Here is a 72089-nt window from a genome sequence, read left to right as displayed (position 1 = left end):
AGTTTTGTTCTACGTCAAGGTACGTCACAATACAAATATGATAATAATTCATGTAAAATATTTGCATAATTTGTCTTTATATTCTTTCAAAGGGTGGGTAGAATAATCAATGACGTATGGAACGGAAGTAAAAATATTCGACTCATTTTCTTATAAGGACAATACATTTTATATCCACCTTTTTTGGTAATAGATTTTATTCATTTTGTTTGGTTGAGTTAATTTTGTTCAAATAATTATTTCATTGTGACGTATTTCATAATTCATTGACTATATTTCCGAACAATGACATTCTTTGCTCTGATCTGACAGAACCCATTGTTTCATCATCTTCACTTTTGTAATGAAATAATTCTTATATATTAGCCTCTGTTATGGTGTCTGGCATTGAGGTGTTGGAATGGATATTACTTTAAAATGCAGTTTGATGAGTCCATAAAATAATTTGTGTGCATGTTTTTTTTTGCCACAGGACAAATAACCTTATATAACAACAATAATAATTCGTAATAAAAGAAACATTTAAATTGCAGCAATAAAATGTTAAGAGCTTAAAGTCCAAATGTGCTGTTTTGTGAATACGAGCCATATTGAAATAAAATTATGAGGTTTATTTTGTTCTTCGTCACTCAATAGAACATCCAACTGAATCAGAATTAGATTTTTTTTTACTAATTGCATACCGGGGCATTATCATGATTATTATAATGATATAATCATTATAATGATAAAGTTTGACAATGTAAGCAGGATGATCAGTTTGGGTAAGACCCTGGTAAGACTTCTTCCTATAGGTAAATCCCTTTCATTGATCAAAATTTATACCAAATAAGGATAAAGGGTCGCGATAGATTGGGGAACTGAGTAAAGGAAATAGTTTTATGGTTAACTTTAAGGTTCTAGGCCATTGACGTTTTTAACACTTCCGGTCGACACGCTCAATCCATGCAGGGCCTCACAGATATCTTTGGTCGTAGGCAATCGTACACAGAAGAGGGGATGGGGCTCTTGCCCCTTACTGAATTTTCCAACTGTTTTTTCTTGCAAAATTAATGTTTCTCGATCTGTACCCAAATTATCCTTCGATTTCAATTTAAACATAAAAAACGTTCTGGTATCAGTTCGTTCGCTCCGTTCAATCGTCTTGAACAACCACCAGCCCCCCCCCCCCCTTTCGAAAAGAAATTTTCGTTCCTTGTGGGAATGTTTGATTTGCGTGAATCCATGGGAAAATAATGATTTATGTTGGATAAGTTTGAAAGAAATCAATAAAAAAATCCCTGATTTATCAGTATAAGGAAATGAGACCGCTAAATCTATTGTGTATTAATTGACTTTTGCAAAATGATTTTGGCAAATTTTGAAAGTTGTGATATTTTAAAGTTTCGCTTTATGTAGCAAACGAGAGATTAAATTTTTTATGGCGCCTGGCGCCTATATGTCTCTTGTATTTTCATTAATATGAAATATTGTAACTTTTATACATTTGATGGTAAAGAAATTCTTGATTGAATCATTTTACGATAATTTTTAGCCGTTATTGCAGTCGTGCATTAAAACAAAATAATTTGACATTTTCTATTTGTTATATTACATTGAATTTCAGTCATGTTAAATCCACATTTTATCGTATTTCTATAGCTATGTGGCAGGTCGTTCGATTTATTTCAATTTTTTATCAATTTGCTTTTCTGATTTTCCCTTTTTTCAGAAACTAACTTGTCATTATCTTCATTTCATTTTCATGTATTTCGGTAAAAAGGATGAACGCTTGGAATTACGAATGTCTGTCTTGATTAAAAGAAGGTATATATAGATTTATTATTTTTAATTTTAAAACATATTACGAATACCTGAAAATGATCTACGCATTTTACGCCTATTATGATTTATGTGGAAAGTATTTGAAATTCTCCTTTGTGATATTCATGGGATATAATCATTGTAAGTGGTGAAAAATCTTTGCCAATTTCCATTTTGACTTTCTCTTTTTGTAATGGAATTTCCGTGTTGGATTTGAACAATAAGGACAATACTTTCTTGAGGTGTATATCGAGTTACAATTACAAATTACCAGTCTTGATGTCATACATGTATCCATCATATAGGAAGAGAAATGAAAATGAAAATGAAGAAATAAGAAAGATAGAGAAAAGTAAAAGAAACTCCATCATAATAATACAGGTTTTTCATGATTTCATTAGGGTCAAAATTTTGCAGGGAACGAAATGTGTTTAAACAATAGTACACTCAACTTGAAAAACTTCCAAAATGATGATTAACTTGTCCCGAATAAAATGTGTTAAAGTAACGCTAATTCATTTAGATTGGCGCCGTTATATCATAAAAGATAATGGATAGGGATACATGCCTACCCCAGACAACATTCAAGTCTAGACTTAAGTCTCCATTTTGCCTACAACGAAAATGTAAAGTTTAAGAATGAGAGCCAAGATTTGCGTGGAGCTATATCAGAGGGGGAGGAGAAAGGAAGACAGAGAGGTGAAGAGGAAGAGAAAGGAAGAGAGGGAGAGAGTGAGGGAGAGGAAGAGTGGGAGAAAGTGAGAAAGAAGGAAAGAAAGAAAGAAAGGGAGAGGGGGAGAAGGAGTGGGGAGGGGAGGAATCACAAGCTTTGAATTCTTTGGAATTTCTCTTTTCCAAAAATCAATTTCTTAACAGAACAGACCCTTTCTTTGATGTGAAAGAGAGAGGAAAATGATGTACGTTGCAAAGTTACGTTAATTTCTTAAAACAGAAAAAAATAAATAAATAGACTTGAAATGTAAGAAAGGGGAGAGGGGTGTAAAGACACTATAAACTTGGTCATGAGGAGCGGTAAGCTGTTCATTGGTTATTCATACTCTATTCCCACCCGAACCTATATTTAATCATATCAGAATAATAGTACACTCATCATGCATCACCTGTTAAAATTATAGGATTTTTACTTTTTAATATTCATGTGTGCATTCCTCCCACACACACACACACCCTCCCTCACACACACACACACACACACACACACACACACACCCTCACACACATGATCATTACTTTGAAATGGTTATAGAGTTCATTATGCAAACGACGCACATTATACATACGACAGGAGGGGCAAACATCGGGTTGCGAACTGTCCATAATGTAAAAACAATAGTAGAGCGTGAAAGCGAAGCGACCAAGCTGCATTTCTACTCTACGAGATCGTATTTTTTAGCATTACAATGAAACTTAAGGATCTCAGACATAGGTTTGTTTCTTTCTTTTTTTCTTTCTTTGTTTTTTTTTTATTAGTAGAGGGGCTAAAAGGTGGGGTCAGAAAAGTAATGTCATCACTCCCCCTGATTACCCAGGGCTATATTTATTTGGGCTCTGTCGTATTACATTCAAAATTAAATCTTATCAGTAAAGACGCCAATCGCGTTTTCTTTAATTCAATTATTTTGCGTATGTTAATAACCCAATCATACCCACTCCGTTAAGATCTCACTTTGCCATACTGGATACAACAAATTTCTATCATGATAGAATCCGTGCCTGCGCAAATTAGTCAGCTCGTTATTTTGGATCACAAACCAACAATTTTCCGAGGGACTTCATGGTTGCTTCAATCTAAAAAACCATTCTAGGTGTCAGATTCTTGGCAAGAAACCGAAAAGAGATGAAGTGTAATTGACTGAACAAACTTAATAAACTTTATTCGAATGCAGGTAATCATACAATTGAATCACCCTTATTTCATTATAGTTGCGGATGGGGCTATAGAGTCTAGCCATGTCATTACGGTAGACACAAGTTGCTATGCAACAGTTACAATCCTGTATCTCCTTCTGTTTTTCACTGTCATCTGACACCCCCCCCCCCCCCCCGTCTACACCCCTCACTCTCTCTCACTCTTTCCCTCCACATTATCTCCTCCAGGGACGGATCCAGCCTTCGCCAATAGGGGGGCCCGGAATTTTTTCCAGCCATATTTCCCCAGACCGACCGCTCGAAGTTGATTTTTTTTTTCTTTGAAGGAGTATGCCTAATAGTCACTTCTTAGCTTTATTCTTATAAACATAAATATCCTTATTTAAATAGTGCGAGCGCGAAGCGCGAGCTAATATATAAATATATTTAATGTTATGCATTTTGTTCTAAAATTTAAAAATTCAGGTCAATTTTGTGAACGTCTATACATGATTTATTGTAAGGTTGTAAATAGTTTGAAAATATATGAAATGTGATTTTTAAAACCTTTTTAGCATGATCGTGAGAGTATTTAATTAACAGTTATCATTTCGGAAATGTTAAAAAGTGCTGGGTTAAGGGTGAGGTTACGGTTATAGCAATGATATTACATCTATACGTCATGATACAAAATACATTATTATCGATGATAACATTTCCATTGTTGAACAATCACACAATCGGGCCTGATATAATTTTTGTTGTTTAGAACATGACGTAGAAAAGTGAGGAGGGGGGGGGGCAGTGCTTATCTGATCTAACGCCCTATATTATTTACACAATGATATTACGCCTCAGCGCAACACAATTGTAAATGGTCCAAAGTTCGCTCTCGTTTTGACTTCGTTAGTCGTTGAAACGAAACCGCATCGCAAAACGGAAACGAACATGGGACTCTTTACATTTTTATTGTATGATAGAATAATTGGACAACACGGAATTATGCTTACGCCGGTTTTGCAGGGGAAGTGCACCCCTCCCCCGGTCGAAAATTTTATTGTCAAAACCTACTCATTTAGCGATATTTTAGGAAGAATCTTTAGAGGGGTACGCATGAGGAAATATGGCTTCAACTTTGAGCCCCGTCTACCCAAAGGATTATAATGAGTGTAATATATGCTTTTTTCATTTATGGTGCAAAATTTGATGCTACCAGACTTTTCATTTAGGGTGCACGAATTCTGAGGTGTGCACTGCATGGCTAACACTAATAAAATTGTGATTTCAACAGATAGATCAAAGACGGATGGAAAATCAGACATTTTTAAGTTTTGCATTGTTTCGGTGCAGCCTTCAATGAGCGAGATGATATTGTCTTCTCACTCATTCTTTTGTATTTTACTTATATAAAATCATATTCATTAAAAGTTTGTGCTCTAAGAATGCAATAACATGATTTGATATTGATTTACTGAAAAAGATAATTATTACTGTACTCTCATTTCGTAACTAACCATAATCATTATTGGTAAATAATATGTTTTACACATTATGCATTAATTTTGCCCCAAAAGGAAAGCGTTTCTGCCTTGTGCATTGTTTGACAACCTCATTTTTTCCTTTAAAAGGAAGTTCACCCTGACAAAAAAAAGTTTATTGTAAAAATAACAGAAAAAATAATAAAAAATATTGCCAAAGGTTTGAAAAATATCCATCAAGGAATAAAAGTTTATTTGGATTTTAATAATTTGATTTGTGACGTCATATTATGCGCGCAGCTTTCCAACATAATCGTATGGTAGGCAACAAAATGTCATTTTCTCAGAAAATTATGAATTGTTCTTACTGTGCCTTCAGTATATCAATAGACAAATCATTTCACACCAATTCCTAAAATGAAAATAAAAATAAGTCATCACGAACCATTAAAATATTGAAATTTGTGCATTTTATATTACATAACATAATAGGGGCAGCTGCTCGTTTATGACGTCAAAAATCCAAAATTCAAAATTTTAATAGCTTCCTTAAAGGTCAAGTCCACCCATGGACCTAATAGGTCCATGGTCCACCCCAGCAAAATGTTGATTTGAATAAGTAGAGAAAAATCAAACTAGCATCACACTGAAAATTTCATCAAAATCGGATGTAAAATTTCAAAGTTTCGCTTATTTTTCACAAAACAGTGATATGCACAACTCAGTGACATGCAAATGAGTCAGTCGATGATATCTATCAGTCACTATTTCTTTTGTTTTTTATTGTTTGAATTATACAATATTTCATTTTTTATAGATTTGACCATTTAGACCGACTTGACTGAACCATATAGTATTAAACAATGCTAATTCCACATGTTCGGGAGGAATTAATCACTGTTCCACTTGACAATGAGGAGAAAATTAGATTATTTCATATCTCGTGCAATAAAATACAACTTTCTTATTTTACATCCGATTTTGATGAAATTTTCAATGTTATGCTTGTTGGATTTTTCTATTATTATTAAAATCAATTTGTTGTTGGGGTGGACTTGTCCTTTACTCTTTAATGGATTTTCCTCAAAGCTTCACCAATATTTTTTTATCTTTTTTATGTGCCATTAAATTACAACAAACTTTTCTTCAGGGTGAACTTCCCCTTTAAGATTACAATAGTAATTTGTGTCAATCGAAATTCATTCTGTGAACTTGAAGGTGCAAAATGCCGAAAACAAGTTGTTTTATTTTTTTTAATTCAAGAAAATAATCTCAACATGAATACCCTTGGCTTAATCATTTAATATAAGCTTGCAAATGCCAAAGTTCGTGGATGATTTTTTTTTTGCATTTTGTTTGAATTAACCTTACGAATATTTGTATGTACTATGATAAGCTGGAATTTGAGATATTCGTAAAATATGATTCAACTTAACCAAAGCCAAGTCATACAGTCTGAAATGATAGACTAGACGATTGCACTCGGAGGGGTGGTTATAGTAAATAATAATGCACCGAACTAGTTCAAAGCAGGCAGAGAACCGATCAAATTTACCGGCTTAAACAAGACAGTGGAGAGAAAAGTGACTGGTATCAACTGGTGTTCAGACCAAATATGATCACGGGTTTCGATATTCATAAAATATTGCGTAAGTGTGAGACATTTCTCGTTTTATGGGTGATGATGCTACATCGCAAAGTACACCATATTGTTATAGCACGTCGTTGAGAAATATTTCCAATAATTACATCAAAAGAAAATATAATACCGAAAGGATGATTCGGAAGTATCAATTTCATAATTATTCATAACATCGGAAAATACCATGATATTAGTTCACTTGGTTGTCGTTGTTGTTTGCCATAATCTAATACCATCTAGTTTTTTTTACTGATTCCTATGCTAACAATTCCCTCACTTTTTGCCATTTCATTTTTATTTAATTATTTTCGTTTTCTCATTATAGGCCGATGCATTTAATACCACATGCATGCATGCATCCATCTATCTATCTATCTATACCTACCTACCTACCTATCTATCCATATATCTATATATCTATCTATCTATCTATCTATGTATCTCCTGGCCTGATATTGTTTCCATCTAATTATATTTCATTAGTTATAATTATATTTATTCTAAGTATATTTTTTCATATTGTATTATTTCATTTATTTCATAAAGATTTTTTTAATACTAATTTCTTTCTTTTTTATACAGTGCGTCCCAGAAAAAACGAAACCGAGACTAAGCGATGATTTATCATAGCTTAATCACAAATAAAATAGAAAAAAAATTAATGACCTATCATTGTAAAGATTCACGCATGATTGAGCAAAAACAATTCGAAGAAAGGATACCAGAAAGTCACTTGGCGGGCGGTATCTGAGTTTCCAAACAAAACAGGCATTTTTGAAATGTTCAATATGTGCTCTTTCATTTGATATCTTAAACACAGAAGATGGTCAACAAATAACATAATTTATTTCTGTTTATCTGAAATTAGGCTTGAATTTCAATAATTTCATAAAATTAAGAGGTCTTATAAGAAATGCGTCTTTTGTTGAAAATCCCCAAAATATACATGGTTTTACTTTTAGTAATACTATTTTCCTCATTTATGTTCCCAAACCCCGAATATGTTCCTACAAAATGATAACCTTAAAATCGTTGGGGCCTACGAGATTGGAACCACCCCCCCCCCCCCGATGATAGTAATTATTATAAGGGAATATGAGAGAGAGTCAGTTGGTGGGGTGGGGTCAGAGAGGGAGAAAAATCAAACTAGCATCACACTGAAAATTTCATCAAAATCGGATGTAAAATTTCAAAGTTTCGCTTATTTTTCACAAAACAGTGATATGCACAACTCAGTGACATGCAAATGAGTCAGTCGATGATATCTATCAGTCACTATTTCTTTTGTTTTTTATTGTTTGAATTATACAATATTTCATTTTTTATAGATTTGACCATTTAGACCGACTTGACTGAACCATATAGTATTAAACAATGCTAATTCCACATGTTCGGGAGGAATTAATCACTGTTCCACTTGACAATGAGGAGAAAATTAGATTATTTCATATCTCGTGCAATAAAATACAACTTTCTTATTTTACATCCGATTTTGATGAAATTTTCAATGTTATGCTTGTTGGATTTTTCTATTATTATTAAAATCAATTTGTTGTTGGGGTGGACTTGTCCTTTACTCTTTAATGGATTTTCCTCAAAGCTTCACCAATATTTTTTTATCTTTTTTATGTGCCATTAAATTACAACAAACTTTTCTTCAGGGTGAACTTCCCCTTTAAGATTACAATAGTAATTTGTGTCAATCGAAATTCATTCTGTGAACTTGAAGGTGCAAAATGCCGAAAACAAGTTGTTTTATTTTTTTTAATTCAAGAAAATAATCTCAACATGAATACCCTTGGCTTAATCATTTAATATAAGCTTGCAAATGCCAAAGTTCGTGGATGATTTTTTTTTTTGCATTTTGTTTGAATTAACCTTACGAATATTTGTATGTACTATGATAAGCTGGAATTTGAGATATTCGTAAAATATGATTCAACTTAACCAAAGCCAAGTCATACAGTCTGAAATGATAGACTAGACGATTGCACTCGGAGGGGTGGTTATAGTAAATAATAATGCACCGAACTAGTTCAAAGCAGGCAGAGAACCGATCAAATTTACCGGCTTAAACAAGACAGTGGAGAGAAAAGTGACTGGTATCAACTGGTGTTCAGACCAAATATGATCACGGGTTTCGATATTCATAAAATATTGCGTAAGTGTGAGACATTTCTCGTTTTATGGGTGATGATGCTACATCGCAAAGTACACCGTATTGTTATAGCACGTCGTTGAGAAATATTTCCAATAATTACATCAAAAGAAAATATAATACCGAAAGGATGATTCGGAAGTATCAATTTCATAATTATTCATAACATCGGAAAATACCATGATATTAGTTCACTTGGTTGTCGTTGTTGTTTGCCATAATCTAATACCATCTAGTTTTTTTTACTGATTCCTATGCTAACAATTCCCTCACTTTTTGCCATTTCATTTTTATTTAATTATTTTCGTTTTCTCATTATAGGCCGATGCATTTAATACCACATGCATGCATGCATCCATCTATCTATCTATCTACCTACCTACCTACCTATCTATCCATATATCTATATATCTATCTATCTATCTATCTATGTATCTCCTGGTCTGATATTGTTTCCATCTAATTATATTTCATTAGTTATAATTATATTTATTCTAAGTATATTTTTTCATATTGTATTATTTCATTTATTTCATAAAGATTTTTTTAATACTAATTTCTTTCTTTTTTATACAGTGCGTCCCAGAAAAAAACGAAACCGAGACTAAGCGATGATTTATCATAGCTTAATCACAAATAAAATAGAAAAAAAAATTAATGACCTATCATTGTAAAGATTCACGCATGATTGAGCAAAAACAATTCGAAGAAAGGATACCAGAAAGTCACTTGGCGGGCGGTATCTGAGTTTCCAAACAAAACAGGCATTTTTGAAATGTTCAATATGTGCTCTTTCATTTGATATCTTAAACACAGAAGATGGTCAACAAATAACATAATTTATTTCTGTTTATCTGAAATTAGGCTTGAATTTCAATAATTTCATAAAATTAAGAGGTCTTATAAGAAATGCGTCTTTTGTTGAAAATCCCCAAAATATACATGGTTTTACTTTTAGTAATACTATTTTCCTCATTTATGTTCCCAAACCCCGAATATGTTCCTACAAAATGATAACCTTAAAATCGTTGGGGCCTACGAGATTGGAACCACCCCCCCCCCCCCGATGATAGTAATTATTATAAGGGAATATGAGAGAGAGTCAGTTGGTGGGGTGGGGTCAGAGAGGGAGAGATGGGGGGAGAGAATAATAATTGTAAATATTTTGTTACAGTTTTACAATTGATATATCAATTTTAACTGTAGCAAATCAGATTACACTCCTTTTTTTCAAGAAGCAGATTAGCAATCAACCAGAAATTTACAATTAATTGCAAGAGATATGATTGATTTAGGGACCAAAAATATACTTGCAATATTATTGATCGCAAGTTTCTTGCAACAGTGTTGTTGAAGATACAAAGACGTAATGGTCACTTAATAATATTTTTACATGTAAGACTATAATGCACTTCCGGTTAATTATTGAGTGGATTTAAACGTTGAAAAAAAAAACCAAGAAAAAAAACAGTAGAATACAAAAAATCATAAATCATAATAACTTGCCTTGGTTTTTTGTTCAAAGTGCAAGCAATTCAATCCCAGAGTCATCAAAGTTGTTCCAGCAAGAATTCACAAATTTAATAATCACACTTCGATGATAAAAAATAATTTCCAAATGATTTCTGCTAAAGAAGATACAGAAAGTAGAAAGCTTATTCTCGACCTGGAAGGAGGAAACCAGATTTCTAAAACTGCATGCTCTCCACGGGAAAGGAATTAATGCAGAGGAAAACTTTGGGAGGGATAAGTCATATTCCAGGAAAAACTCTTGAATAGTTTCGTTTCATAATATAGGTTCTTTCCACTTCCAATTCTTCAATATAATGGTATTACTATTTCGAATTCTTTATTGATATCGTATTTAGGATGGGTCCGTGGGTATGGTGTAATAGTTGGTTACTCATGGAATATTCATAGTGAATTATGTAATTCTTTTTCCGCCATAAAAAATTATGCACATAGATAGTTCGCGTTCTTCCACCGGAAGTAAAGTCACGTGATTAAATATAATGACAGGCATCGCTGCTCACTGTGTGTTAGTTCCATTTTATATACGTGCCCACCAGTTTGATGCCCACAAGGTCATGTCAATATACCTGTGGAAGTTGTGTTAACGAGAAAGGAATATTTCAAATTGAAGTGATTAAAGTAATGTCCTGACCAGTAATGTCCATAATAGTGGACCCAAACGATTCTTTCCTGTATTAAGAAAGAATATCCTCTCCACAGCTATGGGGACAAGCGGAGATGTCGTTATATACCCGGCCCTCGATAAATCGAGCTATTTGGATTATATCTTTATTATGCTCTGGAAAAGGTTGCAATGAGAAGGGAAGAGTGGAATATGAATGATACAAATTTAAACAAGGAATTTCAGGGAAGAGGGGGGGGGGGGGGAAGAAAAGATTAGAAAGGCCGTGCTGGGAACATAATAGTTGAGTGGGGAATGCATGCTTTTTAGGAACTAAGATAAGCTGAATTTCGGCGTTTAAAAATGCTATGACTAAAAAAAAAGACTTTTGAAAATATTGATCTTTAAATAGTCTCAGATAATAGGCCCAAAATGTTACTTTCACCAACACTCGGAATATGCAGGATATTTACTACACCCCCCCCCCCATTTCACTTCGTTTATTATCTCCGTTTCCAACCAAAAATTGATAACGCGTGTTTTCTCTGTTCATCGTATAACAAATTAATTATAATACCGTATAACAAAGACAAAAAAAAAATCATTTATATCAGATTGGTAGTGATGTAGACCCCCCCCCCCCCCCCACAGACTTATATTAAATTTAAACAAAATAACGAATGGGACAGGTAGCTATGGAAAAATTAAAGAGACTGGAAACGAAATAAAGAAAGAAAAAAAGAAAGAAAGAAAGAAAGGGGGTTAAGAAGAAGAAGAGGTAGCAGAAGAAGAAGAGAGGGGGTGGGGTCGAACATGCATTTCCTTTGAAACGTCATTCATAGCAGCTTCGATACTCGCAGGTCAATAAGTCAAGGAACGGCAAGGTAATTCTTTGCACACGACCCGATGGGCGGAAGAGATTTCTGTGACGTCACAATAGCTCGCGAACGCGTTCCTTTTGAACTACATGTACTAGTATATTCTGCAAAGCTATTATTGAGTTCGATACAATCACTAGGTTTCAACTAGCCCTTTTCAATCTCATCTTTAATATTAACCTTTCGATAAGTTTTTTTTTTTTTAATGTTTGATATTAGGTGATTGATACGCGAAATTAAACAAAAAAGTCAAATTACAAAGCATTTCAGGAAAACGAAACGCTGAGTCACAGCGTTGGCGTATATTCTTTTTGGCATTATTGACGAGGTCAAGCGACAAGCATTTTGTCAGGTTTTAGCAAATTTCATGAATTAGGTTAGTAATTAATAATGAAACCGTTTCCTGTGTACCTTATTTCTTTTATCGAGTTACATGTTTGGTTTCACTAACAGTACAAAAGAGCAGTTTTCCTGGAAATATTTGAAAAAAGAGCGGAAATATCCGCGTGGAAGTGAAAATGATATCCGAGTGTCATTCCGTATTAGGACAGCTATTATACCAAAGTGGAAGTTGACAAAGAACAACAACCAGACTATTTCCACTTTCAATGTCATTTCAAGAGATTCACCTGTTAAACTTCCTATCGTTCCATTTCTTTATTGTATAGTTCCTGATGATTAACATTCCGCATCAAAGTATTTCTGCAAAAAAAAAAAAGAACTCAAATTGAATATTAATTTCATAATGAAAGCATGAATGTGTCGTCCTTTCTCTTTTATCTTGAAAATCTTCTTCGTTATTGGTCCCTCTCTCTCTTTCAGAAGCTAAAATCAATGAACTTATTAGGTTCAAAATATCAGTACGTGTATCATCACCCATACATCATACATTACACCTCAGCGATGACGTCATATGACCCCTCCCCTTTCCTAAATAGATTATTGACCCGACAAGCAGTCATCATTGACCCTAAATGTAATATTTTCTTAATGAGAAGTTTTTGTTTGTATATTATGAACGGATTTTTTTCTTCATTTCTTCAAGTTTGAATTCACTGTCACTAATAGGTGAAATAAAAGATAACATGAAATACAATCATGCATGCTGTATGAAAGATAATGATTTTAAAAAATCTTATTACAGACTTTTTGGATAAATTTCATAACCAAATAAAGAAATTTAATGCAATTAAGAGAACAATATACGAACTTTGTCGAATGGAACTCTATTAAGGGCAAGGGTTAAAGCAATAAATCTATTATTATAGAAATGGATTAACAACGGTACAATAAATAAAGATTGGAATAATAGAATATCAAATATTATTACCTGAATTGCTTATCCTCTATATAGTAGAAGTAGTAGTAGTAGTAGTAGTAGAAGTAGTAGTAGTAGTAGTAGTAGTAGTAGTAGTAGTAGTAGTAGTAGTAGTAGTAGTAGTAGTAGTAGTAGTAGTAGTTGTTGTTGTTGCAGTAGTAGTAGTAGTAGTACTAGTAGTAGTAGTAGAAGTAGTAGTAGTAGTACTAGTAGTAGTAGTAGTAGTAGTATAGTAGTAGTAGTAGTAGTAGTAGTAGTAGTAGTAGTAGTAGTAGTAGTAGTAGTAGTAGTAGTAGTAGTAGTAGTAGTAGTAGTAGTAATCTTCTTCAGTTTTTTTTTCTTCCTTTTATTCAGTTTTGCCATTTCCTTCTTCATCTTATTCTTGATTAGTCTTACTTTTCCCTGTATTTCTTCTACTTCTCCTCCTTCTCCCCCTCCCCCTCCTCCTCCTTCTTCTTCTTCTTCTTCCTCTTCTTCTTCTTCTTCTTCTGATTCTCCCTTGATCTCATCCATCCCTTATGAATTGCATAAAAATCAATTTACCTGTCGTGAAACTCATTAAATCGAACTTTTCAAACGAATAAATATATTTTTAATGTTATTCAAAATTGAGTCATTATGATATCCGCACGACATAAGCTGCATGACCTCACAGTATCAGTTTCGGAACTTTGCACATAATTATACTCTATTATTTTCATTTAAATCAATATTTAGAACTGTAATGAATACATGATAAATATTGAAGAGCATTGTAAACACGTTTTGATATTCCACTGTTATCTTTATAACGACATTATATTAGCTTTTGATTAATTACAAAAGCTGTCATAATACAGACCATTGTGATCATACGAGGATGAAATATTCCCCAGGGAGTGGAGAAAACACCCAATATACTTGTATGTCGGCACTAGTTGATGATGATGATGATCCACAGCATTTATATTGCGCCATTTATCTGTTAAAAACATTCAAAGGCGCAGTAACAGTATAACAAGCGTATCTTTAACATGGTTAATCTAATTACTGGATTATCATAATATAACTTTTTTCCACATTACAATGTTATTTTCATACGAAACTTTGACACTTTCAATAACGTCATTTACAATGTAATGGCATTATTATGTATATGAAATATACAATTGATTGATTGATTGCATTTATTCTTTTTCATTCCAAAATTTAACAAAAGTTACAATGTATAGCAAAACACAAAAATATAATATACAGAAATGAAAAAAGGGAACCCACTGGAAAGCAAAGCTTGTTAGTATGGGTTCCCTGCAATAAATAGTTAATTAAAGTATATCTTTGATCAATGAAATTCAAATCGTAAATTAAAAAGGTTTGTACAATGAAAAAGAATACTTGTGGGGTCAAGCTTTTTATGCCTACTATGTTACAATTAACACAAAATATTATATCATATATACCCCTGCTGTATAAAAAAAAAAATGAGTTCAGGAGTGTGTGAATAGACAATCACTTGGACAAGACAGGACAAATACTAAAAGCAAAACAAAGACAAAAACAAAAAAGGCACACGAACAAAAACAAAACAGGACAGAACAGGACAAGACAGAAAAAAAAGGAAAAGAAACAAAACAAAACACACTACAAAACATAGACAAACAGGAAAATAAGAAAAGCAATAGAACTAGACATTAAGGTGATAGGAAGACAGAGAGAGAAAAAAAGAAATGTGAGAGGGAGGGGGAAAGAGAAGAAGGAAGAAAATAAGAAGGGAAGAAGAACAAGAGGTGGTAGCTGCTTATACAGAAATGTTTGAGTTCTGGGGTTTATACCCAAGGATAAGAATTTTCTTTAACCCTCGACTGAAACTTAAATGTGTTGGTTTGTTACGTAATGATTCTATAAGGGAGTTCCAAAGTTTGATACCTGTAAAAATAAATGTTTTATTTAAAAGTATGGTTCTAGCTCTTGGTGGATGAAAGAGCCCGGCGGACCTAGTAGGATAATGATGAATATCGACATTTTTTGTAAACATGGAATAAAAAATATTTGGAAGTTCATTTTTATCTAAACTATACAGAGCGTCCCAGAAAAAACGAAACCGAGATTTAGCGATAATTTATCATAACTTAATCACAAATACAATAGACAAATTGTAAAGCTTAGAATCTCTTCTTTTATCTGAAATTGCTTAGATTATTTCTCATTCACGCATGAGTGAGCAAAAACAATTTGAAGAGGGGATACCAAAAAGTCATTTGGCGGGCTGTATCTGGGTTTCATAACGAAAACCACATTTCTAAAAGGTTCAATATCTGCTCTTTAATTTGATACCTCAATTACAGAAAATGGTCAAGAAATAAGAAAGTTCTGGTTATTTGAAATAAGGCTTGAATTTCAATAATTTCATAAAATGAAGAGGTTTTACAGGCTAGCGTTCAAACTCAATCGACACTCCGTTTTGTTGACGATCAGCCATGCATGAAGTCTTTTGTTAACCATGCGATAGCTTCTGTGGGAAACCGGTGAAAACACGTTTATTTAATGAAATTATGGAAATACAAGCATTGTTTCGAGGGAACGTAACTTTTTAACTTCTTGACCATTTTTTGTGATTAAGGTATCAAATTAAAGAGCAGATATTGAACTTTTTAGGCATGTGGTTTTCTTTTTAAAATTCAGATACCCCCCGCCAAATGAGTTTTTGGTATCATTTCTTCAAATTGTTTTTGCTCACTCATGCGTGAATGAGGAATAATCTAAGTAATATCAGATGAAAGAGGAGATTATAAGCTTTACATTGATAGGTAATTTGTCTATTGTATTTGTGATTAAGTTATGATAAATCATTGCTAAATCTCGGTTTCGTTTTTTCTGGGACGCACTGTACATAAGTTTTCCGAGATTGTATCGATACAAGTCAACCAATCTTCAAAATATTATATTTATAGAAAAGTTCGTCAGTGTGTGAACGAAAATCTGCATGACAAATAATACGAATAGCCTTTTTCTGTAAAAGTAAAATTCTGTTCAGGAGGCAGTCAGCACAATTCCCACACAATGAAATATACAAGCAATCTGCTTATAATGACAATCTTTCTCCCGCAAACTGTAAATGTTAAAAATTTTCTTTGTTGGTTGTAGATCATATTTGTTTAGAACGTCTTTTCTATTTTGTATTTTTTTTTCTTTATGATTCAAACCTAAATCAATTACCGATCTATTATGTTTGTTACGTAATGAAAATTGTATTGTATACGAATGTTATATATATGAATGCAGAAGAAAAAAATAAATCAAATCAAATCGAATCAAATACTGTGTAGTGAAGACAATCTTTTTTGAATGAATCCAGTCACTGACAACATAGATGTAAATTAAAAATCCATTTAGAAGGAGAGCACAATACATTTTGTTTGCTCAAAGCAAATGTAATTTCTATACTCATACTGACCAATTTAAGTCAGCTATTATTTCAAGTTGGTCTCGTGAAATTAATTTTCAAAAGTGCCCGATTGAATTGGGCCAACATGAGCAAACAAACAAAACAAACATCAACATGAATAAACAATGGTATAGGGTCCATGAATAAAGACAATTACCACACTGCTGGGCATGATTGGGCATTCATGTACCCCGTTACCATGCTTACCTCAAAGAGGTTTTTGTAAGTCTGTCAGGGGGGGGGGGGGGGTAACTATTACAATAGGCCCCAATCGGTATATCAACAGTACTGATCAGCTTTTATTGGGATGTTGGAGAGGTCGATCTTTCCCTGTTTGATTATCATTAGTCTCATTTCGATCGAAATGGAATAAAAGGTAATTAAGATTTGATATATCATACGAATCATAGTAGATCTACAATATTTTGTCCTGCGTTGTGCTTACGTTTGTTTGGGTTGTTTTATTTTATTTGACAGCAATATGGATGAAGTTATGTTGTTTATCATAATCATTTTCCCTACATTTTTTTCATTTTTGTATAAACTTCGGTCACTTGCAAAAATAAATGGAAGAGTAAAAGAACCTGAATGCCAAAAATGCTTTTTAAAAGTTGCCTGAGTGTACGTGCACGAAGTCATGTACTGTACAGTTTTATTTTCTCATGTTCCAAACACTATTTATAGAGGGCGCTAGACCAAATTAGTGGAATGCCCGTCAGTGGCCTAAAACAAGCCCTGTAGCATAAGCATGATACAGTTATTCGACTCGTTTGTTCAGTGATTCAGCTGTTATATAGAAATATAGACTCTAACTATTGATCTATAGAGTTTGTTGTTTGCATGCTTGTATGTTTTTGTATGTTTTGTTGATGAAAGGCCTCCTCTAGTTGATGTTAACACATGGTATATCAGAAAGGCCTATATAAAGTTGTACTATAATAATAATAATAATTGTAAATTTATGTTGCGCAATTTCTATTTGGATATACTCAACTGCGCATTACAATACATAACAGATAAGCAGAAAAACAATTAATAACAGGATACGCAAAAATTTTAGAAGTAAATTTAAGTTCGCTAAATTAATCGAAGAAAAATAAGTAAAGATTAATTATTTCTACAAAATACATAACAAAAAGTGACTTATTTATTAAAAACTCTCTTGAAAGAGGTGGGATTTCAGTTTAGTTTTAAATAAGTTGACAGAGGATGCATTTCTTATTGAGGAAGGGAGACTATTCCAGAGTTTGGGTGCAGCACTGATAAAGGCACGGTCACCTAGTGTAATCTTTGTTTTACATGGTGGGAGACTGAGGAGCATTGTGTCATGGGAACTAGGAAGCCCGTAAGACTGGGCGGGTGATTTTAATTTAAGGAGTTCACTGAGATAGGTGGGGGCCATGTCATGTAGTATCTTATATGTTAGGAGCATTATTTTGAATTTGATTCGCTGACGTACTGGAAGCCAATGTAGATCGCAGAGTAGGGGCCTTACATGGAAAAATTTGGGGGAATTACAAATGAGTCTGGCACATGCATTTTGAACACGCTGTAATTAAGATAGAAATATGCTTTTTATGAAATTCCCCATGACTACCACTTTTTCTGCATTTCCCCGTATGGTTGGAAATAGCGTTATACATATATATATATATATATATATATATATATATAACTCAGGTAGTATATTGTTTTATGTCCCCATGAAAGAACAATATTATTTTAAGTAAAACATTTGAGAAAAAAAGACATTTTAACCATCATGGAAGAGTCCTTGCCTTACATCACGTATGCGGCAAATTTGAAGTCTTCATTGGTATAGTGATTACCAATGTTTACAAATTTTAAAAATTCATAGCTTTCTTATTGTTTTCCGATATTTTTCAAACCTTTACCTATCAACTTGTCTGATTTTTCTGTTCCCTTTAAAAACAAGTTTTCATTTGGGTTTTGATTTCCCTTTAAAATATTGATAGATAATTTTTTTAAAATGTTGATACATAAATGGGTTTTCTGCCCTCCTATGATATTCTTCTCTTTTTTTTGGGGGGGGGGTAGTCATTGACTATGACAATCCACTGGTACATATCGCAATTTACTGTAAAACAAACCAAAATAGTATTAAAAAATTATAGGATTTTGCTTTTCTTTGGTGGTTTTGTGAGCGTTATTTTGCGGATAGTGTGTTGATGAGGGAGAGTACAGTAGACTCATCCGTCATTTTAATGTACTAATGATTTCTCTCAAAACATAATAATGTCAGATAATCTTACCCATAGCTAGAGAAAATTAAACATTAAAAAAATTGAACTCTGACAAGCATCGACATCACTCTTAACACCCGAAATTTGTGCTCTATAGAGCTATAGTTACGAAATGACAATAAGCCAGTTCACGGTTAGCTCATGATCAACTTTTCTCCAATGACCTTTGTGATTTTTCATTAGGATAAGCACTATCATTTTCAAATGTAGATGTTGCGTAAGCTTTACCGGTAGAGTATTCAAATTCTAAGAACAAAATGCATTGTATAGACCAGGTGACTAGAATAGTACATCAGGGATAAAGTTTGGAAATCTGTTTTATTGTCTGCCTTTGGCACATTTGACTATTGTTTAGGCTACTGTCAAATACCAGTAATTATGAAGGCTCTATTTATTACTCTTCAGCTTGGATGTAATAAATATTTTGAAAGGAATACATGAATAATCATCAAATCACAAATGCCTATGTCAGTGAATTTGAAAGCCACCTTCATGGTTGTCTCCAGTGACCTTTTTCTGCTCGTGCGCAGTTTACAACCGTGAACAGGCTTATTAGGAGCTGTCACCTCCATGATTTTTGTTTGTTCTCACTGCTCAAGGCAAAGTACATGATGTACAACGTCACACCAACTGGCAAAAATATTACCGATTACATTTTTAGCAACTGAGGTTGCGTCGTTTGAGGGTCGAGCTAATCATCGGTGTGACCGTGTCATGAGGCTATTTTAGTCCCTCTCTTTATTCAACCCCTTGCCTTATTCAAATTCAAATTACCCCTGCAAACTCCTTTACAAGCTCTTGCAACGCTTGATGGATTTATTTGTAAAGAGTTGATCGATCGCTGCCCGAACAAAACGTCACAATCGTAACGAGGCACAACAAACGACGTCTGTAAGTTGAAACAGGTATGGTCTTCAATATACGGTATACAGCCTTTGTATGATTTGTATCAGAGCTGACTGAGATTAATAATTCTGAGTCTTTAATCCCTGTGATAATCATTAACCCATCAAGATCAAGTTACATAACTTGATCACCGTTAGATGGCATCAAGAAAAATGCCTAGCAACTGAGGTTGGAACACCTCGAAAATCTTGCCTACAATGTACTTTGCTTGATAATTTGTAAGGTCGACTTCCTTGTTCCTGCGCAATTGACTGTATGCAGTTATGAAGATGTTGTCTTGTATTTGAGTACGTCATTGAATATGTCGTCTATTAACGTTTCTAATTCGACGTCTTCTGTCGATGTCGAGAGGATCGGAAAGACGGTTGGATTGATCGTCATCGTTTTGCTCTCCATTATCGGACATATCATCTACGTGGTAACATTATCTCGAACCCCACGAATCCGTGTCCGAATCGGACCTTGGTATTTCTTCACCAATATTGCCGGATCTAATGTCGTCGCTGTCATCTTCTCACTCATCCCCAACATCATCGCTACGTGGTCAGGGTCGTGGACGTTGAGTACTGAGTTTTGTATTGCTTCGGCTTTTATCACGCAATTTACTTTCTATCAAATATGGCATACGGTGGGAATAATCTTTGTGGAAAGGTATGTGAGGATCATGATGCCGCTCAAGCACAAGGAAATATTTAGGGTGATTCCGACGTTGATTCTTCTAAGTGCACTATGGTTTTTCGACGCCATTCTGTCCATGTTACCCCTGATCAACTGGGGAGAGTATGGCTATCTCACCACAGAAGGACAATGCGCACATTCTGTCGACGGCTACCAGAAGAATGTCTCCCATCTTTACTTCACCTTTGTATTGGGAATCATCCTTCCGTTGGCCCTGTCGATTCCCTTGTTTGCTAGGACAGTTAAAGGAGCATTGAAGAGCTTGAAAGACGACGAGGATATCTTCAAGGAGGAAGTAGCAGTCCCAGTGTCGTATGGATACCAACTGAAACGCCGTGAAAAGACACTAGCAAGAACGATCAAGAACCCGACCTTGACCGAGGAGAGGGTGAAGAAACTTAGAAAGAGACAAAAGAAACGAATCAAAAAGAGAAAGAAAAGGGCAAAGCGTGGGAGAGACGATGATTCTTCTTCATCATCGTCATCATCTTCATCTTCGTCATCGTCATCATCTTCTTCGTCCTCCTCCTCATCTGAAGACGAAAGCGCAACTCATCGCCGTTACAAGGATGCCAAACGGACGAAACGAGCGTATCGATATCGACCGAACGAGATGGCGTTGGTCAAGACAGCAGCTCTTATACTCCTGGCCGTCAGCATCTGCTGGATTCCTTATCTCGTCGTCAAATTTTTCGAGACATACAACATCGCGATTCCATCAATCGTCGTAATCGTTGTCGCTTTCCTGTCCTACTTTAGCCACGCGGTCTGTCCTTACATCTACATCATCAGCAGCAGGAGCTTCAGGCGACATATCCACAAAGCATTTTGCAGTGCTTATCTTGCTGCTAGTAAGAGGAAGAAAAAGTCAAGAGAAAGGACACAAAATGATCTTCAAGAGAGTGACAATATCCATGATAATGAAGCTTATCTTGGTGATGAGGATTCTGGTGTTGAAGCTGTTTCAGAAACTATGTATTAAAAGTTGTATAAAATTCTCGTAAATCATTCCTGTATATATAATTACAAGGGGAAATGCTACGGGGGTGTGCATGCTGAGGTAATCGCTCTCATGTTTCTTTCCTTCAAGACAGTGATCATAAACAAATAGAGGAGAACGAAAGAACGAAATAGGAGGGGGTGATTGAAGAAGGAACACAAGCAAAAAGAAGCTGTCGAAGATCCCCTCCTCTAGATAATACCCATAGTCTTTCATAGAGAAAAATGCCCCCTACATGCAGGGTCATAATACCTCGGTACCTCCTGTCTAATATTCAACTCGTAATCATTCTTAAAAGACCTGTACCAATTTAATTTGAGGTTTATTTTCTTGAGACCTTATAAAATGGTATTTCCTTAACATTATGAGCTTTATCGCCTTTTTTTTCAAAAATCGATGGCGACATGTGAGTGCTATAATGAGTACAAGAACAAATTCAATGTAAACCAAAACGAAGGGGGTGTGTGGGAGCTTCCATCCCAAATCCCACAAGTAAACCTGGGGTTCTTTAGTTGTCCATAATTTGGGATCTTGTGTTCCCCAATTCAAACAAGTGTAATGCCTCTGGCGGTCTCGCCTGCATCACACGATTCAATATAGCAGCAGTGCTGACTTTGAAAACTACTATAAAATAATTATTCACAAAAAACACCATTCATATAATGATACAATACTACGTTCATTGATATTTGACCTTGATCATGTGACCTAAATCTTGTCAGTGATACTTGATTACCCCTATATCCACATTTTATACACTATATCTATAAACTTTGAAAGTTATGACAGCAATCTAATAATTACCTCTAAAATGACCAAAGTTCAATGACCTTTGACTTTCGTCATGTGACCTGAAACTCGCATGAGATGTTTAGTGATACTTGATGACTCTTATGTCCAAGTTTTATGAACTAGAACAATATACTTACAGAGTTATGATGGTAATTCAACAGATACCTCCATTATGGCCAACGTTCATTGACCTTTGACGTTGGTCATGTGACCTGAAATTCGCACAGGATGTTCAGTGATACATGATAACTCTTATGTCCAAGTTTTATGAACTAGACCAACAAACTTTCAAAGTTATGATGGTAATTCAACAAATACCCCCAACTTGGCCAAAGTTCATTGACCTTACATGACCTTTGACCTTGATCATGTGACCTGAAACTCGCACAGGATGTTCAGTGATACTTGATTGCGCTTATGTCCAAGTTTCATGAATCAGATCCATAAACATTCGAAGTTATGATGGTAATTCAACAGATACCCCCATTATGGCCAAAGTTCATTGATCTTTGACCTTGGTCATGTGACCTGAAATGCGCACAGGATGTTCAGTGATACTTGATTACTCTTATGTCCAAGTTTCATGAATCAGATCCAAAAACTTTCAAAGTTATGATGGTAATTCAACAGATACCCCCAATTTGGCCAAAGTTCATTGACCCTAAATGACCTTTGACCTTAGTCATGTGACATGAAACTCAAGCAGGATGTTTAGTTATACTTGATTCACCTTATGTCCAAGTTTTATGAACTAGGTCCATATATTTTCTAAGTTATGATGACATCTCAAAAACTTAACCTTAGGTTAAGATTTTGATGTTGATTCCCCCAACATGGTCTAAGTTCATTGACCCTAAATGACCTTTGACCTTAGTCATGTGACATGAAACTCAAGCAGGATGTTTAGTTATACTTGATTCACCTTATGTCCAAGTTTTATGAACTAGGTCCATATATTTTCTAAGTTATGATGACATTTCAAAAACTTAACCTTAGGTTAAGATTTTGATGTTGATTCCCCCAACATGGTCTAAGTTCATTGACCCTAAATGACCTTTGACCTTGGTCATATGACCTGAAACTCAGGCAGGATGTTCAGTAATACTTGATCCATATACTTTCTAATTTATGCTGTCATTTCGAAAAATTAACCTTCGGTTAAGTTTTGGTGAGACTATAGGCGCCGCTTTTCCGACGGCGCGCCGTCGGAAAAGCGGCGCCTATAGTCTCACTCTGCTATGCAGGTGAGACAAAAAGGGGATTTTCGTTGTCTTTTGATTTATTTCTTGGTGAGCTGAAAGAAAATGTTTGTTCATTAAAAATAATGTAGTGACTCTATATAATAACCATAATCTATTGAGGATAACTTGCAATGAGAAAATAGGATTTGAACTTTCGTCATTTCCTTTGAGCGAATAGCTTTGAAACGTCGTAAAACGTTGCAAGCTACAAAAAATATCATAGATTAAAGGTTTGTGTGATGTTAACCGTTTTCTTATGTGTAAATGTATTTACATATTGAATTTATTGGATATTAATTCGCATTGTCTTTATCTTGTTTTCTGTTTAACAATTAGATTCGATGTAGTTGAGTTGAAATGAAATCAATTGTAATCTTTAACCAAAGTGAAATAAAACAGACACCATTTCCTAAATTCTTGGAATAAAATGCTATTTCAAAAATGCGAATATAGGTGCATAATGTGGTATAGTGTCCAAAACATCTCGTAAATAACGTTATTACTAAAAGACTAGTGTGTATTGGGAACCTCGTTTCAGTTGAAACTCTTGTAAATACAATTTAGTTTGCCTGTTTGTCAAGTTTTACTTTTGAGTATTCTGATTTGCGTAATTAAGGGGGTCACATAATGATAAGGGGGTCACATATGAATAAGGGGGTCACATGTGCTTAAGTTTTGCATGATTTTCTGACAATAAATTGAAAAGCAAGGGGATATCACCTGAAAGAGTGGAAAGCTGCACAGAAAAGACGAGAGTGTTGTCGACATGGGGATACTGGATCTACGGGTAGATGTAGGATTTAGTGGTGGTTGGGTGGGCAAGAAAATCGTTTCATTTTGTTTAGCAGACGCCCGAAAGCTTAATTGTAGACTCTGGTATTCTTAGAACGGCCCTACTCCATTTCCTTTTGATCTCAACTATAAATAGGCCCTTATATTCATCTGTTTGATACAGAGCGTATGCAGGATTTTTGAAAGGGGGGGGGGGGGGTAACAAGCTGAAGGAAATGTTGACAACCCCCCCCCCCTCACCACAAAATTTGCGTCGTTTTGTACCCCCAAAGAATGACGAGCAAAAAAAAAAGTCCTCAACATTTTTTTAGGGGGGATGGGTATCAACAAAAAATAAAGAGGGATGTAACCCCCCGCGTATGCCACTGGTTCGATGTAGCATACATGTTGTTAAAATTAGGAAGAAAACATTTTTACTGATTGGGCTACTTTGGAAAATGATATATTTTTTTCAATCGACAGCATCAGAGTAATGGTTACAGTGCACAGAGCGCAAGCGCGCCAAAGTTTGAGGGCGCGAAAATGAGAGAAGAGGGGGAGGGAAATACAGAAAGACAGCTAGAATGATAAACATACAGATGAAACGATAGAGAGGAATGATGGAAAGAAAAGGAGTGGGACAGAAGAATTTGATAAGATAAATTTAAAAAGAGGGAGAAAGAAGAAAAGAGGGAAAGAGAGAAAATGAGGAAGGGTAAAAAGGGGGGGGGGTGAAAGGAAATGGAAACTGCATGTGAAGACGAAAGAGGAGACAAATAAGAACATAAATCAAAGAAGACTGAGAGAGAAGAAGGGAAGGTATGAGATGGGGGTGGGGGTAAAAGTAAAATGGTGGAGACTCCTGCATGGAGACTGAAAGAAAAGTAATTAAACTTCAGAAAAAGAATGAACGATTCTTTCACCACCTCCTCCCCCCGAAAGTCGTTACCCTTTCCTGTGTCAAATTGCAATAATAGCTCCAATGATAACTCTAAACTTTAATGCAATTTTTTTTTTTGATGGAATATGAATAAAACAATGTAGAAAAAAATGTAATCACTGAGATATTTTACATTTTATTCCTAAAAAAATATTGACAATGAGCAACAAAAATAATACTAAAAACAACAACAAAACAAAAAAGGAGGGGAAAATGGATCCGGGGCACAAGAGGATAGACCTATTTTTTAAACATACAGCTTCGAACATCTGACGGCATGTGATTCCTACATGCCCCTCCTGCCCCCCCCCCCCCCCCCCTCCACGACGACGCGTGCCTGAAAGCAGGTAAATTCTGCATTTTTGTTGTTGAAAATCCGCTCACTCCCTTGCTTGTTTTGTAGTTATACACATCAAAAAATAAATGTTATATGAAAGGGTACGCGGGGGGTATTTAAAATGCTCGAAAGACATTTGAATTTGTAATGACTCGCAATATAACAAACCCAACATTTAAAGCTAAAGACTGACAGTACTTAATACGAATTCACTTCAAAGTTTACTGCTTATTTACAAGTAATAAACGTAAATATTACATTCTCACATCGTCATTCCACATTCTTATATAGGCCTACTATGTATACCCTATCTACCCTTAACTCTATGAAATTAATTTAATCAACAAATTGCTCATTGCGGAACTCTATTATACCTGCAGAGCCCATTATCCAGGGGAGAAGTCCCCCCCCCCTAATGACGTAGCTTAAAAAAGGGAGGGAAGAAAAAAAAGAAAACAAGAAGCAGAGAAAGGAAGAAAGACAATAGGAGGAAGAAAGGTGAGTGAAATTGGGGAAGACTAATAATAACATTAGAAAATAGAAACAAAAACATTTAGGTAATTATATAAAAAAACTTTCGCATGCGCTTCGCGTTCGTTTGCTTGACATGTTGAGTGATTATCTGCTATTTAATAAAGAGGATAACATTGGGCTTAAAATATGTCGCTTCGCGCTCGCATTATTTCTTGAGTGAGATGCATAATCTTCACGATTTTCTAGATGTTAAAAAGTGCTTAAAAGGTTCTATTCTGCTCGTTATTTTTCATTAATTCTAAATCGCAAAAGTAATTTCGCGTTTCGCGCTCGCATTATTTCTTGATTGAGATGCATATCCTCTTCAAAATAAAAGTGCTTGAAACGTTCAAATTATTCTGCTTGTGATTTTATTTTCATTATTTTATTTTATTGAGATAGGTGCCGAAAAAAAATCAAGAGCTATATGCGCTTGCATCATAAATGGTGAGATCCGTGAATTAAAAAAAAAAACAATCCTTGAAATTTCCCTTTTCAGGTTAATATAGGAATATCAATTATGTAGCTCGCTCTTTGCAATCGCATTAATGTTTATTTGATACGCATCCTGCATGGAATAAAATAGCGCTTAGAATATCCCGGTCCAAATGAGAAAAAAAATGTTCGCTTTTCACGCTTGCACTATATTCGAGTGAGTGAGATGCATATCCTCTTCACAATTTTCTAGATGTTAAAATGGCTTAAAAGTTTCCCTTTTGGTTAATATATATAACTTAGCTCGCGCTTCGCGTTCACATCAACAATATTGATACGAATCTTATTCATGATTACAAACAAAATGCTACAGGAAATCTCCCAAAATTTGAGCTCGCGCTTCGCACTCTCATTATTTATGAGATGGGCCTATACTTTATCTTTTTCGTAATAATATATTTATTATGTACTTTAACTTCAGTCTTTAGTTAGGACCAGCCCCGGTTAAAAAAAAATTAAAAGCAAAATTCAGTTTTTAGCGGATGTAGTTATTTTTCGCCCCCCCCCCCCCCATATAAGGGAAAGCACGATCCTCCCCTGAGAGTCTATAAAAGATTCTTTCTCTTTACTCATTTTAAGGCAAAAGAGTTAAATCCATTTTTCTCAATCAATCTGCTGATGACAGTCCTCCTGCAAATTGAGACGGGCCTCGGAACTGGGGAGGAGGGGGGGGGGGCTGGAGGCTTCAACTCCCAATTTTTCAGTAAAACGCACAAAAATCATCATCTGATTGTGATTTTTTATAAGGTAACCCCCCCCCCCCCATTTTCTGCTCAGCCTTCCCCCCCTCCACTTAATTTCAAATATGTTCCGCGGCCCTTGTGAATATTATGATAATTTGGTATAAGATCGTTTTTGTTTGGAATTATTATTTTTGTTATAGTACACTTAATTCATCACGCCCATGCCAAAAATATCAATCACCATAATAATTATGTTTTTATGTAATGAAAAATGTTGTATCTGAACGATTGATTTCATAAAACGAATCATAAAACAATGATATATATGTTTTTTTCATTCTTTCATGGAGCCGTCTCAAACTTGGTTTGATTTCTTACCCCCCTCCAAAAAAAAAAAGTTAAAATGCAAAAAAATATATATATCATGTGTTTTACTGTGAACAGATGGAGACCCTGTTTACCATCAAATCTATGTAATTTTCTTTTTAATTCTTTATTTTGAAATATGCTTACAAAAGAAATAGTAGGTCTATAAGAGTCACCATGGCATCGGCTCCCATAATTGTTATGTAGGCCTATATAGGATATGTGCCCACGTCTGTTTTCTGAAAATAAACGAAAATTGAATGCTAATTATATTTTCTCTATTAGGCCAACATGCGATTTGAATGGAATTTTCAGTGATGGATTATATTTGTCTCATTTGCCTCTTTTTATTCAAATAAACTTTTTGCTTGGGATCATAGAAGCCTCATTAACAGGAGTTTCTTCTATTTCCGTGAGTGTCCCTCTCTTTGTGTTGTCCATAATCAGTGGCGTACCGTGGGTCACGGCATTGGGGGGGGGGGGACACCATCAACAATTTTGAGTCACTTAAAGGGCCCGCGAAATTTGCCAGGTATACTAACCTAATAGAGACATTTTAAGGATTGTGCCATTAAATGGATATGTATCTCACTAATCAAATAATGCGAGCGCAAAGCGCGAACTGAATTTTTTTCATATTCAGACGTGAAAAAGGACATTATAAGCAAATTTTTGTAATCATGATTCGTACCTGTCTCACTAAATAAGCAATGCGAGCGCGAAGCGCGAGCTTAGATTTTTGTATATATTAAGCCCAAATATGACATTTTAAGGACAATTTTTTTAAGGTATTATTCATGAAGAGCGTACATATCTCACCATAGTCATCTAATGAGAGCGCCAAATATGCGCTTGCTGGTTTTGTTAGAATTACACCTTAACACACGAAGCACTTTTTTTTAGTCATTGAAATCATGAATATGATATGTATCTCACTAATCAAATATTGCGAGCGCAAAGCGCGAGCTGAAAATTTTTGAAATTCACACATGAAAAGGGGCATTCTAAGGCTTGTTTTTATATAGAATTCACTAAGATCATATACGTATATCACTAACCAAATCATGCGAGCGCAAGCTGAAAACTTTGGATATTCAGACCAGAAAAGTTGACATTTTGGGGATTGTTTTTAGGAATTCATGAAGAGCAGACATATGTCACCAATTCACTAATGCAAACGTAAGCCCAGACTGGACATGTTTTATATTTAGACCTTAAAGGGATGGTCCGGGCTGAAAGTATTTATAGCTTAATGAATAAGAGTAGAATTCACTGAGCAAAAATAATGCCGAAAATTTCATCAAAATCGAATAGCAAATAACAAAGTTATTGAATTTTAAAATTTAGCAATATTTTGTGAAAACAGTTGTCATGAATATTCATTAGGTGGGCTGGTGATGTCACATCTCCACTTGTTCTTTTGTATTTTATTACATGAAATTAGGTTTATTCAAATTTTTTTCCTCCAAGAACTAGAAAAATTGGATTGACAACTGATTTAGTGCATTAGATATTTATTGCTGCAACTTATTTCATTATAAGGGAGACATCATTATTATTCACACAAGTATGAATTAATGAAAAAATATCATTTTATGTGATAACATAAGAAAACGGAAAGTGGGGATGTGACATCATCAGCCCACCTAATGAATATTCATGACGACTTTTTTCACAAAATATTGCTAAACTTTAAACTTCAATAACTTTATTATTTGTTATCCGATTTTGATGAAATTTTCGGCATTTTGCTCAGTAAATTCTATTCTATGTATTAAGATATACATATTTTCAGCCCGGACCATCCCTTTAAAAGGGGGCAATCACTTTCAATATTCATGTAAAAGAAGCATACGTTACTACCAAAAATAACGATAACTCGAAGTGCGAGGAAATATTTGGTGTACTGACTTGAAAAGGAATGTATTAGTACAACATGATTATAATATCTCATTAAACAGAAAATGCAAGAACCAGGAATGATGAACGCATAGGCCCTAAGCAAATTATGTTTCATAAAGCTACGATCGAAAAAAAATATTATAATTTCTTCTTCCCCACTACGTTTCCCCTTCTTTCTCCTTTTTTCTCCTTTTCCTCCGTTCTTTTTTTTTGCCAGCCGATTGGGGGGGGGGGGGCACGTGCCCCCAATCAATGCCCCCCCCCCCCCCGTAGTTACGCCACTGTCCATAATTGATATAGACCTATAATAAAAAATAATCATGATCCATCCTCTTTATTTTCTTTCCACCGAGTGCGAGCTGAAATTACGTTTACATAGAAAGATAAATTATGACAAATGGAAGGGGTCGGGACAATTCGGACCGCGGGTCGAGTTGTCCCACCCGTTTCCCTGATTCAATTGGAATATGTATTAGTGTCTGCGTCTGCAGACTAGATTAGATTCACCAATGAGACAGACAACCAGACGTCACGTGGTACCCTTCAACTGGCGCGCCAGATTCGTGTAGCGCGCGAAATCTTCATATTTGTGTACATTTCAATTCTGTGTATGTTAATTGTGCGTGCAGTATTTTTGTGTGACTTACACACATGTCTCGATTTCTGGAGGCAAGCCTCAGCTTCATTTCCGAGCAAGTTTCTCGTGTTTTGGGTAAAAAAGACCAGAGATCTTCATCTGAAGAAATGTTTGAGCAGGATCGAATCAACAGCATTTTGAGAGCAGGTAAGTGACGTTGGCGATGTTATTATTGAGAGAGATCGAGAGTTTGGTCTGCTTGCTGGGCCGGGAGGGTAATGTCGACCGCGTCGACCGCCTGGCCATTTAAAATTTAAAGAGCCAGCTGCACCCTCACTGTGTGGCAGCCCGGCCGCGAAATTATTTTTCCCACCGAGTTCTGGACCAACATATGAATATTCATGACTTGCGTCTTCGGATTAAGAGTACGCATGCGCGTGGACTTTGCCTCGACCAGTGCCGGTCGTAAGCATGAATCACGTTCAGTTGCTCAGAATGAATTAGCATCGTCAACTTACCGGTACCCTTACATAGTTACATAGGCCTTACAGGCTTAGATCTATATATATATATATCCAATTCTTAAACACTTATCAATCTAGCTGCCATTAATGGCAAGACATGTGCTAGGCTAGGGCTAGCTTAGGCTAGCGCATTAACTTTACCTCAAATCTGGACCTGTCTAATGCCTAATACTAATAAATAGTAATAGCCGACTAATGCCATGGTTAACTTCGGACCGTTAAATTCCGAAATTTACGTTTGATTTTATTTACCATGGTTTAATATGTCTAGTCCGTATACAGAACCAGTCCTAGCTCTAAAAAAAACAATATCTTAGTTCTAGTCTAGTCTCTAGATCTAGACTCTGATCTACGCTGTATCAGCATGGAACAACTAGTGTGCCAAGGGGGGGGGGGCAGACTGCCCCCTGACGATTTACAACTGATCCAGGGGACAGGCCCCCCCCCCCCGTTGAGAAGCCAAATTAATAATTTGTAATGTCAAAATGCAACCAAAAAAGACTTATGTGCCCTCTTTTGAACGTGAAGATCTTTTTTTTTGCTTGTCAAAATTTTTTCAGCTAAGAAATCCTTAATTTGGGGTGAAGACGGGGATCAAGATCACTGACGTTAGTTTGTGCCTGACGTTAGAATACGTTCCATGCACTGCAGTGGCGTAGCTAGGATTTTTTTCCCTGGGGGGGGGGGGGCACTGGGGGGTCCTTGCTTTTTCAGGGGGGGGGGCACCGGCCATTTTTTTCCGGTGTGTGTGTATGTGTCACAAGAGCGGATCGGACTTTCGCCAATAGGGGACGGGGCCCGAAATTATTTTCACCTATGTTTTCCCCGATCAGTCACTTCTTAGTTTTATTCTTATAAAACAACATAAACATGAAATAATCTCATTAGCCTTATAAAAAGTGTGAGCGCGAAGCGCGAGCGATTTTTTAAAAAATATTATGGGCAATGGTATGTGTGATCCTGAACAAGATTCGTATGTAACTAGATGGTTACTGCAAACGCCAAGCACGAGCAGAAATTTGTATTAACTGTTCTAGCATTATCGAAAAGGGACCTGTTAAGGACTGCTTTCAGTTACAACTAGGCGTTGTGGCGTGCGCCTGTAATCCAAGCTGTGGGGAAGTTACAAATTGATGCAAAGGTTCGAGGTTCGAGCCCTGGTCACGTCTTTCGGATGGTGACGTTAAAGGTCGGTCCCAGACGTAAATAATCATATATGATTGATACACGTCTGACAAAACTCAAATACACACACCCACGAAGACGGTATATATTTCAATAATGCGAGCGCGAAGCGCGAGCAATTTTTGACATTCCGACCTAAAAAATGTGTCATTCTAAGCACTTTTTGTATTAATAAATGGGATAGGTATGTAACTAAACAATTAATGCGAGCGCGGAGCGCGAGAGGAAGAAAATTGAGATTTTAGACCTAAAAGCAGGACACTCTATTCATTTTTGTAATCATAAATAGGATATAGTTAATTGGATATCATTAATAATGCAATCGTGAAGCGTGAGCAGACAATTATTGATATTCTGATGTGAAACTGGATAATTTAAGTACATTTTAAATAAAGAACATGCAGGCTATCGCGCATGTTTTAGATAATAGACCTAGAATCTGGGCATTCTAAATACATTTGTTTAATGGAACATTATGGAATACACGTAGACATTATGAACCTGGCAAATCAAACAATGTGACCACGCAGCGTGAGCTTAAAATGCTGATATGTTAGACCATAAAACGGACATTTTACAGAGCACTTAAATTTGTAAATGAAAAAAAAAATAATGAAAACTCGAACGAAGTCCGAGCTAAATTATGTTTTGTATATTGACTTGCTCCATATCAGCCTATTGAGCAAGATATGAATCTCATCGAACAGGCAATTCTGGCGCGAAGCGCAAGCAAAAATTTTATATAGTACTAACATGAAAGATTTTCTTTTCAAGTCTTCCCCTCACATTATTTCATTCACTCGCCTTCCTCCCCTTATTTTCCTCTTCTTTTTTTTCTTCTGTCTTTATTTTTCTTTTCCTTTTTCTTTTCTGGGGGGGGGGGGGCACATCAAATCTCAGGGGGGGGGGGGGGGGCACGTGCCCCCCAGGCCCCCCCCCCCCCGTAGCTACGCCACTGATGCACTGGCGTACCTAGGATTTTCCAAAAGGGGGGCAAATTTTCGAGGATATTTCTTCCGCGAAAAAATGTGACAAGCCCCCCCCCCCCCAAAAAAAAAAATCTTCACGTTCATTATTAATTTGGCTTCTCAACCGGTGGGCACGTCCCCTGTATCAGTTGTGACTCGTCAGAGGGGCAGTCTGCACCCCCCCCCCTTTGATGCACTAGTGGTTCCATGCTTATACAGCGTAGATCAGAGTCTAGATCTAGAGACTAGACTCAAACTAAAATGATTTTTTTTTAGATCTAGGACTGGTTTTGTATACGTACTAGACAAACCATGGCAAATAAGCTAACATCTGTCTAAACCTAATTAAACGTAAAGTTCGGAATTAACCAACTCGAAGCTAACCATGGCATTAGTCGGCTATTCAGTGTTGTAGCCAAGGCTCAAACCTCCAAGGCCAAGGCCAAGGCATGGAAACCCAAGGCCAAGGCCTGAAAACTTCAAGGCCAAGGCATTTCAAACTTACGATATACAGAACAATGAACTAACAATACTTAGGCGGCAGACATCACACATGGTAAAAAATGTATGTGAGCGAGGGGACTGAGCGAGAAAAAATTTAACCTTTGTACATTTAAAACAAAAATAATTTCATGATAGAGACATATTAAAATAATGATATAGTTACCTGTGTACACATAATCCATAATTTTTTTAGGCAATTTTCATTGCAATAATTATTATTACCACGGTCATCTGATCCTGGCATTCTCAACGTATGTTTTTCTCCACTCCCTGGGACAGGGGCAGCAGAAAATTATTATTGGGGGGGGGGGGGGGTCAACGCCAAAAAGGCACTCATTTATCAAAATGAGTTTTTGGTGCAAACAAATACGTGTATTTTCAAAATGAGATTATGAACTGCGTGAAGTAATTGTGTGTTTTGTAGAAATTAAGTTGAGCAAAGGCTTTATAAAGTGATTTTTAATTATAAGATAGATATTTTGATTTAGGTTTTACTTCTCAGCGGCAAAGCATAGCGAGCAAGCGGTTTTGAAAAAAAAGTTGTAAGACTTGATTTATGGTCAATTATGGGGCTAATCATTGTTAAAAGGGCATCCTTGCGCAATGTTGCCAGCGCGAACCACCAGCTCAAACTTCTTGACATGTCGTGTAATAAGACATGGAAATTAAATATTCTGAGCTGGTTTTGTAATCATGAAAAAGATGTGTAACTAAAAATAACTGTACGCTCGCTAATTTTTTTTTTATATACTCACCAGTAAAGGAAGCAATTATTTACTGCATTTTAAATAGGATACATAACTCACCAATAAATATAATGCGAACGCAAAGCGCGAGCTCAAAAGTTTGTGATATTTCAACCTGAAAACTGGACATTCTAAGCATTTTTTTTTTGTGAACGGGAAGAGAACGAGTACAATAATTGATGCGAGTGCAGGAAGCGAGCCAAATTTTTTTGATATTCCAACCATAAAGCAACATTCTATACATTTTTGTAACCATGAGCAGGATTAGTACTGTACTAAACAAGAATTCATGCAAGCACGATTCAAAATCTGTGATTTTCGAGCCTAAAATGTATTATGTTTTATTATTAAAGAAGGTATATTTCTTTTTTAAAAAGGGCATATTTCATTTGGAAAAAAAAATCCTACAGGGATTTTTTTTTGGGGGGGGGGGGGGGCAAGAGAGCACAAAGCGCAAGCTAAAATTTTCAAATGCTTAAACTGAAAATGAGTCATTTTTAGGACTTGTCAGTTTTCATATTTTTTTCTGCTTACAACCACTTTTAAATTTCAATTCTCATTTCTTGTATCTTCTACACTTATTTTACCTTAAACAACAGAATAAAGAATACTAACAAAATAAAGTTATATTCAAAAGGATATAAAATAAACAGGGTGCACCCCATATCCTTAGTTGGGAGAGGGTAAATCTTAATTATTTCTTTAAACAGTTAATCAATCATTAATTATTAATACTTATTGATAATATTGATAATTATTAATTATTCAATTATTATTTTTTCATCAATTATTATTTCTTGAAACCATATTGACACAAAACAAATACGTTGTTTATTTCCTTGAAACTGTAGAGACATGAAATTCACTGTTGAACGATATATTATTAAAAAGAAGTAAACATTTTTTCCCCTTTGTTTTGTCAATCTGACCCAAAACAAATATACAATTTAGAAAAGAGATAGAGAGAAGAAGTTCCACCACCAAGAATAAACTTAGACAAGGGGAGAAAGGGAAAGGAAAAGATGGAGTAAATGTGAAATTATTTTTTAAACAATCTATCGCAAAATTAGCTTTTCCTATATAGAAAGAGGGGGACAAATTTTGTTCACTTGCTCGCTTCAATCGTTTTCTTCTTTTTTTTGACAGAAATTTTGCTCTATATGCCATGCTTGGCCCCTCAAAGTTTCTGGCTCATCATGCCATTGACATAACCTATTTGGATATGACAAAATTGAAGACTGTGTTCAAGTTTACCAAATCTTTTCAGAATATCATTCTTGTTGGCCAAAGAAAATAATACAAGGAAAATCCTAATGGAATATATATCAACCTTGTTATCGTTCTTTAGAATTAGCTATGTTTAAAGTATGAAAATTGTTGTCAAAATTGCAGTCAGATATCAAATTTATTCTTGTCATCAAAGCACTATTATCTTGATCATGATCATTATTATTTACTGTCATTATCATCATTAGTCATGATTACAACACATTATCAATACATAATGCTATTTTTCATAACTGATGTATTCTTTGTTTGACAATTCTTGATAATGGTGACAAAGTCCCCAAGGCCAAGGCCCTCTCAAGGCCAAGGCTTTGAAAAAGTAGGCCTTAAGGCGCCTTAAGGCCAAGGCCGAGCATCAAGGCACTACAACACTGATTAGTACTAGGCATTAAACACACTCTAAAAACAAATCAGTCAAAAATGACTGGTTAATAGGGTCAGCTGGGAGCAACTGTTATTCTAGTCATATTTGACTATTTTCTAGTCATATTTTACTAGAATAGAGTTATTTCTGACTAGAATATATGTCAGAAATGTGACTATCAGTGATTGCCATATCAGTTGCTCCCAGCTGACTACTGGTCTAGTCAATTTGACTGATCTGTTTTAAGAGTGCATGTCCAGATTTGAGGTAAAGTTAATGCGCTAGCCTAAGCGAGCCCTAGCCTAGCACATGTCTGATTGCCATTAATGGCAGCTAGTTTAATAAGTGTTTAAGAATTGGATATATATATGTATATGTATAGATCTAAGCCTGTAAGGCCTATGTAACTATGTAAAGGTACCGGTAATTTGACGATGCTAATTCATTCTGAGCAACTGAACGTGAATGCTTACGACCGGCACTGGTCGAGGCAAAGTCCACGCGCATGCGTACTCTTAATCCGAAGACGCAAGTCATGTATATTCATATGTTGGTCCAGAACTCAGTGGGAAAAATAATTTCGCAGCCCGGCCTGGGCCGACGGTCGCGACGTTCTTGGCAGTGTCGTGTTCTGGTTTCTTGGGCTGGGGCGCGCAGCTATCCAAGTCCCAGAGCTGAGCTGCCTTGCCCTTGAGTAAGTTGAGGTCAGGAGGCAAAAGCCAAACCATGGCATGGGATCACTAAAACTCTAATAAAAGACACTATTTCGTGGGTTGGGCGCTAATGCAGTTTCGCACCTGTACCTGCGGACAGACGTTTAAGAAGCCCGGGGCCGGGGGGGGGGGGGGGGGGGGGCGGCACTCAGAATAATACGTGGTGGGTATGTGCCGCAGAGGTGACCCCCATTTTTACACTCAAATTTCCATTCCGAGGCATAGCATTTTTATCTCATTGAGAAAAAGAACAAAGAAAGCCGCTCCAAAGCATAGAATCTAGCATTTTCTTATCAAGAAGAAAGAAATCTGCTCCAAAGCTTCGCATTGAGCCGCTACAATGAGCTGCAGTTTTGGTGAAAAGCGGCCACAGAGCGCTGTTCGACAATTGTCTCTGCGCGAACGCACCCGCCGCCGGGCTAGCTGCATGCACGTATGCCCGTTCCTTAGGGATGCATAAGCACTCACACTCAATTAAGGACCCCCGTTTTCACAAACATTTGTAGTTCCGAAGCCCGTTCCGAGGACCCTCCTTTTTATAATGAGCCCACTCCAGAGCCCCTGTTTTTTGTCTCGCCCGCGGCACATACCTACCAATTTTTTGGTCGAGTACCACTCACACTAATACGAGGTTCGTATATATATATATACGAACCTCGTACACCGGACCGTGTTTGACCGTAGATTTCGAAGTAGTCGGCAAACATTGCTTCATTGCTGAAGGAATATTTGCCGAAACTCCTTCTCGCTACGCACCGGGGCTCTTTCCGGTAAGTAGCAATACATAACAAAATTATACATATGATATTTAAAAATTTCATTCAAAAAGAGCAAATTTCGCTTACCTCGGCCTAGCAAGTGACTTCGTTTGTCTCTTCTACGGAAATACAAGGAAGCCCGTTGGTGGCGCTGATAAATTTCACAAACTTGATTCAGCTCCTCGGTAATTTTATTTTATTTGAATGCGCAATTCTTATGAATAATTTACTAATTATGGGCACCAATAAATAAAATACCTTCAAAAACATAATTCAAGATTACTATTGGCGATGATAACACTTTTGTTGCAATTAATTTAAAACGATGACTAATATAATTTTTTTTTTAAATACACATGCCTGGAACGAAAACAAGCAGTACAAGCAGTATTAACGAACGTCACGCTATACCAAAGTCTATACAATGAAAAGATTGGACACTTCACGGACTTCGCGTAATGCCTTGCGTCGATTTGCGTGTAAAATAGTGTAGGTTCCTAATCTTTCCCTTGTCGTGTCTTTGATATGTATATAAATCGCGCGCCCTCCTTAGGCGAAAATTGATATCTACGCTGACCAAATTTTATCTCCGTGAAATCTTCACTAAAGATCAAGAAAATATACATATTTAAAAAAAAAAACTTCAAGGAGAAGTCACGGAAGGATCTAAATGATCGGTAAGTGTCATAGCAGAATGTGAAATACCAGATTATTGGTGATATTTTATGTGGGCAAAAGCCCACTATCTTTTTGACTTGTCGTGTGTGTCGCGTGCATATGACTGATATTCCTTCGCACACGAGATGATATGAACCCATGGGTGGTCGAGTACCCCCCCCCCTGGTTAAGAAGTTAGATAGCTAGAACAAATTTCCCCACGGCCTCAGGCAGCCCAGGCCGCTCCACACCAGTTAAATTGTTCACAAATGAAATGCCATCCATGAGCATGCTACCTCAAGTGATGTTCGTGCAGGCTCCACTTCACTACCGCTACACTACGCTCCACCAACCCGAACATCAAGGTGGTGAACTCGCTCGGATACTCTGAGTGGCAAAGGTGGAGAAAAAAATGCATATTTATTTTTGAAAATGTACGTCAAAACGGCATCAGAAAAGAAAAAATAAACTTCTTACCCTAATTTCGCTCCATATCCATCCTCCGGTTAGCCTCAAAATTGGTGATTAAGAGCAAACATGGAGTTCCTCACACATAAAATATTCGCTGCCGATTTAAATACATCGCATGCGCGAGCGTCCGAGCTAGACTCTTGCGCATGCGATGTTTTGAAATGTTTAGAGGGCGACAACATCATACAGTGCTAGATAAAAAAATACTTGTATCGGCCTCTAAGTATCATGAATGTCACCTCAATGCTAAAAATTTCCCACACGCTAGACCAGTTGAAGCGGGATTTAAAAGCCCCTTCAATTTTATTCCAACTAACCCCAGAGGCCTATTTGACATTTATAAGCTTACAGCACAAAAAAGGGACTTCACCATGGCATATTAATAACCTTGTTTTGTAGCTTGGTATAAGTATTATACCCCCCAACTTGATCTATACACTTCTCTGAGATAATAAAACATTTCTGAAAGAGAAAAAATTACTCAGAAGGTGAAAAAAAAAAAAAATCCTTTCTAACTTTGCCAGGCTTGTTGCACATGTGTGGTCTGTAATATGGTGGATGGCTGTTGATAATGGCAATAAATTGAGGGCAGTATTGCATAAATTTATTTAAAGGCGTTAAAGAAAATTCCAATGTTTCAACTTACACCGCGTTCCAAGTAACCCCGATCTCCCCTAACATCTGTGAGTAACTGCTCATCTTATGATTTCTCTTAATTTTTATATTGATTTTTGGTAAAACTAGTTTTTTTTTTTTCAAAGGGGGGGGGGGATTAAGTTGTAGCCCATTTACATAAGTTTGGGCTCAACCCTAAAGAAAATGTGTGATTTTGATGAACTTCAATCATGGGAAAAATGACGGTGCGTGTAGTGCAATGGCATGCTGTCTCTGGCTCCGTGGAGATTAAGCACGTCAGTGGAATGACTTTAATCTGTAGGAGCCTCCTGGCTACTCTGACTGAGAATTTGATGATCGCAAAGCTGAAATAGATTAGACTAGACTTCAAGCAGCCGTTCCAGATAGCGATATTTGGAAAAGCGGTGGGCTTTATCCTTGAGGAGTCCGTGATGATATTTTATATTATTATTGAGATGGAGGGTTTTAGAGGCGCAGATATTAAAGGAGCGTCAATTTATTGAAGTCAAATGCGCTTGCACTATACGCTAGAGATTACAGAGATTTCTTTTTTTTAAATGACAATACTCTGGCGCCATGCTCATGATTCACAGGATTGCCAGAAATGATGGTTACTAAAAACTTTTTTTTTTGCTTCATTTCTTTATGTTTAGCTTTGTGAGGGTATCTAAATAATAATAGCATTGAATTACCAATTTTTGTGGGATGCGTAGAAATATTGTCTTTCACTGAAGAACAATACTTGATTCGTCTTCGACTCAACCAATATTGTTCTTCAGCTCGTACAATATTTCTTCGCATCCCACTCAAGGCCATCCAATATTCCATAAATGTTTTGACATTGTCCCACAATTCAAGATATCAAGGACAAAATTTGCCAATTACTCTTCTGCATGCAGTCTAATAATATTCAACTTCTTGATTTTCATCCAAATTTGCCTTACTTTCTATCTCCTGAGTTGTACTTATGCTCTAAGTCTCTAGATCTAACCCTTTTTTTTCAAATCTACAGGATTGAATGTGGCATCTGCTTGCAGCCACGCCTGGAGATGGTGACTGGGAAATGCCAGCATAGATTCTGTGTAAGATGCATGTATGACAGCAAGGAAACAAGAAGGGAGGGAATGAAAAAATGTCCATCATGTCAACAAGATTCTGCGTTTCCAAATGTCCGGTAAGCAAATCCATCTAATGTAAATAATGATAAGAATCAAACTATCCAGAAGGATGGGGGAGGCAAAAAAAAATCATCTCTGAGTGTGATCTGCATCTCTGAAAATTCTGTATCAATTATTATGGAGAAAGAAATGTCTTCTCTAAACTCACTGACTCATTTTAAAGTTTACTATCCTCCCACAACAGCTGTGTTGTAGCCTATGGTTTAGCTGTATCTATTCAAATTCTTGTATCCAGGGCTGGTATTATATATTGATGCACTTAATGACAAAGAGAGATGGAGCTGTGAGGGATTTTAGAAGAGAAATATAAAAAGAATGTAAACAGATAAAAAAGGAAGAATGAATATGTAGGGCCTAACTACATGTAATTGTAGCATGAATAAATAATTTTCAAACTTGTCATGGATTATGAGTGAAACTAATACCTCAATCTAATCTAAATAATATTATATGCTTGACATTCAGTCGGCAGGGTATCGGGATATTTGGTACTTTTAAAAATTTATGACTGCTATCCCCTTGTCATAAATTTTTAATATCTTTTGCTTGTATAAAAAGATTACGCACATTTCAAGCCGCATATTTTTGGTGCACGCTAAACAGAGGAGACAAAATTTATGATAATTTTTAGACAAAAGTTATGACATCCACCAGAATACTGATTTTTGTCACACCTCTGAGAAAAGATAAAATATGGAGAAGAGACAATGTTCAGAATGCCGCCCCAGAATACATTCATTTGCATTCATAAAAATTTCACACATATGTAATGTTATTGTCCTTGTTGATCCTCACTGAATAAGGGCAAGCTCCGTTGCTTAATCCACAATTTTTTTTTTACTTGCCCATGGCCAAAACTATGAAGACCAGGTTTATTGGTGAATTATTTAAGGCACCTACTCATTACAGTGTTAAGGTGGATAAAAATAACCGACCATCTAAAACCAGTGGCATTCTAGTATAGATATATTGACTGCGATGAGAGGCATGGTTATTTCCATAGGCTCGAGGGGACCTCACAACTTGCTATGACCCCAAGGCGCTTGCGCCGCGGGGTCATAGCAAGTTGTAGGTACCCGAGAGCCTATGGAAATAACCATGCCTCGAATATTAAAGCAGTCAATATATGTTTTATATGCCGAATTAAGTTTAACTTATCTTAAGCATAATATTTGAATTAGGCCTAGATCTATACAAAAAAAAAGGAAATGCCTTACCTGTCATTGTCAATGTCATGTGATCCTGTCATCTCATTACTCTTACGTTGGGGGTCATATTTAGAAGAAAACAGTTTAACAATAGTAGACCTTGAAAAGTTTATCCAGGCGACTAACTTTAAAACTCAATTTCAATCCAAAATGTAGTCTTTTATTAAAGTAGAACTCCTTAACACCAAAGTTACAAAGTCAAAGATCCAGTTTTCTTTTCAAACACGCGAACAGTAACATTTTCAATGAAAACTTGTTGAACTTCAAACATATATACACCGAAGGCGAGAGATTGTTATTTATTGTAGATGTTTACAACACAGTTTTGGATGTTGAAGTTTGGGGCTTGGACTTGATGGCTTGACAGATGAGCATGACTATTCGTTGTGATATTGCATGTTGGCCGAGCTGGTTGTGCAAGGACTTCTCTGTTATTTGTGAAGTCGTCCAGTATTTGCTGCAATTCACGGAGTTCCTGGCTCTCACTTTTTGCACCAGAAGTCAGACAAGATTCCGGGATTTCTGTTGTAGATCTAGTACTAGGCCCAGGTCCGGCTGGTGCTGATTTATTTTGATCAACAGCTGTCGCGATAGCACGGCTCATGTTCTCTTTTGTATCACTGCTTGTACTAGCATAGTGTTTGAGACTCCCTTCTGATCGATGACCTGACACACTCATGATCTCCCTATCTCGGAATCCTGCATTTTGAAGGGTGCTGATACTGGTAGCCCTCAAACAATGGTTGGTGTAGACTTTGGTTCCAGCACGAGATGAAATCGTTTTCATCTTATCTCCGATGGTGTTCTTCCCCAGGGGAGCATTACAGTACCATGGACCAAATGAAGCTGGATCAAGATCATGCTTAGGTTTTGGTCTTTGCCAGAACCATTTACATTGTGGGTTCAGTTTACTTTTGTAGTGAAGGAATGAGGCAACAGGACAACGTGATCCATTTGTTGGAGCAATGATTCCCCCTTGGCTTTTTTCTAGTTTGTCTTCACGATTGTTTTTAGTGAGTGTATCTTTGAAACTAATGTAGGAACACTTTCCTTCTTCTTCGCAAATTTCAAAACTGTCAACTGTCATTTCTCGCAAATTCTCTCTGCCACGGTTGCAAAAATGCAACATCACATCAATAAATACCTTATCTTGAAGACCTTGTGGATCATCCAAATCAAGTGAACGTTGAATCTTCTCCATGTCTTCAGGTGAAATGGCTGGCTTGTGTTTCACAAATCCCTTGCCCTTCTGTTTGAGAGTTGCCGAGAAACACTTGAAAACTCTCGCTGAATTGGCAAAATCATCGTGCTTGATAATGTCTACATTCTTCGAACTAAGGAAATGACGTTGAAGTCCAAATCTGATGGATAACATTGATTTCTTGCTGTAAAGCGAACCGTTCTTCTGTCTAGCACCAGCATAAAACTTCTGCAAAACGCGGTCCAGTTCAGAGTTAGACAGCTTGTCTACGTTACTAAGGTCTGAGTTGATTTGCAACAAGTAATCTTCGAAAATTTTCAAGGCATACTTAACTGCACATTTAGTGTTCTTACTGTCCGCAGAGTCCATTAAATCCTTTAATTGATCATCATCAAGGAGTTCAAATCTTGGAAGATTAGCTTCTGCCATCATGCACCAAAAATGCGTTTTTAGAACAAAAAGAGATGAAACGTAGGGACAGACCTGGGCCTAGTACTAGTCTGCAAATTAGCGATCCGCTTAATCGATAATTTACGGCGAAATGATCGTCTGCGCAGCGCGTATGCGCGTCGAACGCGCGAGCTGTCTGAATTTATCGACCACGAATCGCGGTGAAATTATGGTATCCGCAATCATCGCACAGAGCAATTTTTGCACGTAAACAAATGCGAATTTCACCAAATTTTAACCATGCCCGTTGTTAAGGGGCGGATCAGGGGGCAACGGGCAGAAATCTTGTGAACTATGCCCGTTGCCCTTGGTTACCACCTTAATTTGTTGTTTTGAAGGCATGGTCGTATACATGACCTCAGTTTTGACCAATCAGAGGAACGGATTATTCGACATTCTTAAAGAGAGGTATATAATTTCAAATATTGCTTCCATGTCTTTACCTGTAGTGATTTCATTTAGTAAAGTCCTATAGCAAGAAGTTTATCAATAAAGAGTGTCTCGTGGGGTAGGTTTGATTTATTTTTTGTTTTTTGTTTTTAGTCCTGTGATTCCTGAAGACTCGATTGAAATCCAAAGGGCATTGGGAGTACGGAAATGTGAGAGATGCGGAGATGAGATGTGGATAAGGGAGCTTCTTGATCACCAGAGGTATGTGTAAATAAAGAATTTATCCAACCCTAATGGAAAGTACTTTGAATGAGGGGTCCCTCCAGTGGCATACCTAGGATTTTCCACAGGGGGGGCAAATTCGTCCGCCAAAAAATTTGACAAGCAAAAAACAAAACAAAAAAGGTCTTCAACCACAAATAAAGGATTTCGTACCAGAAAAAAATTGTACAAGCAAAAAAAAAAAGGTCTTCAAGACTCAGGGGGTCAGGGATATTTCGTTTGCATGGGTTGTGACTCGTCAGGGGGGGGAGCAGTCTGCAGTCTGCCCCCCCCCCCCCCCCCCCCCGTAGGTACGCTAGTGGATCCCTCCCAAAGTTGTGTGAAGAAAACAATTACGGTAAGTTTTTATTGTTCACCAGCTAATAGGCCCTTACATAGGCAAAATACATTGATGGAAAGCAACTTCAATTTTGTGTTTCATGTCAGTGATTTTACGAACCTGCTCAAACCTTGGCTGGTCTCCAAAACATTATTTTTTTCAATATTTGAAATGAAGCGCTGGTATGCATTTCAGAAAGATTATTTTTACCCAAAATAGGGGGTTTCAGTCACTTTGTAAAATCATGTGTACCATGCGCATTGTTTTTTAGTGACACAAAGCACGATTTGAGCCAGTTGGTAAAATCATTCAAATGCTATGCGCATGTTTTTCTAGCGGCACAAACCACATACTGAACGTGCAACATCTAGGTTGGGTTTTTTACCTCTGCGCTCCATTCCAGAGACTTTATAGTACACAAAGAATGGTTTAGACTGCTTTGTAAAATCAGAGGAGAGGTTTGAGCCGGTTAGTAAGAAATTTAAATATGCTCTTATCCTTTAAATATTACAAATATTGATCTGAAATTTCAATAGAGCGTATCACAGGCTTTCAGAATACGGTATGCAAAAATATATTATTTTGAAAATTTGACTGAAAATAAGGTTTGAGCTGGTTCGTAAAATCACTGACGATATGTCCTGAAATAATTTTTTTTTTTTTTAGATCATTCAATATGTTGTCTACAAAAGTGCAATTAATAAAATAGCTTGAATATGAATTGCATCCCAGGAAAAGTAAACTGGGATTCCCATGTCTTTCTCCTTCAAATTCAATCAAATTATGATATTTCATTTACATTATAAAGTTCAGTTATTCCTCTATATACTTTGATAACAAATATGAGACAAATACTTCACACATTAATGGGCAAGGCAAATATGACATTTTAATGTTGAAATCGGGTTGAGTAGAAAAACTAGTTGCTGTCACTTATCTCTGAAATTGTAGTGGATTCAGAATCATTCTGAATTTCTGCGCAAATTGTTTCTGATATGCCTGAATATTAATTGTTTGTACTCTGCCACACATTACGGTTTGCTCAGCCTTTGGTCTCATATCAAATGCGAGATTCCACTCTTACCAAAAATATATAGTAAAAACGTGTAATAATTGTGAAATCTATCCCTGTAATCGGTTTCCTTTTTTGTGGGACACACTGTATTTTGATATTCATACATTAAACATTAATTTCCATTTGAAATTACCTTTATAGTCACCTAAGCACATGTTGCTAGATTAATAAGTGGAAGATATTTCAAGAGTCCTAGCATTTAAGACTGGATGTTCATTACCATTATACAATGAATTGTAAAATATGTGCATGTTGGTTTTCATAGATTTCCTCATATACATGTATGTATAACATATTTATGCTTTCAGAACCTGTATGGAATCTCCAATCCCCACCTCGGACAATGGCAAAAGAAGACAAAAGAAGTCTCTCAGCTCTGGTAAACGTGATGGCCATGTTCGTAAGCGTTCCCGCTCATCCAAAAAGAGATACGAAGTCAAGAGTTTGTTGGATGACCTTGGGTCAAAGGTTACAACACGGAGCAGCAGGACTCCGCGTCTGCCTGACCTTGATCGTGGGATGTCTGGCCATTCGCGGCAAGCTGCAAGAAAGGGGAAGCAGAAAACATGACGATAACTCGAAAGAAGCTTCATTTTCTGGATAAAGAAATGAAGTTGAATCAAACTGTTGGTCAAGCTGAATTGTACATGGATGAATCAATGGAACGGCTGCATCAAATCATTTGCCAAGCTTATTCACCGAGAGCAGAGATCCTGCCTACCAGTACTGTTTTTTTTGGGGGGAGGGGGTTCTGTACCTTAAATGAAAGTTGAAATGCAGTTTGTAAGAATTGACATTTTGATCCAAGTGCAAGTAGAAATTAATCACAGCAAAATTCATGTTGTAGCCTTCTTTGGCAGCCCTCGCAGGAAGCCCACATCAGGAGGGCAGGGGAATTGTTGAAAAAAATCTCCCTAGAACCATTGCCGATATTAGCAGACACTCGAGGAGAGCAAGGCAGTTCAGGTGGGCTGCCAAGACAATTACTTTGATCCCTGTGGGTGAACCATGGACCTACAAAGAGATGGACATTCATCCGTTAGCTAATGAGTTCACTAATATGTGATCGCCATTAATAGCATTCTCTTCATACTTGTGAACTTTGATTCTATGATGGTTGCCATCAATTAGGCCATGGGACGAAAAATGCACTCTGTGATTAGACAGTGATATTGCACAAACCGTATGAGGAAAAGATAGTATATCACTATATCCAGAGAAATCAGTGTGCAGTATTGGTGTACAATTAGTAATCTTAGAACCATGACTTTTATTTTGGAAAATGTAATTTCAAGGTAGAGCTGATATTGTGATTTTTTGGGGATAAGATACTTGGCACATAACTCTCACTGTTATTTAGGTCACTATGCATGTGCTGAAGTTTGGAAATCCAAAATAATAATTTTTTTATCAGAAAAAGCTGTTTTGCTGCTCCAAATATGAATCATGAATTGAAAGGCATACCATGATACATGACATCAGCCAACAAAAACCCAACATCAGAAATACTTTTCCTTTGTAAATGATGAGATATACCTCGGTAATCGCTATTGTCAAAACACCTGGATGTTCTCATCTAGATGCACATCAGAAAGCACCGTCATTGCATCAAATGAAGGCTCACGCTTATTGTCCGTCTCTTGCAGATCCATGGGTTAACAAGAGCCCCGTTCTTGACGACTGTCTTTTAAACGATTGTACAATTAATTGTAACTGCAAGTCCAGAGCAAACTATGTTCATAATGTTATGATTATTTGTGAATATTGACTGTATAGTATGTCATTGATGGGGCCCTTTTTTCTGATCTCTGTAAAAAGTGACAAAATACCCTAGTATTGGGTCATGAATTAAAAAAAACTTTCACCTTTTCTCTCCTTACTGGCCCATGACATTAACTGATGTATCTTAAAAATATCAAAGAAATTTTACAGCAGTTGGTCATAGGAGGAGAAGGTTATATTACATATATTAAAGGTAACTATTTTTTGTCTAAATTTTCTTGCATTTGAATATTTGTAAAGCTGTTCGTTGTTAGTACTTGTGTTAGTACTTGGTGTACATGTTTTTCATATAGATAGAAAGAATTATTTATTCACACAAATTATTTATGTTCATTCGTTGTTTGCACAGATAATTAATTGAAGGTGTATGTATGTATGATCATAATTGCAAAAACTGTCAACAGTAATTGTACATATAATGGGCCATGTGCACATGCCTGGAGTCTTCATGCATAAAATCAAGTTTAATATGGAATGAACATGTACAACATTATTGGAAACATGGTAACCATTTTCCACTTTTTCATGTCCATCAGATGCCTTGGTATACCTGCAAACTTAATATTCAGATTTTTTTAATCCATGGTCTGAACCATAGTTTAATCAGATTTCTTGCAATAACCACATGTATCTGTAATCTAGCTTATACAATGAGAAAGTGTCCAGTAAAGAATGTGTTTTTGCCACGGGACACTAAGTTCATGCTAGTTTCTTTTGTTGCATTATGAATGAGTACACAGTTTTGCACCGTTAAATGAACCCACGGTTTATGTGGGAGCCTCATTTATGCTGTAATGTTAGATTTAATGTCCTGCTGCAAATGTTGACATCCACTTCTGGATATTTTCCTACTATACACACCTAATAAAACAGAATTAACAGCTTGAAATCTGCATAAACCATGATCTCGGAACATAGATTTAATATGGGCCAATGATTTCTTAGGGAAAGCAAAAAAAAGTTTTTACATACTTGAAAACTCACAGAAACTATAGATTCATATGGATACTAAAATCATGAATATTTGTATCAGAATTTTTCTAAATTTTCTGTCCCTATATCATTTGGTGGTTTTCATAGTTGGGATGTGTGACATTGCTCTTTATTTTTGTTAATTCACAAATAATTGATCTCCTGCCAGATGAAATTAGTTTTATGAAATTGGTCTAGATAGCTCTAAAATATTTTTTTTTTTACTGAACACCTCATAGATGTTGCTTGGTATGTTTTCCCATAAATTTACAGCTACATTGCCATGGGAGAATTCACTTTAAGAAGACCTGTTTGGTTTCAAAACACTTTAATACTCCCGAGGGGTTTCCAAGATAAGAAAAAAAAAGACCTGTCAGTGAATGGTTTTGTATTGTTTATCAGATACATCTTGTAACACATAAGAAAAGAAGCATCCAATTAATGAGCTAGATGGAAGAAAGTCTACTTGCATCTGCTCCTAGTATTTTCATTTTCTCCCATTTGGTGATGGTATGCAAAACTATAGACAGGAATAACCATAGTTTCTGGGGATTTATTCAACAATTTTGATATATTAACAATTTCTGACATTTTACTGTCGTCCCCATTGGGGCCAACATAGGTCAGCGGAACAACCAATTTACAGAGACTTTTGGTCTAGCAAAACTACAAGCATGTATTACTAAATAACATGCTTTGGTTTGAAAATTTGGCTACATTGAATTTGAGAAAAATGACTTTACATATTTGCTGACTGATAAAATCTTGTTTTATTCTTTGTTTTGTGTTTTTGTGAAAGTGCATCATAAGTTAAACCATGTTACGAGTTCAAAATTATTCCATACTGCTTTGTGGCTTTTTTTTCCCTAGCCATCCCTGTCATTCAGAGTTTGCAGTGATGGTAGCTTCCCATTTCATTGAAACGATAGTGTTGTGACTTTGATGAAACCTCTTGCTAAAACTGAAATTTTAATTAAAATTTGAATTTGAAATTTGTGAAATACATGTATTGTTGTGTTTTCCTACTTTTGTAGAGTAAATGATTTGTTTCACTTAGTGTTTGGTGTTGTCAGCGCAACATTATTATATAAAAAAGATACATACCTCATTAATTATGTATGATATACTTTACTTTATTAGTATTCTCTGTATGCACAGCTAGTAATATACATGTCTTTCTTTTGTAAACATCAAAATATTCTTTGTTTCAGTGGTATAATTCAAATTACAAATTGTAAAACAAATATTAAAACTTTGCAAATTACTATACATCAATAGTCAATGTTATTTTTACAACTGTTTCACTCAGATATGACAAAAAAAAAGATGCTCCTGAAAGTCTTTGCAATCACTTACACAGCGAGTACATTACTCTGCCAATAAAGTTGTTAGTGATCACAAGGAATTTCAATTGGTACTGTATGTTGTGTGTTCCCTCACATTACGAGGCGGAGCAAGGAGTAGACTTGAATTCCGTAGAACCAAAAGAATCTAAAACAAAACAATTAGAAACTCACGACCATCGGGAGTAAAGCAATGGTGAGAGTGGAAGAAATCAATAAGCCGCATAATAAACTAGTCAATGTAACAAGGATGAGTGGATTAGCTCTGCAAACTACTTTCCCCCCTTCACTTTTAGTTTACCCATACATACTCTAATTATTTGTTACACCAACGATGCCTGAAATCAAAGACTGATTAATATAAATCCTGGAAAATTGAGTTTTCAACTCTTACAAATTATAATACAATTTGATTGAAGATTAGTTTATTAGGATGGCAAGCAGAATTTTTTCTTATTAATCATACTGATGAAGGCCTTTTTATGACATCGAGTTCAGACACAAAAAACATAGATTTTATATTTTTATTTGGCTTCAATGTTAACATTGTGATCCACCCCTGCAGCATGATAATAACAATAGGTATGGCTCTAAAAACAACCTTGTTTGCATTGAAGCAAGCAAGTAATCATTCACTAGAAACCACACAGATCACAGATGTAGTTGAACAATGGACCAGACAAAGAACTCTGCTACCAATGAAACAATTAATACACATTACGGTTCTTGAGTGGATTCCATGAGTGTGCATGTTTATATTGGAAGAAGTTGTTGGAATGTTTGTGAAAAATAAACCCTTGGTTAACAACAGTGAATTCATCACTCAAGTCCTACTCCTCGGTCTTCTCACGTTGCCAATTTCATGTTTTCTGTAATCATACTCCTTTCAAAATTCTGACACATGTCCCACACCAAATAAATCTTCAATTTTAGGCAAAGATTTCACAATGCTTCAAAGTTTAAGACTTTGTTTCTGACAAAAACAAATTACATGATTATTCCTCTCTTGGGCGATCAACATCATTCCTTATTTCCTTTGGTAATCACTGTTCAACAAATTTCAATAAGTGTTATATGATTATCTGTTCCCTCAACAAAATAATCCACAATCATTGACAAACAAGAATGCAAATGGATGCATACCCAGACTTCACTACTCATAAGATCATATTTAGATATATGAAATGATTTTTTACTTTGCAACATCTATAAAGAATTCCTCAATACAATTGGGCAGTATGAATCACTGTGCATGAAAATTTGGACCTTACAAAATGATTATTTTGTAATAAAAACGAGCAGAATGATGAAATTAATAATTGATATAAATGTCAACCCATATGGCATACAATCAAAGTCACATATACTATACTCACACACTCTAGAAGTGATCAAAGTGCACAACTTTCATTTCTTACCTTTTCACAGAATTCATTAAACAAATGAATTTTTCATAAATTAATGACAAATGCATTACAACTACGATAGACTGGCCTTGCAATTATTGTTTGTATCATCGCGATTCATACTTCAGAATAAAAAAAAAATTACCTATTCTAATGCCCGTTGATTTTGATGTAAATTATGTGGTTGCATGCAAGAGACAATGTAACAAGATCATGATTGCATGAAAGGAGGAATATTTAAAGTGTAGTTCCATTTTCAGTAATTTTACTTTCAAATATACCTTTGTTCTATGAAATGTTAAACATTTTCCAAACAACTTGATCACTATTCAAGTTTCAATGACAACATCTTGGAAATTCTACAATATCGACAAGCCCTTTTGTAATTAGTGAAGATTGTTCCTTACGTTACTTTGTCTTTTAAGTTGACAGTATTTAAAATAAAGACTAGACTTTCTTTAGTCGCGATACTTTTTAGAGTAAAGACAGGCTTAAACACATTTGAACAGCAAATGTATTACTCTGTGGTTTTACTGCTTTAATATTACATGTTTCCTCCCTCCCCAAAAATGTTATGGTGAACAACGTGTATATATAAGAAAAGATGAGGCGATGACCTCTTATTTGTAACACACATATTGATCTAACAAACAAATTTGTTCAAATAAAAAAACTATGACATACTTTCAACCACAACACTCAAGTGTTTTTAAAACATCACACAACATACCGATTATTTGTATATTTTCTTCCATGAATATAGTGCAAGGTGATTTAATCATTCTTTAATTTCAAAGCATTGCATCACAGAAATGCAATGCACAGCAAACTTTAAGTGCATCTCCCCTCCTTGTTTTCATGTTATAACTAGGCACCATAATAACTTTTGTATGGCACCCATAAGATCAAAATTACAAATGCAGTACACATGTATGCTAGCTTTGCACAAACATTAATAGTGTTTCTTGTTTCCGACAAAACAATGTTAATACATCAGTCAAATCAAGACATTAAAGCATTGTTCTAAATTGCATAAAAATTGTTTACAAAAGTACACTGCTCTAACTTGATGTCTTAGCGCCAAAAAGCACTGTTTTTTTTTTTAATCTTAAAGCGATAAATGACGAATCTCCGGTTGGAGGCTCAATTTGAAAGCTACTCAAATAATACTGCAATGAAATATTCAATTTTTTTTCACATGACATTCACAATTAAAGTTGCGGTTGCCATGGAAACATGACCACATCTACAAAAATAGCTCATTAGCATTTTTATATGTCAATGCCGTTAATCATTTATACATCATATAATCTTAAAATACACTTTTTCTTGAAAGTACATACAGTAAAAAATTAATTTGTATATGCTTGATTACAGTACTAGTTAGACATTCCATACTTGAGTATCCCTTCAACATCTATATTTCAATTTTCCCCCATCAAATATTAAACAGCTTTAGAAATGAGTGGAGACAATATTACTTCACTTCTCTTCATTTACAGCCACAAAATGTATAGACTACATAAGCTTACCATTACCACCTCAACCATAGTGATCTAGACCCTTTCTATATCTCTCTTTTCTCTCTCTCATACACACACTTTCAATTATACAGCTGTCTCCTCATTTTTCAATGCTATAAATCTCTCAATTTTTCAAGTAACTTACATTGGCAATAGCATGTATATTTCATAATCAATGTGAAAAACAAGCTGCAATGGGAATTTCTAGTTTTGGTGTTTTGCACTGCAAAGTCATAATATACTTCTATCAAAATAATGATTTAACACAAAATATGATTTTTTAAAATATTTTGTTTGCCTCATGCCCTTTTCATGAAAGAAATTTCAAGTGCTGTGCTATGGTCTTCTCTTAATGTTGGATCTAAATTTTTAAGCTAGAAAGAGTTAAAAGCAGAGTAATCTGAGCAACAGACCACTGAAATGCTCATGTGCTCTCACATTCAAATTCTTCACCAACACTGTCCTTGAAATTCCCGATACCTCACACGTTTGCCCTCTTCCCAATCCATTATATACTTATCCAAGAACATCTACTATCTCTATCAATAAAGCTTGATTTCAACTGTAATTTGGTTGTTTTCATTGGCCCTTCTCTCTCGCTCTCACTCCCTTCTCAAAGCAGTTAGCGTTCGTCATGCTGGCAGAGCGTCTTTTATTGACTGCGGTACTTTGGAGAGGTAAAAGTCGTGAAATCGATATGCGGCGATGACGCCCCCAGTGTTCATCCTCTTGATGTCTTTTTCGTAGCGGTATCTGTTGCCATGGACATCGGTCAATGTACCTGTGTTAACAAGATTTATTAGATTGTTATTTGCATACTACAAGGTCTCGTTCAGATATGGAGAAACAAAGCACCTCATTCTTTCAAATAACTGTACGTACGGTGGATGGAGACATATTAACATTTGTCAGAATTACAGGGGTTTTAAAATGTGTCTTTCATTATAATTTATTTTGATAATGTCAGTCACATTGAAAATATTCACTGAATATTCAAATATTCAGTGAATTAAGATATCACTTGGTGAAAACATAAAAAGAATTGAATTGAATAAAAGGGGGTCATACCTCCTGCAGCTTTAAGGAGAGCCTCTGGTGCGCAGGTATCCCACTTCTTACATCCAGGACTAGCAAAGATGTACGCACTGGCTGTACCTTCAAGACAGAGCAACACCTAGCAAGAATTGAGAGATCAATAAATGAAACTCTTAAACAAGGAAATCCATCCTTACATCTTTTTGTATATGGTTTGTTATATGTTGCTTGATATCAATCATTAAGGCCATTTTGCAATGAGACGATCATTCCTGCATTTTTGGATCCATTCATTGTGTAATTTTGGATCCATTACGATTTTGTCCATTGCATGCGCACGCCAAGACCACTGGCGAGTATTACTGTTATGCATGTATACAACAATCAACAGACTGCGCTTGATCAGCTACATGCACTTAAGCACCAAATTGATAGTAGCAAGGATTATTTTAAGGTGTCTTATAAAACAATTTTTTTTTCATTGGTGCAATGGATGGAATATTTCATTCGGTGAAAGATGAAATGATTCATTCAATAGATTGATCATTCATCTTTCACAGCTCCATGTAAAGCAGATATCATCACGATGGCATCAGTGTGTGTGAGTGGGGGGGGGGGGCACAATGGCGCTCTATGAAGTGTTTTGAGCAAGGAAACGATCTAAAAAGGTAAAAGATATCTTCAAATCAATCTTCCTAGTTTAACAAACCAGCTTGCATATTCAAGAAAAAGTATTTCTGGCCACAAAGAACAGATGCAGTGCAAAGCCAAACCATCTATGTTCCTGTCCCAACAAAAGGCTACAGGCCCAAAGATGGTTGAGACAATGAATTGTGACTTTTTTTCTGGCAAACCTGGCAGTTCTTTTGTTTTTTCTTTCCATTCAAAATTGCATTGATTGTTGACATTAGGCCTGAGTTGGTCCAACAGTGTCTGCCAGATGCCGTCGGTCACAAATGCAATTTTCTTCCAGACCATTTGACTGCTAAAATAAAGAAAACCATAAGAAATTCAGTGTCACCAAAGACTATGAATGAACCACTTTCAGGCCTTTATTTCCTTGTCAAGGGGCCCGTTGCAGAAGAGTTGCAATCAATCGCAACTCTAAAAATCATGCGCAACTTGATTTTCAACCAATCAACAGCACGCATTTGGGACTTACGCTTGATATTTTGACTTGCGTTTAAACGCAACCCTTTCTGCAACAGGCCCTAGATCTATATTACAGAACTTTCATATGATGCATATTCACAAACCAAGTACACCAGTACTGCTATGAAGTTTCGATATATAGATCTAGATAAGGAAATATAGGCCTTGAAGTGGTTGATATTCCTAGTCTTTGGCAACACTGAATGTCATATGTATTTCTTTATTTTGGTGGTTCACTTGTCTTCACCAAAATATCCTTGGCTGCCACCAGTCAAAAAAAAAAAGAAAGAAGCAGCGACTGATGAAATCATGATGTGAAAGCATGTCATCGTAATCAGCGACCGATCGTTTTGGTCAAAAACGATATGTTGCTCGATATGTTGCTCAGTACGGTCGGAGAGGTACTTCATTGACCAATCTCGACCGATGCAAGCTTGATGTGAAATCACATCGTACTCAGTGACCGATCGAAATGCCCTTTTCATCCTTTGTAACGTTAATGTGCATAGCGTAAAATATGCGCAGATCATGATGTGCACAAACTTACAGCAACCGATCGCTTTGGGCCTCAAATTTTAACGGCAGTGTGAAAACATGTTCGAGTGGTCGCTGGGTATGGTCGCTGTAACCGTACCCAGCGACCGTACCTTGATGTGAAAGCAGTAAAAGATATGTACCTTATGGCCTGCACCACCAACTCTCAAGATCTGTGTAGGACACATAGCATCAATGGTATCCTGCACGGCCTGTGTGCCGTGAGATCTTGTCGTGGTGATCACCCTCTGGGATTCTGGTAACTCTTTATGGGTGAAGCCAAAGCATCCTAGTCCGACCACGCCCCACATGGTGCGCCCCATTTTGGCATCAGGCACCTGGTAGTTGTAGTATGGTTGGTGAATGACGCCCCCTATTGACTCTCCATTCACGGCCACACCGATCAGTACTGTCACATGGTCAAGGAATCCTATAACACACAATACATATTCAATAATTAATAAATAAAGACTTGATATTAAGTAGAAATGAATCTACATTGAAATAATTAAACACAGTACAATTAAAGAAATAAGATAATCCGAAAAACTAACAAAGTTATGATATATTGAAGAATGCATCATTCCATATTATCCAATCCATGATTTCATAGAGCTTCGCCATCTAGTTGCCCAATCAGTGAACGTGTCAATGACACTGTATACAAAGAGGTGGGATGATGAAAAAGGCTAACTTCTTGTGTAATGTATGTATTTTATTACACAAATTAAATTTTATTTCAATTTCCTTTTCCAAGAAATTAAAAAAATCTTTTAGATTGATTCAAAATCGTAACCCTAACTTACTCATATACAATGAATAGGGTAATATTAAATGATATAGATCTAATAATGAACTTTTTTAGAAGATAAATTTTGAGCTCAGATCATCATGGGCTTAGAAATCTGCAACACCACAAGAAGATATGTCCAAACCATAGTTTCACAAAATATTACAAACATGAAAATTCTATAACTTTATTATTTTTGTCATGATTGTTCAAATCTGCATATTCATTTAGAACTTTCACATATCAAACAGTAACGTTGAATGTGCTTGGGATATATACTACGAACTGCATCAAAACCAGGGGCGCATTTCATGACGAGTTTTATTGTTGATTTTCACTGACTAATTTGCTCTCGACCAATCAGATGCAAGGATTTGCAGTCAATGAAAATCACACACAAGTCACTCCATGAAAGGCTCCCCAGAACTTGATGACAAAGACAGCCTGATTCCTTACTACAGATCCAATTATGATTGCATTTCTTGACATTCAAGCATTTGATAGGACTTTCCTTTCAAATGAACTGTCAATAGAAAGTGGATATAAGTGCATGCTATTTGTGTGTTTTTAATAAACTTCAATAGACCAAATAAAAAGAAATGAGTTGCAATTATCAGTTTATGGCTATATTAAAAGGGATTATTCTTTATAGAAACTGAAACAATCTTTTTAAGATTCTACAGGATTTTCAAGAAAAGATCACAATAAAGCTGTTTTTCACACAAAGACACACATGCTAGAAGTCAATGACTCATTACAGAACCATGTCTTACACAGTGAGAGCAATGCAAAGGGCAAGCCCCCGCATCATGGCATCAATTTTAAAACAAGTGGAATGCCTCTGGCCGTCTCACCTGCATCATGCGATTCAATATAGCAGCAGTGCTGATTTTGAAAACTACTATAACTCGCACAAGATGTTCAGTGATACTTGGTTACTCTTATTTCCACGTTTTATGAACTAGACCAATACACTTATAGAGATATGATGGCAATTCAACAAATACCCCCAACGTGGCCAAAGTTCTTTGACCTTACATGACCTTTGACCTTGATCATGTGACCTGTAACTCGCACAGGATGTTCAGTGATACTTGATTACTATTATGTCCAAGTTTTATGAACTAGACCAACACACATTCAAATTTATGGCTGTAATTCAACAAATACCCCAATTTGGCCAAAGTTCATTGACCCTAAATGACCTTTGACCTTGATCATGTGACCTGAAACTTGCACAGGATGTTCAGTAATACTTGATTACTATTATGTCCAAGTTTCATGAATCAGATCCATAAACTTTCAAAGTTATGATGGTAATTCAACAGATACCCCCAATTCGGCCAAAGTTCATTGACCCTAAATGACCTTTGACCTTGGTCATGTGACGTGAAACTCATGCAGGATGTTCAGTGATACTTGATTAACCTTATGTATAAGTTTCATGAACTAGGTCCATATATTTTCTAAGTTATGATGACATTTCAAAAACTTAACCTTAGGTTAAGATTTTGATGTTGATTCCCCCAACATGGTCTAAGTTCATTGACCCTAAATGACCTTTGACCTTGGTCATGTGACATGAAACTCAGGCAGGATGTTCAGTAATACTTGATTAACCTTATGGCCAAGTTTCATGAACTAGGTCCATATACTTTCTAAGTTATGCTGTCATTTCAAAAACTTAACCTCAGGTTAAGATTTGGTGTTGACGCCGCCGTCGCCGACGCCGCCGCCGTCGGAAAAGCGGCGCCTATAGTCTCACTCTGCTATGCAGGTGAGACAAAAACTCAATGATTTACGAAAATTTGCATTCAGCACCTTCCCTGACCAAAAAAAAAGTGGACTGCATACAGTCAGAATATCAAAGAGAATATGAATCAGAGAAAATTACATTTTTTAGGGATTATTTTGCAGTAATAAAAAAAAAAAACCTTCTGTTATGATGGTGGATGGAGAATATTCAATGTATCTTTACCTTGTGTGTATTCTTTGGTTCCATCTACAGGGTCTACCCATACCACAATCTGTAGAGTAAAAAGAAAATGTCATTATGAAATAGAGTATTGAGTATCGTAGCACTAAAATTATCAGTAACAAATAATACTGAAAGAAAATGATATTGCTGAGTTTGCAACTATTTACTGCTGCTGCTACTACCGTCAACACACCACAACCACCACTATCGCTACCAGTGGCCGACGCAGACCAACGTCATACAATGAAAGTAAACGGCCCATGCATAAACATACTTTTCTTCATCATTAAAAGCATGAGGAAGGAGAAAAATAAGACAAAAGAAACATCCAATATGAACAATATTTTGAAATTTCCTGCTTCCCATAATTTTAGGGCAGAGTTAAACGGTTATTGTGAACCGGGGGGGGGGGGTTACTTAGTGGAAATGTCTGACACGTATGTGCTGCGGTCGAGACCCCCGTTTCCAACCTTAATTTCCGTTCCAGAACATCACCAATTTAGAAAGTCATAGATATTCCTATTTTTTCCGTTCCAAAGACCCCCAATTTCGCTGTTTTCTCGTTCCAGTGCCCGCTCATATTCAGCGCAGCACAGTGGGGAATTGCGTTTAACAGACAGCCAAAACTCTGCACAGCGATTCAGAGAAAGCTGATTGGTCCATCGCACAGAAAAGTTATGACCAATTTCATGCATATTCATACAACTCTCCGAAACACGCAAATCAATTGACTATATACACTTCCAGAGCATTGTATTATTAGCAATTGTTGATCCTCGAGCCGTTCCAGAGCCCCCTATTTTCGACTTTGATGTGGCACATAGGTATCATGTTATAAGTCAAGTAGCTCCCTGGGATTGTGAAACCCACTTAATCTTTTTAAAGGTCAAGTCCGCCCCAGAAATGATTGATCTGAATAAAAAGAGAAAAATCAAACTAGCATTGCGATGAAAATTTTATCAAAATCGGATGTAAAACAAGAAAGTTATGACATTTTAAAGTTTCGCTTATTTTTCACAAAACAGTGATATGCACAACTCAGTGAAAAACAAAAGAGACAGATGATGATGTCCCTCACTCACTATTTCTTTTGTTTTTTATTGTTTGAATTATACAATATGTCATTTTTTACAGCTTTGAAAATAATGATCAACTTGACTAAACCATAAAATGTTTAAACAATGGTAATACCACATGTTCAAGGTGGAATAAAACTTTGTTCCATGTGACAACGTGGAGGAAATTGGAGTATTCCATATTTCGTATAATAAAATACATAAGAAATAGTGAGTGGATGACATCAGCAGTCTCCTCATTTGCATATTGACCAGGATGTGCATATAACTGTTTAGTACTTGAACTTGAAACTTAGTGAAAATTAAGCAAAACTTTAAAATGTCATAACTTTTTTATTTTACATCCGATTTTGATGAAATTTTCAGTGTTGTGCTTGTTGGATTTTTCTCTTTTTATTCAAATCAACTTTTTGTTGGGGTGGACCCCGGAGGGGCCACTTCCATTGACGAGTGAATACCATGCGCGACCATGGGGTCTCGAAAAGCACCCTAAACATGTATTTTCCATATTCTGAAAATGCACCCCTTAACAAGTATTGGCGTGTGAAACCCTACCCTTAATAAGTATTGGAAACAAAACGATACTATTGGCAAGTATTTCATGAATTGAACCCCTAAACAAGTACAGCGATATTTCAATTGTTATGTCACGAACGTCGGTCGTCGGTTTTACCTTAACCTACATCATTGGGTTTAGTACAGCCACACCTCACGCAAGTCGTACTCTAAACACGTAGTGTTGACTCTTGGTGCAAAAAGTACATCCTTTAGAAAACAAAATAGTCTTAATTTTTTATACCCTCACAAATTTGACCCATAACATGTAGCCTTCCCAGCGAAAATAGATACCCTTTTTTCATTATTTTAGTGTTTTTGACACCCTTATTACGTTACATACGTAACGTGCCCTATTTTGAAAAAGACATCCTTTTTACATGTTTTTTTGGTCGCGCATGATATCCACTCGTCTATGTAAGTGGCCCCCGGGGGTGGACTTGTCCTTTTTAATACTAAATTCTGTCATTCCCATACCCTTGCTACAGGGACCACCTGGTTCCAGTATGCAACAGGTTCAAGAATCAAAACAATCAATGATTTAGTACTTACATCTGCCAGTGAGACTGACTTGAGACTATCGGGACAAGCTTTACCGAGTACATCTTCTGAATCTCCCATCTCTATCAAGTCTGTTGCACTCTCAATCAGATCCTGAATAATAATAGAAAGAAAATGGGGCAATTTAAGCATTTCCTCTATTAGTGGTATACAAAATTGATACTATACAATGTGATACAAATTCATACAATATGATACACATAATTTTGCAAGGTTAATAAATCTACATTATTACAAGTTAAAAGAATGTACATATGTACCAAGTCCAATAAAACCCCAAATGGCTGTTATACTCAAGTTCAACACAGACCATAATGGCATATTAATAATCACTAATCACAAATATTAATAGATTATTACTTCACATAGTAAAAAAAAATTATCATGCATTTCATAAAATTCTTCAACAACTTAAAAGTTAAGTCAAGTACCAAATACACAATTACCACTTTTATATGTTTATTTTTTACAAGATGAAAGAGAAACCTTATAAGGATGCTATCTATATGCAAAAAGAAAAAAGAAATATAACAATCGGATGACAGTCAGACCAAGATTCAGAAATCAGAATTGTACCAATGTTTTACATTTAATATCCCAGTGTGAATATCAAATTAAAACTTTGGTTAGTTCATTGTGATGTGGTAAATTAATGGGATAATATCATCCTTACTAGTATCCTATTTCCCAAGTATTGGACATAATTAATATCAGGGGCGTCGATCTATTTTTTCAGATGGGGGGGGGGGGGGGACAAAATCATGAATCAACATTCCATAGGCACTCGATCACACAAAACTTGCACATACATATGCAAATATATATAATACTAAACATTTTGAGCAATGTTTGTGATCCTGAACAAAATGCGTATAAAATTAAATAATTATTACTGCGAGAGCGAAGCGCAAGCTGAAAATTTTTGCCACCCCGACCTAAGAACTGGTCATTCTAGCCACTTTTTGTAATCATGAACGGGATAGGTATATAACAAAACAATTTATGCGAGCGCGAAGTGCGAGCAGGGAAAATGAGATTTAGACCTAAAACTGGGACACTTCTTTATGTTTCGTAAATCATGAAAAGGATGGATAATTGGGTATTTTCCTACATTAATAATAGGAGCGCGAAACTGGATAATTCAAGTGCGTTTTAAATAAAGAACATGCTGTGTATCTCAATAAACATGCGTGCGCATGTTTTAGATTTAGACCTAGAATCTGGGCATTCTAAATACATTTCTTTTATTATGAAAATCAATAATGCGAGCGCGAAGTGCAAGCTGAAAAAAAAGGTGATATTCCGATCTGAAAAAGGGTCAATTTAAGCATCATTTCAAGCACTGTGTACATGTAGGTAAATGTGAAGTGGTTACGGTAAGCATTTAATAAACGGTGCAAGCGCGAAGTGCAAGCTGAATTTTTTAAATATTTTTGACCTAGGATCGGGACATTTTAAGGACATTTTGTCATACTCATAATATAAAAATAATGACTACCTTCCTTTTCCTCTTTCTAAATTCTAGATGAACTTGCCAATATTCCATTCTGAAAAAAGGGGTAATGTAATTATTAGGAATTCATGGACATGTTATTAATTAATTTATATATCTAATAAGCCTTATGAGAGCGCGAAATTTGTTGATATTAAGACCTGAAAACTGGACACTTTAATCACTTTTTTAATAATGAATAGGATGCATGGGTACGTACATTTTTTGAACAATATGAGCGCAAATCGCTAGCCGAAATTTATGATAAAACTGTCATGAAAAGGGGAATTTTAAGTAGTTTTTTAAAATCAACTTAGAGGTATACATAACTTACCTGGATCAGCCTATAAAAAGGCATTTGCCATTTTCTTGTTTATTCATTGGCAAAAAGGAATGCCTATATATTGAAATTCTTGTGTAAAAGTTACAACGATAGATGGAATCATTTCCCGCGCGCAGAAAATCATAATTTTGTATTGTACTACAGATGTAAAAACAAAATTTTATACTATTTGGTTAATTTGCCCATTTCTGTGTAACTTTATTTTCTTTTTACACTTACAGAATTATTTTTTTTGGGGGGGGGGCAAAACGCTATGCTTCCCCTCCAATATTTTTGTTGGTGGGGCGATTGCCCCCCTGCCCCCCCCCCCCTCGATCGACGCCTCTAATTAATATAGTCAATAATAATTTTTCTTTTCTTTTATTCTTCTAATTATCTTCACAGTTCATCTAAAATCTCTCTATTTTATATCCTCACATACATCATAAAACAACATAATCACAATCTCAAATGATAAGGGGAGATCAATGCATGATGTTGAATGTCTATTTATACCCCACTGGACACGTAGTGTACCTCAGTAAAAAGGAGATGGATGCTTGCGAATGAAACGCATGCACATGTATTTACTAGTGGAGTGCTCTATCTATAAATAGTTTATTCTCCCAGGCAGGTCACATAGTAATTCTTGATCAGTATCATACCGTACCATTAGTGCACAATTGCAACTGATCCTGCTGCAAAATCTTGTAGATATCTTTATATTTTCTTGGAGGTAAAAATCCAAACTACCTAGTATGTTTTAACCAATAGATGTAGGCATATGCATTGTCTCCTTTTGACGCTTTTATAGATCTCTTTTTCCTGTAAGCAATAAGTACATGTATATGGAATAAGAGTAAAAAGACAAAAATTTCCTGAAAAGATGTAGCGTTTCAAGTGCAGTATTTGGTGCTGTTCAACGGAGGGGGGGGGGGGACTTCCATTGGCGGGTGCCATACCAGGTGCGAGAATGGGGTTTCTCTTTTTAGAAGTATTTTTCATAAATATGTTCATTTCATATATAAAAAAAGAATAGAAAATTATTGTTTGCCAATTTGTAGAGCAGATGAAGTAGATTAATCTTAACTCTATGAAAGCTATGTCTATAGCCCTCTTCAGTGATGTCTGTGCTTTATGTTACCCTGCGTAGCATTGTTGGGTATGCCCTGGTCATATGTAGTGCGCAAAAAACATGATAAATACAATGATCTTGCTGCTACATGTATGTAGGCTACATGTAGCCCTACACTGTTCTCCTCAAAAAATGGGGAGCATTCCTTTGTTGCTCTTGATCAAATTTGATTGTGATGTCACAACAATGAATGAAATTCATGTTCTTTGTCTGTTGTATTTGATTTCTTGGCTTCATGCTCATTCAAATTACCGGGGGATGTCCAGCCCGTGTCCAGCTAAGAGGGTCATCACCAGGGGGAAGACTGAACACAGACATCTGGGGAGCGTTTCATCAACATTTTTGTCCGACATGTTGTCAGATCTGACATCTTTCCTTGATTTTGATTGGCTGATAAGCAATATTACTATGGTAACTGTCGGATAAAACAGGACTTGTCGGATAAAACGTCCGACAAGTTCTTTCATGAAACGCCCCCCAGTTCACACCTATATCTCCATCTCTGGACATGGCTGTGCTTACAAGACTGTGAATGGAACACCATCCTGCATTGTATTCCATCAATTCCTTCCAATTTTGTCCCTGCACCCCTCGACTGAGAGGAGAAGGGGGAAAGAGTTCTCCGCTACCAACACAAGATTGTAGAATAACTCTCCAAGTAACAGGGAATTACCCTCTCCTCAGAGAATAGTGTGAACTTGACGGACAGTATCAAACAAGCAGAATAATACTTTAAAATGTAGCTGATACATAGCGTAGTCATGAATATTAGGCCCATTATTAACTCAGTAATTACTTAAAATACATGATACCTCATAAAAACATTAATCATATTTTACAAATAGGCCTAAATGCAATTTTGATATGCGAAGGGATTGAAATGATCCTTTTAAACTTTTTTGTTTTCCATGTAGAGCAGTTTGTAGAGCTATACAGAATTTATCTTAAAGGAGAATGAAACTCTTGGAGCAAGTTAGCTTTTGTGAAAGCAGAAAAATAAAAAAATAAGATCAACAAAAGTTTGAGTAAAATAGGACTAGCAATAAAAGAGTTATGAGCATTTGAATGTCGAGATCACTAATGCTATGGAGATCCTCCCATTGGCAATGCGACCAAGATCTGTGATGTCACACACGTACAACTCTCCCATTTGGACACTGAAAATATACCCCAAAATATTTCTTTTTGCTCATTCTAATCATATGACAAACGATTCATCAATGATATAATGTTGTGAAACCTCTGTACTTGTCATCTCATAAAGAGAACACCTCACCTTGTGATAGACTCTATAAAAGTGAGAATATAAGTGAAATAAGTACTAAAGTAATGAGGGAGTTGTACGTGTGTGATATCACAGATCTTGGTCGCATTGCCGATGGGAGGATCTACATGGCACTAGTGATCTCAATATTCAAATGCTCATAACTTTCTTATTATTCATTCAATCTTCCTCAAACTTTGAACAATGTGTTCCTTTGATTTTTCTCTTTGATATGGATTCAGCTGGTTTCAAGGGTTTCATTCTCCTTTAACAACCCATCTCCCTAAAAAAACCTTCAAGCTTGTTTACTTGTAACCCAAACAAACCCAAACATATCACGATACAGTTCACCATTGGGTACAAATCGTATGGTCACATCCCAATGTACAGAGGGTACATGTATAGATCTGTATGCTCCTAGTTTGTTGACATACAACACTTAACACAGCTTCGCATAGAAATGTGTCGGTTCAAACTGATTGGATGTTGCTGGAGTCCCATCTAGAAATTCTAATGAGATGTTTGCAAGCCTACCACCACACTTCAACTTCATTTGAATTCATGCAATCATCTATATGTGTAAAGGTCTGCCAAGGCCTCACTGCAGGTTATTTTTAACCCTGTAAAGTGGTGAGAAAGAACATTCTATTTCCATCCCGTAAATGGCTTCGACATTCCCGGCCATTCCGTTATCTTTCAGCAATTGGCAATCTTGTATGAGAGGGAATTTTCCAGATGTGGTAAACTGCATAAGTACTCGAGCTTGATTCAATTGAATATACAGAAGAAAATGATCTAATTACCAATTTGTCATCAACAAATTGATTATTTAGATCCCTATTTGGATGGACAACAAGAGTAAACCACAAATACATGTATAGAGTTTGAATGACTAAACAAATCTTTTCTTATTAAATTTTTTCTCAAATGCTAGTCACATTGTAGATTTCAAAAAGCAGGACATAGGAAAGGAATATATATACAAATAATTTCTTTAAAAAACAAAAACAAGAATTTAGATATGGCATGAACTTTGTATGGGGAGTACTTCTTTATTGCTCAATTACATATATGGCCACATTGCAAGAGACTTTCTAGAGGATTTTAAGCTATAAGAGTGTCAGTTTCTAGCCAATTTTGACAGGTCACTGCTTGGGGACCAGCCAGGCCTTTTTATGAAATGAGACTGTTTAGCTAAAGATCTTGAGTAGAGTATCACATTCATGAATCATGTCTTTCATAATCTTAATCACTCAAATAAACAAATGTTCAACCATGTAATTATACCAATGATAAGGTGATTTACCGCCCTTTCACACGGCATGTGTGAAACCAAACTAGAACATGATTAGAATCACGAACGCTAATCACAGTCACAATTACAATAGCAATCATCATTACAATGATTCAAGATTCATGTGTGAAAAGGCCCTAAGATGGACCTGTGCTGCCATGATTAAGAGGATACTAAAATCCCATCTTTTCTTTTTCAAGGATTCTATTCAAATTTGATAATTTGGTAGTACTTGGGTACTTTGGTTATTATAATTATGATAAACTCTCTTTCATGTCGAGTATATTTATTTGTGTGACAACCAGAAAAGCATGAACAGAAAAAAAAGCAAATTTCTAGACAAAGCTATCCAGATTTTAGTTTAGTTAATCAAATATCCTAGTAGTCACTTTGCAAACTATCTACTAGCTGGAAAAGCTAGGCCAACCCAAAACTTGCCATGAAAAGCTGCCAAATTCAAAACACAATTGTCCAATTAAATGAAAATATGAATTGGCCAATAGATTATTTCATGGAAATAACAAATTCATTTTTTTTCAATTCAATTCTTTATTCCATTTCCATTCAAAACAAAATACAAAGTAATATAAAGTAATACAAATCAATTGAGTGCAATAAAGACTTTGATGACAATTGATTTAGAGTATTAATCATGATCATGAGTTTTTAGTTAAGCCAAAGAGGGGGGGGGGGGCTACTCAGCAATAACAAAATATACTTGTAAACAGGAATGCTTTTAGGGTTGAAATATATTATGGATGTGATAGGTTTTTTGAGTGCCTAAATTTACAACAATTGTAAAAACAAGTGGAGCGCCTCTGCCAGTCTCACCTGCATTACGCAATTCAATATAGCAGCAGTGCTTACTTTGAAAACTACAATAAAATAATTATTCACAAAAAACACCATTCATATAATGATACAATACTACGTTCATTGACCCTAAATGACATTCGACCTTGATCATGTGACCTAAGACTTGTACATGATACTTGATTACCCCTATGTCCACATTTCATATGCTACGCAGGTGAGACAAAAAACCACTATAAGAAAAAATATTTTAAGAAATTATAGAAAAAAAAACCTCCCATCCCCCCCAAAAAAAAATTGAGTGCATTCATTTGTATTGTGGGCTTCTGGGAGGTCTAAAATTCCTTGATAGGATTTATACTTTTTAGGGGATAAAATGAGGAAATAGAAATATACAAATTAAAAAATAATATATTTTGAAGGGTCTAATAAAGAATATACATGATAGCGTGTGTGTTTGAACAACCTCTTAGGCCTATTGAGAAGACTAGTCTGGAGGAAACTGGTCTGGTGGAGACTATAACTCACCTCTTCACCAATGACAGTGATCCCAGGGAAACGGGTCTGAAGGGATGATACAATACACCGCTGAGCCTTACGATCAGCTTCTGTCTGTGGGTCATCTTCTCGCTGTAAACAATAAAAGGACAGACAAAAAAATTATTAACTAGCATATCATTGATCCAAAACTGCATGATTTGTTCTCTAAATTAAAGGAGCCCTCATACCAAACAACAGAGATATTAGATATTAAATAAGTTTATGTAAGCGAACAGTACAAAAAAAATAAAAAGAATGTCAAATACAAGCTGGAGAAACTTCTTTACTCAAGACACTACCAACAGAGACTATTTGCATGACAGGTAACATTGGTTTTGAAATTACGTGAGTGATATTTTTCACATTGTTGGAATTTTGTAAGTATAGTAAATATTCAAGTTCTAAAAGCATAAGTGAAATATGCAGCCAGCTACATATACTATCATCCTCACATTTTCAGAGAAGTCTGGTAAGATTCATGTTGGTGAAGATGATGCAAAGATCCACATTTAAAATGCAGAACTACAGAACTTTAACTCCAATTAACCTGTTGGAGACTCAATGATTGTGATAAAACACAGGTTTTCCACAGAATCCAGCTAGCATATGTCGGCACTCGGCAGTCATCCCAACGGTCATACCACACATACGACAGTGCTAAAACCAGACCTGCCAACCAGTACATTTTAGCCGTATTTAGTACGTTTTTGCAACCAAAATACGGCAGTACGTTTTTTCTTTGAAAAATACGTTTGTTTTTTTTTAAACTAAATTGTAATTTATTGAGAAGAATAATCTCTATCTGTCTCTATTTCATAAAACGTGCACAAATATGGTTATTAGATCAATGTAATTTCAGGTAACTTTTTTTTTTTTTTCAATCATTTTGTTCAAACCAGGGTGAAGATATACACATGTTTTAATGTTGTTTTTTTCATCTGCAAGAGCAGTGCGCATTTTAGCTTGCATGCAGCTTGAGCGCCGCGATGAGCGAGTGAGCCAAGCATTTTATTATGAAATACACTTTTTTGGGGAAAAATACAGTTTTTTACACAGAATACAGTTTTTCATTCCCAGAGGTTGGCAGGTCTGTAAAACCCATTTCAGAGTTTACTATGATTCACATACTTTGTTCCCCAGCCTCACAATGGTTGGAAAGACCAAGACAATTGCTTGACATTGGTTATCTTTACTTTTACACAAAACCAAGAATCAGAGAGAATATCGCAAAAGAGCTACATGCTTGTAATTTTGGTTTGAGCGGTTTAGATTTTCAATGTACAAAAACGGCAAAGGGGATACAACAACTCTGACCGTGATTTTAATACGAATTAAGCAAAACGTTGTATTGCTCTTCCATGTGCAAAGTCAATGCATTGCAGATACGACAGTTTGGATGACTGCGCATTTGCTATTGTTTGCTTTGCTACAGTACACAAGTCCAATAGGATCTGCATATTTTATTAAAGAATTAAAGAATTCTTTTGTTACCCTTTTTTATTCTTTCATGAAATGAATAGTTGGAATGAATGAACAACAATGGTAAAGGCCCTTTCTTAATGAATTTATACATCTATGGGCATTTTAATCAGCTGCTACCGTCCAGTGTCATTCCTTTCAACTTTACAGATACCCTGAAATATTGAATACAAGTATTTATAGAAAGTGGAACAGTGTAATATTGCCCTGATCCATACAGAGCGTCTAATAATCATCCTACCCATATATGATGTAACAGGTTAAGGGAAGTATAAAACCCTGGGAATAGTACAGAGGGGAGTGCATGTCACCATCATCGTCAGCTTCTACGAATATTCATGCCTAGATGAATTTCCTCAACTCTCTCTCCCCCTCTGTCTCTATCCCTCCCCTCAGTCTGTGTGTCTCTGAGAGTGTGTCTCTCACACACTGGTCCATTCTCCATTTCTCCATCCCATCTTCTCCTATCCTACATCCCTACATGAGTGTATGGATGAACATTGTGTGTGTACGGAGAAGCCTGGGAATGGATAAGTGCTGTTATTGCAGATGCTCTACGAGCAGAAGCTTTCCTATCACTCGGCCAAGCGGCTTGCCTCTGATGATATCACGTATCACCACGGGAACCAGCAGTGACGTCAATTGGCCCAAAATAGCAGCGTCGATCAGGTTTCGGATCCCCGATTAATTTTAGAAATGGCAGAGCTAAAATTAAAACACGCTGCCGTGGCTACGGTGTTTCCTTTGCGGCTTTTTATAGAACAGCCGACAAAAATAGATGGAAGGCTGGACAGAAATATCCTGTTGGCTTTGAGGGAGTAAGAGCAGGAAAATAATGATTTCATGATGGTATGTGAAATGATTCAATTGGGCATGAAAAGGGAGCCAGACTACTGTGAATTCTCAAACTTATTTGGAGACAATTTTCTGCAGACTAAAAATGTCTCAGTTGGAAGCGAGAAAACTACAGTTATTTTAGATCTCAGAAAATACTTGTTGTACATTACCGGAAGAAAAACAAAAATCATGACAAAATATTTCAAATCCATAGTTGACTATCAATTACTGATGGGCTGTCCTTATAAACAAGATGAGTATAATTCAAACTAAAGTGCACATGTTGAGCTGTAATTTTCATTTAAATTTCAAAGAGGAGTTTAGAGGACTCTATAGAAATGTATTTACATGTATGCAACTGTTTGAAAAATTGCAGGTTTTCAGAGTTTTGTCTCAACTCTTGCTTGTGTATAATATTGCTACCACAAATCACTATAATTCCACTGTTTGACAATAGGATTATGCAATGTTGACTGTCTAAATACTGCACTTACCTAAGCTCTTATTGGGCTTTAGTTTCAAATACTCAGTAACAATCACTCACGCATGAACAATATGAATAAATCAATAAAGTAGTCAACAGATGAATTCATCAGCTGGCTAACATGGCAATTCACTATAAATGCCTTATTCACTAGTATTAACCTAAGAAAGTGTTCATGTTCATGGATTTATTAATCATTTCATTTTAATAATACAAAACTGAACCGACATTTCATTTCTAAGAGATTATTATATACCATGCTTACTTCAGTAGATGTGGACACATTATTGGTCAAAAGTGACAAAACCTGTTGAATTACCATTTTTCAATGATAAATCCAAATTTCCAGGGTACGCACAGTATGAAATGTATAATCTAAGCTAAAATGAATTTAAAATATTTCTAGAAGTGGTTGGTATATATATATACATATGTATACATGTAATCTTGGTGTGGGATACACATAAATGAAATGTGTGCATTTAAATGGCATATGAATATACATGAGATGCAGCATGTACAGTATATAATACAAATATGACCAGCACACCAGGAAAAGTATTTGATGAGTTTCAAAATAGTGGCATACCTGTACATGTTCCCCTCTGGGAAAATCACTCTTATTACTCAATTGAACCTCTAAAATCTAAATTCATAACATTAAATGAAGTATTCTGAATTATACACTTGTAGCTTCATACCTTATAAAGCTAAAACATGAAGTGCTATTAAAGAGGGTAGTATCTAAACTAAAAAAGATTTCCATCAGATGTCTATATTACACAATCATATGCCATATGATTATGGCGTGTGTGCACTAGTTGTAAAACTCTAAATGTATGTTTGTGACAGCATATAGTGCATTATACTAGAGAAGCATACTCCCTCAGTAACTTGCATAGATCTTGAGTACAAATCTAGCATACCAAGTTAAGTCTATTTTGGGTTCATAATCATATACAGAGCTCAGGGGGAAGGGGGGAGAAAAAAAATCCACTGAGCACTGGTAATTCAACACTACTACGTGAACTCACATCGTGAATAAAGCTTTTTCATTTGGGCTCCCAGTCTACTACTACGATGGTCTATTTTTAGCCGTCACAATGCGATGCCTACGTCTCTACATGAAAGGAAAGGGACAGCCAAAAATAACCACGGGATAGTTGCTCCATGTACACAACTGTTTACTGGCGGAATATGGGAAGAGAGAGGTGGAAAACCTTACTGAAATGTGCTCATGCCTATAAGCAAATGAAAGACAACTCTACGTCATTAAAACATGAATTCATTTTGAATGGGTCTTCCTGTTTCCTGACCAAGGAATTCAAGAATGAACAAATTGCATTTGAAAATAAAGAAACCATTGCAATGCAAATTGCACACTCAAAAATATTTGTGCAGCTTGGAAGAAAATATAGAAAGCAATGAAGGGAACGTTTACAACGGTATATGTAAATGAAGATGTTGTGTTCAATGGTCTATCAACAGATATGAAGAGGAATCCAACAAAAAGGGATATTGTTTTCAAAAGAAAGAGGAAAATTAGAGAAGTGGAATGGTAAAGGTTTGAAAGAAATCTGAAAAAAACAAAAATGAAAGCTTTGAATTTGTTTTAGAGTACAAAAAGTTGTAAATCACCAGCAATTGCACCAGGATATTTTGATACGGGTTATGATGTCCTAAATGTGAAATAGTTTTTTTCTCAATTGAATTGTGAGTGTATTATAGACCCCGTTCTCATTACGCTTTCTAAAACTAGCTTACTGGAAACCAGTTTGGAAGATCGCTGTGCTAGTGTTCCCATTTGATCACCCGAAAGTGGTTTTCAAAATCACTTCACGTAAAAGCGATCTTGTTGCTATGGGAATGCTCTCAGTGGGGTGACACTTTTTTGTGCGAAATTTGAAACCGCATCGTAGGCATTCTACACAGTGTGTAGAGTAGCGCGCTCAAAACGTGCAAAGATCGCTTCCCGAAGAACGGTTGTGTCCTCACTTACACTAAAACAAATTTAATGAGGCAAAGCGATCTTGAAAAATACATCGCGAGGTGGTTTTATGAACCGGTTTGGAAGATTGTCTCGACCGTTCTCATTACACTAGGGACGTGAGAGCCCTCTCACGTCCCTGATTACACGTTAAACTAGTTTCCAGTAAACTAGTGTTAGGAAGGTAGTTACACTACACAGACCTCTCCATTTATACTCTTCTTCGTTTTTCTCCCTTTCTTTTCCTCTGCTCCTCTTTGTTCTCACTACTTATAAAATCATGGGGGCAAAGGTTTCACTCAGAATAACTTCTTTTTCGCATGATAACTATCAAGGTTATAAATATATTTGTTACCACCCAAGGGAGTGGGCATTAAAAAACACACGAAATCCTGAAAATTAATAAAATGACAGTGGATTTGGAGAAGACATTACTTAATAATTATTATCAACATTTTGGAGACCGAGCCTGTATTTTTGCAGATCCTGTCTATGAAAAATATGCATTATCATAATCACTCAGTGTTCTGTGGGTCAGAGCAAAAAAAGGACAAAATTATCTCCAAATTCAAGATAATAGCTTCTGTCATTTGTGTGATACTATAGGTGTTCAATATTTTTCAATCAAGGTTTGAGTATTTTGGGGAAAA

At 36.0% G+C, this 72089-nt stretch overlaps 2 protein-coding genes and 1 pseudogene across 4 annotated transcripts; 2 read left to right on the top strand and 1 right to left on the bottom strand.

The window, feature by feature from the left end:
* The first annotated feature begins 19091 nt into the window (after positions 1–19091).
* LOC129264694 (uncharacterized) lies at positions 19092–23831 on the top strand. 3 transcript variants are annotated; one of them, XM_064102304.1, is made up of 2 exons: positions 19092–22290; positions 23565–23831. In XM_064102304.1, exon 1 carries the CDS (start codon positions 20176–20178, stop codon positions 21532–21534), a length of 1359 nt encoding a protein of 452 aa, XP_063958374.1. In that variant the 5' UTR covers positions 19092–20175; the 3' UTR covers positions 21535–22290; positions 23565–23831. The 3 variants fall into 3 exon arrangements, with proteins under 3 accessions (XP_063958374.1, XP_063958372.1, XP_063958373.1); XM_064102302.1 differs by having other exon boundaries at positions 19092–22310; XM_064102303.1 differs by having other exon boundaries at positions 19092–22316.
* A 6348-nt stretch (positions 23832–30179) lies between these two features.
* LOC129264695 (uncharacterized) lies at positions 30180–49108 on the top strand (annotated as a pseudogene).
* Positions 48952–66740, bottom strand: LOC129264696 (3'(2'),5'-bisphosphate nucleotidase 1-like). Its single transcript, XM_054902617.2, has 6 exons — positions 66641–66740; positions 59784–59885; positions 57601–57649; positions 54976–55262; positions 53180–53285; positions 48952–52892 (listed from the first exon to the last, which is right to left on the bottom strand). Exons 2-6 carry the CDS (start codon positions 59850–59852, stop codon positions 52744–52746), a joined length of 660 nt encoding a protein of 219 aa, XP_054758592.1. The 5' UTR covers positions 59853–59885; positions 66641–66740; the 3' UTR covers positions 48952–52743.
* Positions 66741–72089: the final 5349 nt, after the last annotated feature.

The sequence above is a fragment of the Lytechinus pictus genome, chromosome 7 (genome assembly GCF_037042905.1).
Source record: "Lytechinus pictus isolate F3 Inbred chromosome 7, Lp3.0, whole genome shotgun sequence".
NCBI lineage: Eukaryota > Metazoa > Echinodermata > Echinoidea > Temnopleuroida > Toxopneustidae > Lytechinus > Lytechinus pictus.
Note: the sequence above shows the minus strand (reverse complement) of the source record. Positions and strands in the feature narration are given on the sequence as shown.

Excerpts from the sequence above, each read along its gene's own strand:
- LOC129264694 (XM_064102304.1), top strand. The coding sequence starts at position 20,176 with ATGTCGTCTATTAACGTTTCTAATTCGACGTCTTCTGTCGATGTCGAG.
- LOC129264696 (XM_054902617.2), bottom strand. The coding sequence starts at position 59,852 with ATGGGAGATTCAGAAGATGTACTCGGTAAAGCTTGTCCCGATAGTCTC. Across the intron at positions 55,263-57,600 it reads AACCAAAGAATACACACAAG|GATTCCTTGACCATGTGACA; the intron begins GTAAAGATACAT and ends TGTGTGTTATAG. Across the intron at positions 52,893-53,179 it reads TCTCCTTAAAGCTGCAGGAG|GTACATTGACCGATGTCCAT; the intron begins GTATGACCCCCT and ends TTGTTAACACAG.